The sequence below is a fragment of the Onychostoma macrolepis genome, chromosome 19 (genome assembly GCF_012432095.1).
Source record: "Onychostoma macrolepis isolate SWU-2019 chromosome 19, ASM1243209v1, whole genome shotgun sequence".
Taxonomy (NCBI): domain Eukaryota; kingdom Metazoa; phylum Chordata; class Actinopteri; order Cypriniformes; family Cyprinidae; genus Onychostoma; species Onychostoma macrolepis.
Window position 1 is genome coordinate 2,668,927 of NC_081173.1, and position 60,597 is coordinate 2,729,523.

Below are 60,597 nucleotides of genomic sequence, written 5' to 3' on the forward strand. Positions count from 1 at the left end.
ATAGGGACGAGGACAGCTGTGGAACAGCATCAGGGGTGTTAACGAGCCTTATCTCACACACACACACACACATGCATAGTAAATGATGCACTTTTACATTAGTGCATAGACATTATGTTCCAAAACCTAGTGAACTGCCTACATAATAAATGTGCTTCCAATATGATGGCTGTCCAAAAAGGTAGGTAGCATAATTATTTCACTTTAGCCAAATTCTAAGGCAGCATTGCATGAATGCAATGCTAGGATGAATTACGCAATTCTGTGATGGCAGAGTTGTGAAACAATGTAAATTCTAAATAAATGTATATTATATTCAGGATTGAATGCATAATATTCTCCGCAATATTTGTTTTGCTAATTATAGAATAGTGTTGTTAGCTTAGCAACATGATAATGTCAAACTTTGCGATTTGTGTGAGGAGTTGCTGTCTATGTAAAGCATTTCAAATCAAGGCAGCAGTAAACAGCAGCTCACTAGGTCTTGGAATGCTGATTCTTAAGCTCATTGCACACTCAGTCCGAAATGTTTTTTTTCTTGTATTCCTCATCCTTTCCTATCAAAATGCATGCTGCGGATGCAAAAACACAGAAAATCGAACCTGATCCGAATGTTTTTATGACAGACGAAAGTTTCTGAGGCAGTGTGTAAACGTGATTGACACAACATGAGGTCGTAGTTATTTTTTAACGTGCGAAAATTTCGGACTCAGTGTGCAATGACCTTTAATATGAACTGCCTTTCCTGTTGAAACCATATGAAATTCTCATGACACACATGGTCACACGCATAATGAGTATTATTCTCTTTGACCTCCGTGGCATCCCAAAGGAAACATTTATTGCTCAGGGGTCATGCTTTCATAGCTCCGGAGACTAAATTGAATTCTCATTTATGGGGTTTATTTAATATTTAGTTTGTCTCAGATGTTTCTCCTGAAATTCTCTAAAATTATTTTCTAAAGTATATGTGTGTGTGTGTGTGTACATTCTTAACTACTCCCTTTCAACCGCCATACTACTGTGAGCTCGAGAAAGCAAGGATGTACGCTAAAATCCAACCATTCCCTCTCTTTTTCCTCGGTCAGTATTCCGTTTCATTCAGAAATAATTCAAAATACTGAAATAAGTGTTTTCAAATGCATTTGTTTTCTGAACCAAATCGATTGAATTTGCATCAAATATATTCCTTACACACATTGGCAGAAAAAGGCTATCAAGTGTTTCAAGTTCTCTTTTGTTTTATTTTACAGGCCACAAGATGAGCAGATACATCATTTAAAAAAAGAAATAAAACTGATATTTGCTTGTCAAAAAATATTATACAATTTTCTCAATACAGATTTTTGTACAGCATGTAACAGAAATGAGTTGTAATAGAATCATGATCTTGTAATATAGATGAATGGGATACAGGAGCTCCATACTGTCATCCACAAGCCCATCTTTATACCCAATAAATATAAACTGTGTATATTATATTATTGATAGCCAGGCATAGTAAATACCAGGGCACAATTTCAATTCATTTTCATGTCATTTCAGGTACGTCACTGTGCTACACACACACACACACGCACACATACACGCTCACACACACATGAAGCTGAGCACTGAAGCAGGCGTAGGCCAGCAATCAAAATCACAGTTGGATAACAACAGATTCCTGGCCACCTCGAAAAGAACATAAAGACGGGAATGAAAGCGGATGAAGACAGGGCTCATTGTCCTTGGCAGGAAAGAGAGACAGTGAGAAAGAGGGATGGCTATCTGATCGGGCCGTGTGAGAAACACTGTAGAGAGCCACTTGACATTTGGCCTGATTCAAACAGCTCTGCTGAGGGAAGCTACTCTGACAGACTCTCTCTCTCTCTCTCTCTCTCTCATGCACACAAACACACACCATCTCTATCTGTGAGCGCTTTTTTTCTTTCAAGCAACCTAGTGCCGTCCTTTTCAACTCACTCTCTGTCAGCTTCCTTTATCTTTTTTAACCGCACTCTCCATTTCTCTCTCAATGTACGTTTTTCCTCATCAAAATTTAAGCAGAACAAAAAGCTGCATCCAAGTCATGTATCTCTGGACAGTTTCAGCCTCTGAGAAAGCACCTGACAACATATATTTAAAAAAAATAAATAAATAAAATAAAAGAGTGTGGGGGATGGGGATGCACTTTATGGAACATCCATAATGGTAGACTAAAGCAAGTAATGATACAAAGAGTGGACAAAATAACATGAAACACCAAACAGCATATAAATATCAAGGAATTAATAAGAGTTCATTCACAACATGTTCTTGTTGGAATGCTAAAGGAACAAACCTTTCCAATTCTTTAGTAATAAAGGGGGTGGAATCTACTCTTTGTGTTCCAGAAATTTACATAAAAATTCAAAGATGTTCTGATTTAGTGATTGGCCATGGAAGGTGACTTTATCCTGGCAGCCATGAAATTACTCTTGCATTTGTTTAGTAGTGTGCATGGAGACATTATAATCCTGTAATTATGGGGCATCACAAGTGAATGGTGTTTTTGCTGTCTGATGCTTAAAAATGCCTTTTGTGAATACTTGGTAAGAGAAATACTGATTCATATAGCCTACGCTTTTTGATGCTGTACTTTATATGTTTTTGATTGTCAGAGTGCACTGAGTTGCAACTTCTGTTTGTCTTTGCCAATGCATTTTTACTGTTTGGCATGTACTATCATTATTTTTGATCCCGTCTCCCTTGACAAATAAATAATTTAGCAATTTTTGACATGGATGCACCAGCAATTTTTATACAAACTATTCGGCTTTAAAAGCCTGTTAGTCGCCTCACTTTGCTTTGAAACCTCTCATATCAAAGTGCTAACTGTCAGACCTTTTTTACACCTGACATGTTTTGTAATTGGCAATCAACCTTATAAACTCTGCTTTGTAGTTACAGTCATGTAATGGCGATTTAATTGCTTCAAAGTGAAGCTCCTTTTCCATGTGGTGTTTCCATTACTTCGTCCACCCCTATCTAGTGACCATAATAGGTTAAGACAACTGGTTTCTATGATGTGTACATAAACGTGCCTCATATGTTTCCAAACCATGTCATAATTAGAGGAGTCTTTCTATTTGAATCCTTGATGTTATGTTGCATCCAGAATGAGAAAATATACACTTGCACTTAATTACTTGAGTCTGGGAGATCACTGGATAAGGGCAACATGATAGGGGAAGTCTGCACAGAAAAGATAGCACCCATTTTTTGCTTGCTGACTGAATTAATCAGCATGCAGTTCACTAGTGTAGGACACAAACGCTCTGGAAGATGGTGGAATTCTGTAAAACCAGATATGAGACGACACCTTTCATTTTGCAACCTTGAGGTAGCACTACCATCAAATAGTTAGTCAGGTTAGTCAAGCTTTAACTCGCTCATTTTCCAAATTCCAGATCTGTATTACATTAGCACACAGTTAATAAGGGTTGACAAAACTTCAAATTTGATCAATCATCATTGATTACCTTGGGTAATGCTGCATAGACAAAAGGATAAAGAATGCTAATGTAGCCTAAATAAAGCCAGTGCACTGGTTGAAGTCAGAGGAAGGCTGCCACAGAGTAGCTAGGCCGAGGTGAACCAGGAAAGAGCCCTGCACAGGATGTGCGGTAGTGTTGGATCGTTCCTTATTTCATTACAGGGAAAGCTTTATAAATTCACAGAATGGAGAGGAAGGGGGCATAGTGATAATATTTGCATTTCTCCTTTTCCCCCTCTATCTCTCTATCTCTGCCCTCCCTACCTCCTTCTAATACCCCCTCCCCCTGCACCCCCCACTTACTGCAGAGTGACTTTAATCATCACTTTCGCCAAAACACATTAAGCCGTTGTGTGTCCGGGGGAAAAACAGCCCTGCGCTCTCCAAGCATCACATTCTATTTGCAACAGTGATGCATAGCTGGTGCATTACTTTGGAGATTAAAAAGGATATGCTGAATATCAATAGAGTGTGTCTGATGGATGACTGTCCTGGCCCACAATAAAGGGACATCCAATAGACCTACTTGGGAGGAGGTGCGTACATTTACCAAAAAGAAAAGCAGCTCCACACTCAAACACTCACACACCCGCACACACTGACGAATACACAAATGACAGCACAGACACTCAGACAGCTATAGCAACTGCTCAATCCTGTACTCATGTTTAGTAAAACAACACCAACGCTTAATTATTTATTTACTTTTTTTTGTTCAGGAAGGATAACAAAGTCGTTTGCATACATTAAACCCAGGCCAGCAGACAATGTGATTCCTCCTAGGTCGCGGGGTGGTCGTTACAGCATTGGAATGGATGGCGATGTAAAGTGCTTCAGAGCTTTTGCCCAGAAAGACATGGAGGTGATGAATTGAGCACAAACTGAAGGACATGAACCACAGAAAGGACTGTTAGGGCGCTATGACATTATTCCACAGCAGAGAAAATGGAATGGGGGGGGGGGGGGTTAAGGGGATGGGGCAAGGGATAATCATGAGTCCAGAATCTGACATCAGCAAAAGGGAATCTTGGTCAATTCGTTCATGTGAGTTCCCAACTTGACCTGCTGCCCTTCAGAAGGCTGTATGGTTGAACGCTTGCCTATATGTAGGTCCTCAATGCCCCCACGGTTCACCCAGGCACCCAACTCTGGCTGTTGTGTGATTGCTGAGGTCCTGCAAAAACCCCCATTCCCATTCCCATTCCCAAACCCATTCCCATGCCAACACCCTGTGATAGCGACCCGTCAAAGTTAAAGTCCATTCCCTCTGTTGAGTCCATGAAGTCGTTCAGGAGGATGGATTCCACATCGCAATCCAGACTGCTCTGGTGCACATCCATTTCCAGCTCGGACTGCAACCGGTTGTGAGGATCCTGGTGATGGTTAGCTTGGTGGTTGCCATGATAATTAGGATTCTGTGATGTGTGGTGGTAATACCCTTGCCAGGGTTCTGTCATGCCCTGGTGGAGGTGGGAACCTGGGTAGGACTGATGGCGAGGGTGGGGGGCTGAAGCCAGGCGACAAGGGTCTTGGGGTACATCCAAGACACTGGCAGGGTTAGGAGGCAGGGCAGTAGAAGGGAGGTGAGCACGTGAGCCATAAAGGCTGGGTGATTTGTGGTTGTAGGGTTGCAACATGTCATTGTTCACCCTGGGAGAAAGGTCTGGTTGTCTGGAGCTGTTGTGTTGCAGGTGATTGTGCATGTGGTTAGGATTGGGACTAGCATTGAGTTTGTGGTCATGAGATTGAACGTAGTCATGGCCACGGTGGTGTTTGTGATGATTGTAGTCAAGACTTGGGTGATGCTTATTATGAGCTTGATTGGGATTGTGATGATGGCTTGGGTTTTGCTCATGGGTTACTCCATGGCCGTTGTGAAGACTCTGACTGGAACTGCGATTGTGGCCATGCTCTTGGTTATGATTGTGATTCTGGCTTTGATTGTGGCCGTGAGAGTGCACGGCGCTGTTAGATTGTGACATAAGGGAATGGGATGCTGCTCCTTGCCCCACAACCATGTCCTTACCGCAGTATTGTGGCCCTCCTGCAAGCAGACTTTCAAGGGCATTGTTCTCCGAGTATGCCCTAAGAGCACGCTGGAAGCTGGTAGGCTTGTTTTCCTGAATTGTCTGCATAGGCGTATGATGCCTAAGCATGCCCATGGATGGTTGGCCATAGACTGTTCCACAGTAGGATGTCTCTCCTTTGGGTCCAGGGCCATAGTGATAGCCATTGCGCTTAAGTGGTAGAGGCTGGGAGAAGCCCTCTTCCAAGCTGATGGCTCCAGTTAGATCAGCTAGGTGTGGGAGCTCGACAGATGGACAGTGTCCCCCTGTTCCCAGGGCTGGAGATCTTGTGCTGGTGGGGCTAGGGTAGAGTCTTGGGGAGGCTGAGCAGGAAAGTCCTCCTTCCTCTGGTTCATCAGGTTCTGTCTCAGCCAGAATTGGAGACAAGCATCCACTTAACGTTGACGCAGAAGAGCTTGTTCTGGAGTGGAGGTCTGTCCAAGCATCAAACTCTTCACCCCCAACTCCCATTACTCCCTTACCAGCTGGGCTTCCATGTTCTGGTGATCCCTGTATTCCAGGTCCTCCAAGCTCTCGGCCCATTCCCACAGCTCCTGCTCTCTTCCGGCTGACTCGGCCTCGGCTCTTCAGGTATTTAGTGCCATTGTCCATGGATACAGCTCGTCTTCGAGGCCCTTTGCCCATCTTTCCACCCTCTGGGTTAAGCATCCACCAGGAACTTTTTCCTGTTCCCTCATTTTGAACACGGATGAAGCGGGTATGTAGGGAGAGGTTGTGTCTGATGGAGTTCTGTGGGAAGGAGAAAACAGGAAGAAACAAGATAGAGGCATTAGTGATTTTCAATGGAGGTTTACTAACATTGTGTGTCTTAATCTTTGGTAGAAAAATAAGATATTTAAACACCCTTTTTCACGCCAAGGCCCCCTGGTAAATGAGAGAGACTGGGCAAGGACCCCTATTAAATATTCATAAAACTGAGTGTTACATTAAGCCTGACCTATAATAATATACTTTAAAAACCATATCAATATATTTAAGTACTTTATTATGACAAATACAGTACAGTGTCCAAATTATCATTGATGATATACACATTGTACACTATCATTGTTTTACTTTTTTTTTTCAGACAGTAATTGATGGACGCCCCCTGCTGAAGACCCCTGAACTATGGTATATTACAAGGATTAATTTTCAGTGGTATACAAATATACAAAAATGTGTTTTTAGAAGTATTGTGTATCAAGTAAGTATGATTCAAATCAACAGATTTTCAAAATAAAACCACTGAGGGTGCTAATCTCACAAGAATTATGCAAGTTTCTATAAAAACTCTAAAGCAGCTCGGGTCACTCATTGTAGGAAGAGGTGAAACCCCTCTTGGCTGCTCAGGCAAATCAATACTGTAAGCAGACCAGCTCCTGCACGGCACACGCTTTCTCTGACTCACGCTGCAGCTAGCCAAGCCAAGTCCACACGCACATCAAACCGTAGTCAAGGTTACCCAAATGAATCACACGTGGCAACCTGATCACAGACGCCTCTATCGATTGCAGTCTTGGGGAAATATGAGGGAAAGCCAGAGAGTGAGACGAGAAAGCAAAAACGAGGCGTGATTTTGGCACACTAGCTATCCTGGAGGAGCACCAGACAAAGGAAACCAGAGAGAGAGAGAGAGAGAGAGAGGGAGAAAAGGATTCAGTGGTACAGATGCAGAAGAGAAATCTCTTTGGTGTACAACAACAATGGAGTCAAGAATGTTAATGATAGTTATAGTCTCGGATGTGAAGTGGTCAATACATTGTTCCAGCTGTGCACTATAGCAAGTATGACATGAAACACCTGTTCACATACAGTAGCTATTGTGTATACTACCACACAGAACTCACAGAACCTTAGTTATTTCATATTAGTATATCTTCCAGATTCAATAAATATGATTTGAATTAAATTACATTTATTTAATTTGTATTATAAAGGCTCAAGGCTGTACTATATAGAAAATAAAGTCACAGCAAAAGCTTTTTGCTAAACATTCCTCTTGCATCTTGCCTAACAATTAACTTTATATTTCACACTATAGCAAGGTCTTGCATATCTTATAACGTCATTACTTCAGTGTAAAGTTTCTCAATAGCATGTTTAAAGTATTTATTCATTACCTCCATAGAAATAATTCAAACCAACAAGATATTTATTGACTAATTTTATATATGGGACCCTGGACCACAAAACCTGTCATAAGGGTCATTTTTTTTGAAATTGAGATTTAAACATCATCTGAAAGCTAATAAAAAGCTGACAGTGAATAAATAAGCTTTCTGTTGATGTATGGTTTGTTCAGATAGGACAATATTTGGCCAAGATACAACTATTTGAAAATCTGGAATCTGAGGGTGCAAAACAATCAAAATATGAGAAAATCGCCTTTAAATTGTTCAAATGAATTTCTTAGCAATGCATATTACTAATCAACAATTAAGTTTTGATATATTTAAGGTAGGAAATTGTTTTTTTGATTGGCTAGAGCAGTGGTTTTCAAACCTTTTCCTGGGGACCCACAGAACTGCACATTTTGCATGCATCCCTGATTTACACGCCTGATTCAGATCATCAGCTCATTAGGAAAGAGCTCCATGAACTCAAATGAGTGTGTCAGATAAAGGAGACATGCAAAACTTGCAGAGCAGTGGGTCCCGAGGAACAGGATTGAAAATCACCGAGCTAGAGAATGACTACAAGTCATCGTAAGAAAGAAATACAAACAAAAAGAATGAGGCCGACTACTCTGAGACAGAACAGCATCGAAATACAAAACAGACTAGAACAGTTTGTTCCTAACCATCCCTGAACAAAGCAAAAGGGCCAAATCCCTCAATCTTCTTCTCCCTGTTGCATGCTCTTGTCACAGTATTCTGGTGCGCACACCATGGGCGTGCCTAAAATCCAGGGGACCCGGGACAAAATAGTTATGTTTGGTCCCCTCTCCCACAGACGAGAAGGGCCTGGGACAATATTCTTAGTTCTCCCTTCTTGGGCAGGTAGATGATCAGAGTTTCAACTGATCATCTTAATTGATTTATGTTTCCCTCTCTGTTTCTTTTCATCATCTGTCCGTCAAATTTTCAACATTACCAACAATGCATATAATGTGTTGACGTGTACACAGCAACAATGTAGTGAAAGCTCCACTCCCTACAAACACACACCGTCTCTCTCAAAGCTGCATAGCCTCTTCACACCCTCCTTCACTCAGATTCCCTCGTTCTCACACTCATTCATCTCTTTCCCTGTGTCCCGCATCTGTTTATCACTCCCTTTTCGCTCGCCCTCCATCCCGCCACAAATCACACTACTAATTTCATTCACCTGCTCTGACTGAAGAAAAAAATGCAAATAAGACAAAACAAATCTACTTCCTGTCCCTCAATCATCCACAATACAATTACGCTTCAAGTGCATCTATCAGCCCATCTATACTCCATAATCCCCCATCGCACCCCCTTACGGAAAGCAGTCTCTTGTTTTCTGTAGTGATTCTGAGAACCATTACCGCTCACACGAGTGGTCAGATATCAGTCACTGAAAAGAGCCAATTACCTTGGCAAAATTTACACTACAGCTGGATATCGACTGTAAAGCAGGCTAATCTTGGAGAGCGTGCTGTTTCAGTGTCACCTCACACCTGAGGGGCTAATTCTTCCCCCAACACCGGTGGCGGATTTGCTGCATTTTGCGCCGCTCCCATTCAGAGCGGTGAGAAATTGGATAAGCAAGATGTATTTACGTCCCCTCACCCCCCAGGTAGGGGGTTTTATTCTCCTTCGGTTATTCTGCCAAATTACACGAGCCCCCGTGCTGGTGAAAGAGCCAGATGCTTCCTGGGCTGACTTAATCAAAGCCAAATTGAAGCGCGGTGTCACGAGTGGGAACTGCGTGCCGAAACGACCTGCACGAGGTGATCTGAGCGCGACGCCCTGACAGCTCCGGCAAGCGCGCTCTGTTGCGGGGGTAACCATGACTACTGTGGAAACGGGAAGAGAGGAGCTACGTGCGAGAAGCGGGGGGAAGAGAGAGGCAGATGCCGTTTGATGCTGCAGGTAAACTGCAAACATCCTTTCATCTCTGACAGTCAGACGACTCGCCCAACTCGCTAGAGAGCTTCAATCATCGGCAGTCACACCGTCGCTTGAGCTGTCTCAGAGGAACAGTGATTAGCAAGTCAACTATAGGCTGCATGACTTCACAGTAGCTACCAGCACCCCGCCACTCCGCGGCTCAGCTCACCAAACAGCCGTCTGCACATGAGCTTGTTGTAGAAAGCTTGCATTTTTAAAACATGACAACTCTCAGACTTGAAAGGCCACGAGTCGTCGTTTAGTCGCTGAAAAGATCCGCTCTTTGCCCTTAGTGTCTCCATTAAGACGGGGGAAGAGGTAGAGCGCTGGGTGTTTGATGAAAGCAGATTATTCATGAAGTCACAATTGCTGTGGTGGTGTGGCCTGTTGTGAGCGTTATAAATAGCAGGTCTGTGGTTCGGAATTTGACCCAGACACCTTCAAGCTCTTCTGCCTCTGAGTCATTCGCTGGCCAGCAATGTAGCCGTCTGCTTGTGACCTGCTTTGGCTATCACAGATACTCTTCTGGTTAGATCTGCAACTACTAACTGACACTCTCTTATCAAAGCATACATAAAGTCCCAGTGTAATGCTGCGGTAATGATGACCTCTCTATGAAATATGTGGTATAAGAGTATTAAATGATTAGTGTCGACAATAACAACACAGTTATTTGGTCAGCATTATTGGTGTATTCTGACAAAGACGTTTTGGATGTTTCACCAGTAAAGGATTTTTGCCTTCTGCAAGGATGAGATGTAGAGTGATCAGGCACATGGCATTTAGACATTATAACTTCTTGATTTACGGTCTGACAATGACAATAAAGCTTGGATTCATGGTCAAAGATAGTTGGCAATATAAAGTAAGCAACATGTTGGCGATGCAAAAAAAAGTGCAACGACTACCAATGGGAAAAATGTCTGTGACTCTCACTGCCACCTGATACTGGATACAGGATACAGTTGAGTAACGTCTACTAGTGGCCAAAATTGACATCAGGTAGCATTTTAATCACAGGCATTTTAAACACCCTGCTAGTCAAACACACACATTAAGGCTGAGATTCCTAAAAGAAACAGTGTGCTCAATGGAGAAAACGTTTAAACACATACACACAATCGCTCTAACCTGATATACAGACACTTTCAAATATGCCCGGCAAACCGGAAAAATCTGGCAATCAGGTTTAATCCCACTCCAGCCTGCATAATCCAGAGAAATCTAGGGCTAATCCTGGTTAAATCTGGCGGCCCCTTAGCTGACTATAACCCCTGGAACACAACAGAGTAAGAGGGATTGAAGGGATCATATGTTGGCCAGGCAGGAGGTGTGTAGAGGAAGAGTGATGACGGCCGTAATAATCGGCATTGATGGAAAATTAGGAGAGTTTCATTGCATAACTAAATAGACTGCAGATTAGATTCAGGGTACCCATGCTTCCTTAAAGAAATGGCACATTCCACCATTGATTCATTAATAACTACATACCAACTACTACCAGGCTAAATTAGACCCTTGTTACTTGCAATGCTGTAGTCATTCTGGCATTTTCTATAACAGAAAATAATAAAACAACTGTCTACATTTTTATACTTCCAAGTCTTGTACCCTTTTTGTGGAATGGAGCAACTAAATGACACTGCTCACAATTTTACCATCTTTTGTAATTTATGCTAGTGCGTAGCTTGGTACATTTCGTCAAATTGAGGTTTATGAACCAAGATCATTACCTATGTATTTGACCGCCTGGCGCCATTGGTCGCCTCCGCCCTGTTGTTTTCGTGTTAGGAACATCTGCCCACGACAAGCCATAAAAAGGGCTGCTTTTACATGGAAAGCTCAGCCTTAACAATTGCCCTGACACACCAAAAACAAAATATCATACAGCGAGAAAGCAAGGGTTTCGACACTTACATTACCACAGTGGTTTGTTTTGAAATCAGGGACAATTTGCGATTGTATCCAGAGAGTCAAATATATTGAAGGGGTGTACAAAGATGTCACAGTATCAAACAAATATGAAAAAGACAGATGTGACCTGTGACCTGATTAGCTCCCTAGTCAGATAATCTTTTCCCAAAAGCACCTATTGATGAATACCCAGAATATGATCCATTCAGAGTGGATCCAGAAAGGAGCTTTAATCAAATGATGCTATGATACAGTGTTTCAGTCCACTATTCATTGGTGTAGGCCTTGGATTAGAGCCCTTGCATCAACTTCACTATGGGCAATGAATGGGATTTGGAAGGATCACGGCTCATTTTTCACGCAAGGTCACGTAAAGTGCCTTAGATTTCATTCAGTTTCTGAGCAGCACAAAAGGTCATAGCTATGGTCGCACTTCAGTAGAAATAAAAGACAGCATTTCAGACGCTATCTACCTGGAAGTTTTAGCGAACTATTCCAGGTAGCATTTGCCAAGCGATCTGTTTCTCATTTTAAAGAGCGTTCTAATTTACTGAGCAGACTCCTCCGAGTATTCCAGGCAGCGTTCTGTTTTACATTCTGCCCAGTGTTCCATTCGACGCGGTCCGGGACGCACGGCTCGTGTGTTGGGGGATTGTTCTGTCGAGCATTCTCGCGCGCTCGCAGGACTGGAAAAGCTGTTTTCAGCCGCGTTCACCCATTATTTATTAATCCATTTCACACAGCCAGCAGTCATTATGCATGCTACTGTCAATGGGTATCTCTCTGCCTCGCATTTATTTGATAATAAGCACAAGTGGGGTAGGAGATAAAAGCGCTGACTGCGTTCATTGTGCGAGAGGGAGAGAGCGAGAGAGGACTCCTGCAGGCGAGGAGACTTAAAATGAGAGTTCTGTGTGGGAACAGGGCGCGTCTGCTAAGCCTGTCTGGAGGCAATCGATGGAAATTAGCCAACGCTAAAGATGCACTTCCTGTGAGTGATGTCACGGGCGGTGCTCGGCTGTTTGGGGAAAAAGAAAGAACTCACAGGCGATTAATGCGAACGGTGGAGAGCAGAGAGTGGTGTGGGCAATGTGACGGATAGAGCGATATGAAATTATAGGATCGAACAGTCCTAATACATGATAATGATGCTAACGGACGTTTGCTAACAGCGTTATTTCTTGTTAATACAGAATGTGTTTTTATGTATTCATTCGTTCAGTAAAACATGTTGACTCCAAGTTTAGTCTTTATTAGGCACCCATGTTGTTCCAGCCACGTCTGTTACAAAACACCATACGACTAAAGGCTGGAATAAACTACACATTTACCTAGATTTTGTCCCTATTTACAGTCTGGAGAAGTTTTCTGCAAATTTGATTTGATAGGTTTCACAGAAAATCACAAGGTGTACGATGGACACAGAGTCCATTTTTTAGCTAGTCAGAGGATATGAAACATGTTTGCTACTTTGAGCCGATTTTATAACGCATGCTGTTTTTACTTGTCATGTGTCTCCTTACAACAAGGCATGTATATCTGCATGAGTTTGTTGTGATTGGAACGACCTGAAAGTGTGGTAGTGTGTGATCCTCAGTCGTTTAGTGTATGCCCGGTTTTTCTTCTGTAACTATTTACAAAGCCGGCGAGTGCATGATACCTAGTGTAAGCTAGTGTGTTCCAAAACATTGACAAAATTCAAATTTAGAAGATATAAGCATTCAAAACGCAGTCTATACGCCAATACGAATCAACGATTTTCATGAAATCAGTCTGCACTCAGCTTCAGATTTTCTAACCAATCAAATGCTCTCTAGAATCTAAAGCGTCCTTCCCCTTATACTATAAAATGCACTAAAGCTGCACCTGAAAATTTGTTTACACATTTAATTATATTATTCATGGTGACGGGCACATATTGCACTACATAGGGGATAGGGAGTGATTTAGAGAGTTTAAACATGCTTTCCATTGGGGTGAATAAAGTCTGGTTTCAAGTCAGTGTCACCTGAACTGCCACAGTGCACACAGTGTGCTCCGGTCCAGAGACACAATATCGCAGAGCGGATCAAGTGCATGAGTCGGGACGGACTCATGCACTCATGCAAATGGTTAGACATCCTTAGTGTTATAATCAGCAATGATAAGGACAAGCGATAACACCGGTGCCATGCATCAGCATATATTACGATTTTCAAACTGTATTACTGAAAGTATGACTGTTTCTTTCTAGTAGTAAAAGTTATATACCAAATCTCAAGGGAAGTCTAAGTGGCTGTCACACGCTGTCAAATGCTGCAATGCAAACAAAACTCTATTGGCTAACTTCCTGTTTCAGTGGAAATTACGTCAACACACTGAAAGATGTTGCGAGTTTCAAGGCACTTTTTCAAGGCAGTGTTCCTACATCACACAATAGATTTGTGTGAGGAACAGACCGAAATTTAAGTCGTTATTCATCATTGTTCATAATCTTCAGCTTAAATTGGCCTGCCACACAAAGTCTGACATAATTACTCCAAAAACCCCATCGGTTGTTGCATGTTATAACTGAATGTGATGCAGCGGTTTGAATATGGAAAATGCCATTTGAAAGCTGCAGTGTTGATTTTCCATCACTGTTTTCCATACAACATCGAGACGCCTTGACAATTCTCCTTTGGTGGTCCAGCAAAAATAAATAAAAAGAGCATTTGAGTTTAGGATGACACAAGAGTGAGTAAACAGCAGAATTTTAATTTTTGGCTGAACCTTTAATGTTTTGTCTTCAAATCGACAAATTAACTAAATTAGACATTGTTAACAATGGAAGCCCAGCATTTGTATCCTGAAAACAGAGCATCATTACAGCCAACGCTTTGACGACAGAAGGCCTCTCTCTCTGCTCGCTTCCCTGTGGAATGCCCACCCACCAGAGGGACCGGGACGGAAGGGAGGGGCCGCGTCTGGAGCTCTAGCCTAACCTGAGAGAGGTAGACTGGGCACGGAAAAGAAGCCGGGGCCCCTGGGGGCCTGTAGGTGGGAGCAGCCAGCTAGTGCGCTTCATCCCCTTGGACCGAGCTCTAATTGGAGCTGCTGGGCAAGCCGGGCCAAGTTCCCTGGGAACGGGGAGAGCCTGAGGGAGGGAGGGAGAGTGGGAGGAAGTGAAGGATGGACGGATAGAGCAAAAAGAGGGGAGGGAGGTTTAAAAATAGAGCAGGCAGATTAAGGAGCATCTGAGAGCGGTGCAGGGGATCGGAAAATCCGCCCTGCATGCCAGAGCTGACCAGACCTTCGGGGCATGAAAGCCAGCTCTTTGCCATTGCGGAGCAGGGCACGGCGTAGCACAGCCGCCCCCTGGCATACGTTTGCCCGGTCGTCGCGTGGCACGCGGCCCAGACTGGGGCAGCGCTAAGAGCAGCGTCAGCCTGAAACCATGACGATCCCTAGCTAAGCTTTCACACAACAGGTGGAGAGAACAGACACCTGTGGGAGATCGCACAGACTCAGAGGAACTGTCTTACACCTGGGTCCTATGCGCAGATGCACACCTCTTGTTGTGACACAAACTTTGCTGTGATAAAACAACATAAAATAATACTGAATAATTGTACACGGTTTTAAAAAAAATGATATATTGATTTCTTGTTTTCCATAAAAAGGATCTGAACAGCCTTAAAGCAAGATAAATTCACATGAGAAGCAAAATTGCATAAGATATGAAGACTTATTTTGCTTACCCCACTGGCAATGTTTTTCTTCTTGTGTTAAGCACAAATATAACCAAATGTATTTGATACTTAAAATATAATAAAAAATGAAAAATACATAATCTGGATTATAAATAAATTTATCTGGTCACATTTTATTTTAAGGCCCAATTCTCACTATTAAGTATAATGTTTGCCTCAGTAAACTCCTGATTTGCTTCTTATTAATAGTTAGTAAGGTAGTTGTTAAATTTAGGTAGGGTTAAGGGATTTAAAATATGGTCATGTAGAATAAGGTATTAGTATCTGTTTTATAAGTACATAATAAACAGCCAATACGCTAGTAATATGCATGCTGGTTAATAGTGATAAATAAAGTGTTATCATTTATCTTATTTTAAGATAGTTTGAATGTGTTTACTGAAACAATAAGACTAAAATACAGATTAATAGGTAACACTTTAATATAGGGACCAGTTCTCACTATTAACTAGTAGCTTATTAGCATGCATATTATTAACATATTGGCTATTTATTAGTACTTATAGAGCACATATTCTGCATTTAGTAAGGTAGTTGCATAACAACTACCTTACTAAATATTAATAAACAGCAAATCAGGAGTTTATTGAGGCAAAAGTTGTAATTAATGGTTTGTTAATAGTGAGAATTGGACCTTAAAAGAAAGTGTGACTGATTAAGAAAATTATTTTTGCAGTGTGGGTCTTGATGCACAATTAATATAACTACCTTTGAATAACTAATTAATTTGGCTTGTGACTAACTGCGAAGGTAAATAATAGTGAATAAATGTATAGACAAAATGCAAGCTACTGATTCACAACAACCAAGCAGCATTTCTTCAGTCTTTTGTGCCGCCGCTCTCTCCACGAGCAAAAACACGAGCGTGCGCAACTATGACTGACTTTATCATCGAGCACAAAGTCATCCTCTGTTCTAGGCAGAGCATGCACAATTAATTAGTAAATCATTAATTAAGTCACGCATCGATTATTCCGGTTGCAGGGCGTGGAATGAGCTGATCGCTTTAATCAAACCCCAAACAGATTGGGAAGCACCTGGTCACATGATTGTTAATTAAAACCCGCTACATTAATACGTTTAAGACGCATCCTTTAATATTCAAGTTGATGAAAAAGGACAAAAGACTCTTATATGAATTGCATACACAAAGCCTCCCTTTTAGCACTCGGTTACATACATGCACACACACACACACACACACACACACACACTCGTGCTCTGTTAGCCTGGCACATAGGGTCCGCTCATTACAACAATGCCAAGCTACCGGTTGCTAAGGAGACCTGTGGGAGAGGGAGTGATCCTGTTGCTATGGCAGCAAGCCTGCTTCCTGCCAACTGTCTTTCCCCATGAGACCTGACCATAGTAGGCAGAGAAAGACAGAAAGAAAGAAAGGAAGACAGGGAATTGAATGTAGGAGAGCCGGAGTGCGCGCGAGGGTGCGTTGGGGGTGTAAGAGGGGTTATGGGTATGATGTTGAAAGAGAAAGACTTTATAAAGAACACAGCAAGCGGGGTAGCGATGGAGGAGGGGTGGCAGACAAACCACAAAACCAGGGGAGAGAATGTGCTGGGAAAATTGATAGAGTTCGAAAGAGGGAAAATAAAAGAGGCGCTTGTAAAGAGACTGAGCGAGGGCGCCTTCCGGAGCGCCATTTTCAGCCGTTCTTTCCCATGAAACGACTCGCCGGCTTACCGCGCCGCGTCCCATTGTGCTCGTCCGCCGGCGACGGCACAAGATGGCCGCAAACTACCTCTAATTGTTCAAAGCGAACACTCGAACGCCACCTCCCAGCATGCACTTTGTTGTGAAGCGACCCGGCCCTGCTCATTAAACTACCCTCAAACTGGCCTGGCTTTTGGGAAGTTTGTGGAACCGTATCCCGTCTTTCCTCATTAAGCGCTACTGCACGTCGCGGCTCCCATTTATCAAATCTACACCTGATATAAGCAACGTGTCATCACAGGTGTGTCTGATAAAAGACTTGACAGAATACAAATTAATTATGCTGCACTGCGCAAAGGATTCATTAAACACAAATTCAGAGGAGACGCAAGAAACAACATCGCAACAAATCAACACTGCGGTGGATACAACATCCTGGAGCAAGACGAGACCATGGCCGTAACCAGGCTTTGAAAATTAGCGAGGGTTAGGATTTGTGCTATAATAATAATAATAACCCCTACAAATACAACTCATTAAATACACTAAACACTTTAAAAGAGACAGACATGTAGATGCTTGTGAAAGATGTTTTCTCTGCTTTGGAATAATGAGCATTGTTAAATTATATCATATTGCACCATTACTATCAGTTAGGGGTGGATAATTTCATCAATTGTTTATTATTCATGCAACAATACATATTACTCAGGGGCGAACTTAACATTTAAGCGAGGTAAGCAGCCGCTTAGGGCCCCGGGGAATCAGGAGGCCCCATCTGATATTGGCGAAACATATTTGCAGCATTGAGCAATGTAGCCAATCACAGACATCTGTTGATTTCTTGAATGCAATGACCAGAAGTGTTTGAGTTTTTGTCAAGTGCTGAGTTCTGCAAGCTCGCGAATCTTCTCATTATAACAAAGTGTAGATACGATGTAAATAAGAGATCCATTGTGCAGTGGAAAGTCCTGAGATCACAATGAACTGAAGTGAATGACAGCTTTTAGTGATTATAGAGGGAGCACTCTTGCGTTCTAGGCTGTGTAATATGTCACAGAGATATTCACCTCAGTAAAGAAAAGTATTGTGTTTCAAGTTATAATTTTATTTATCTTGATGTTTCAAAATTACTGTCTTGCGTGCTTTTCCTAAGTGCATATGCACCGGTTTTATTTATTTATTTTATTAATTAATTTATTTATTTTTGATAATGTCTTCTTTTGTGATCTGAAAAAAAATAAATAAATAAGGTAGCCTAATATGACTTTAGAACAGCATCAGGCTGACTAATTATTTACTGGTTGTGAAGGGGAAAATAAACTATAAACTATAAGAGTGAGCGTGCAAAAAAAAAGGGTTAGGCGGAAAAGAGCACATAGTTATTATGTTGGGGCCCCATACCTGGAATTTGCTAAGGGCCCCCAAATCACTAAGTCTGCTCCTGTTATAGTTTAATTAATAACCATCGCTATATAAATGATAACGTCTTGTGCTCTTATGAATGTTTTGGCATTACTTGAAAATTTAACTACTATACTGGATGAAACAGCATAGACTTCTTTGCGGCTTGTGTTTGCATATTTCATTTCATTCTGTAGCCTACAGATCTGTGTAATCGTGTCAAACGGTACTGTTTTTGATAGTTTTTATAAAGTTTCTGACAGATTATATTGTGATGTTTTTTGCGTTTTCCGTACCAAATGTGGTATTCTGTCAGCAATAACCTGTCCGTGGGCTTTTTTTAATTACTGTCAATTTAAGTGCTCATGATGCAGTGTTGCCAGATACTGCTAAGAAAACAAATAAAAAGCAAACAGAAATTAGTTAAAGTATTTTGTAAATAAGATACTGATATCGCTAACCCAAAACTGCAACTTCCCACTTTATTGACTTTCTAAAGTGTCAAATTAGGTGGGTTTGGACAAGTCCAAAACTGCTTATAATAGCTGGATCTGGCAACACTCGCTCACGACTCTCTCAAGCCTCGATCACTCCGTCAGCATCTCGCAGCGATCATTTTCATGACACGGACGCTAAACTTTCTTGCAAACTGTCTAAACTGAATTATACATGCAGACACTCATATGAGGAGTTTTAAACTGCAAATTAGTCATTAAGAGAACAAATTTAATTTTTGAACATGAAAAATGTACAGAGGTCTGGACCTCTGTGACCTCATAGCTGGCTACAGCCAAGGAGACGACGTCCAAAAACGTGGGAAGACAAAGAGAAAAGGAGATGATATTGATCGAGCTCAGGAGAAGAGGGTCAAATGAGGAGAGAAAGCTGGCGAATCTACTGTCTCAGATGTAAATGGGTTTTTTGGCTGCCGTTAGATCACAATTGGTTCCATACTGCCATCCTCTTCTGCCTTTGTGAGGTTTTTCGGTTTGATTACGGCTCTCATGACAGCGCTGTTTAAATGAGAGACAGAGGAGCACTGGCACATATTCTCCCACAGATAAAGTGGGAATAAAGTTGGTTTGGGAAGGAGGGGGCGCTCTGAATTCTTTCCTCGGCTGAGCACAGACGCGAATCAGGCTGTTAAAGACATCTATCTGTCTCTCTGTCCGGGTCTGTTTCTCATTCGCAGGGAATGTGGCGTCTGTCGAGAACGGGAGTCTGGCCCTCCACACGGACACACACGCACATATTCCTTCATTTGTTTATGCACACATTTGGAGCCACGGCCATTATTGACTTATTCATGCGTGTGTTTATTTCCAGAGCAAGCCGTGTCTGCCGAGCCCCTCTGTTCCCCAACCTCTTTACAGGGGTTATAGGGTTCACTTGGGATTCTCCCACATTAGCCCAATCTCTCTAATTCAGCATGAACGCCACTCTGCTCTATGTCTGCCAATGACTTCTTCCCATTGGAGTTCCGTCATTCCACCTTCATTCATTCTTCCCAATGCAATTGGAGCTTGCAAAAATAATGATTGGTTTCAAACACGTTCCCGTCTGTCACTGGATGGTCAGCAGATAGACCAGCCCCAAACTCACACCATTTTTTGAGCTGGTGTGAGGTGTCAGACTGGGCTTTATCTCCCAAAACATTTTAAGTTGATTGTTGAGACCACTGCATCTCAAACCAACGGTTTCAACAATCTACTTTGCGATGTTTTCGGGAACGCAGCCCTGGTCAGGATTCTCAAACAACAAAAACAATGTTTTGAATGCACCGCTGAGATTTTTGGGGAGAATCAACTTTGCTTGAATGTCTCTGCATATTAGGCTACATTTACACGACAACGATGTAGTCAAAAACTGAAAAGTTTTTCTCTTGTGTTTTTAAAAACTATCACGTATATAAGACAACGTTTTCAAAACGATTCGCGTTTACACATATACGCGAAAACGGCCAAAAACATTTTATTATTTAAAAATGCAACGCTTAATATGGACGCTCAATCGCAGGAAGCCCCGCCTTCTGAATGAAAGAGCCAATTGGTAATCGGTAAAGTCAGCACGTCACCGCAGCTGCCGTTAGAAGTCCTGGTTGCTATAGAAACAGTCAGCGTTCTGAGACGTGCACCTAGGACTGTGCATGCGCACTGGCTGATCTAGCCTGAAAAATAAGCTTTTTATAACGCTATTTGAGCAAAAGAAACAACATTTATGACACAGTCGTTGTCTGTTTTCACTGATGATTTCAAATATGAAATTTAATTGTAAGCTTAGTGAACAGTTTGGGAGAATTTGATGTTTCCCCATTCAAAGAGATAGGAGCTGCACTTGCATGCCCAAGAGGCGTTTCAAAGATGGCTGCCGAGTGACATGACTTGTCTTAAGGAGACTTTGCACTTCGAAACCCGTTTTCAAAAATATGCGTTTTCAATCCCCAAAACGTTGTTGTCGTGTAAACGAACAGGCAAAACACATAAAAAGTTTCCCATTTTTGGCTGAAAACGTTGTCAAGTAAATGGCCCCTTAGACTGGGATACAAGACAGATTTTACCATCAGTTCTCAGATATGCTTAATTTACAAGTTGTCTCAGACATCTGTTGACAGGCTAACGCTGTGTCCTAACTGCACACGACATATCTTTTCCATGTTAATCAGAGTTTTTGTCCTAACCAGTGAAACGCAAGATTTATTTTAGAAACGGTTTCTATTTCTGCGACGATCACATTTCTGACAGTGATAATCTCAAGTACTGATGCTGTGCTTTATTCAATGTTAAAAGTGTCTAATGTGAGTTTGAATATCATATTGCGTGACATTTATAGCCATACTGAAAGCAACGAGAGATAATTTACCTTAGATCTTGAAAATAAATTAAAGCAAATGTGTTTGTGAAATCTGCGAACTCAATGCAAACCAAACAAGCGTTTTCCATGAATGATATCAGTGACTGAGTATGTATATTTAATATTTTTAAATATTTATGCATTAGATTATAAACATGTCCATTTCGTTCCGAGTGCAGTGCGCTTCCAGAGAGAGCCCGCCCACGCACACTTTTGATTGGCTGTGATATTTGATTGATTCTGTCGCATCGCGTTATCGTGCCAAATTGTTTGTTGCTGGAAATTAGTCTCATCGCATATAGTCAGGACACGGTGTAAGATTACTTGTGAAGGGTCCAAGCCTTCGTTATCTTAATAGTCATTTAAAAGCATTTTTCATTTAAACTAGCCTTTCAAAAGTGTATAGTATACACTATAGTCTCCACTAATGGTGTACCAGACACCAATATTTTAATGATTCAGAAAAGATGAATCACTGTCTGGTCACCTGAGATTTCAGTATGTAGATAAAGGTTAGAATCGAGATTTTTCGGTAGTGTGTGTATATTAGCACAATTTTTTGATTGCTTCTGGGATCTGATAGCGCAGTCTGAGCCGTGTGACATCAGATTTAACAACTGAGCATAATGAATGGCGAGAAATGTTCATTTTAGATCTCTGATGACTTTTGATTGCAGACTTTGGTATCCTGCCAAACATTTTGAGACATTTTAGAGATCTTTTTCTGAAATGCTGGAGGAGACACATCTGAGATGACTTTCTTAGAGATATTAAAGGCATCTCATTTGTGATAATTCTTTCCTATGGGTTTTGTCTCAATCTTTGGTCTGAATCTATGGGAAAACGTAAGGTAGGTCCACATTTCTTCGAACAAAGACAGCCCAATTAAGTCAGTTTGAGTTAGGGTCTGTGCGCCGGAGAGAGGGGCGGAGAGATGGAGCGCCGAAGAAAGAGGCAGTCCATAAAAGCAGTCTAACGAAGGGGAAAAAGGAGGGAAAATAGAGGAAGAGGGGTAAAAGAGGAGAGCTCGAGCGACTTTGTAGCCGAAGCGAAGCAACTTCTCTTTTTTTTTTTAGCTCCTCAATGGGAAGACATATGAAATATTAATAACAGCTCTAGCCATCGACTTCAGAGGCCCGCGCTAAAACTTAGTGTCTAATGAGACTCAGCTCATGAATTGCTAATGAGGATGCTTGGAATGTGTGTTTTAAGTGTTTGTGAGCGTGAGCGTGTGTGTTGCGATGGGGGGAGGGGTCATTTGGTTGTGTGTGTGTGCGCTCGGGGGTGTGTATGGGGGGGGGGGGGGGTATAAGGGATGCAAAGTCTTTGGGAGACTTAACGGAGAACTTCATTAAAAAGCTGAAGTCTATACACACACACACACACAAACACACTGCGAATATTCAGCAGCCTCACATGCATACACACTTGCATATCACTTAACATACATCTATGACCGAACAGACTCCTAAAGACCTATAGACAAAATATTTCTTGTTACAAAACAGTGAATGACACTCTGGTTTTATAATCTTAGAGTTGGCATATATATGAAGGCATTTCAAATCTTTCATTCAAATACTGTGACGTTACGCATACCACCTACACTTTAGAAAACTCTTTAATGAAACATTTTTGAAATATTTTCTTCAATATTACATGTGTTCTGAATGACTGGCATATTTCTTTTGAACATGTTCCGTTAGAAAAAAAAAGTTTCATCAAATATATATATATATATATATATATATATATATATTCAACACACTACTGTGGTATCATTATTCAATGAAAACATTCAAACCTTACACAGCGTGCAAAATGTGAATATGCACAAGTGCAAAAGAGATTTGTGGGAAGATCTTTAGTGGACATTAACTTAGATGTCTGAAGTCCATGTCAGAAGACATGGAATAGCAGCTTTGTGGTACTTTTATGGTAACTTTTAGTCTTTTTTGAGGCTCAACAGTCTCAATACTCATTCACATTCATTGTGAATAATATCTGCTTTTGTTTTCCAGAGAAGAAAGCAATCATATGGGTTTGGGACGATGAAGATGGTGAGTGCATGACATTATGTTTTTGGAGGCATGAACTGTTCATTTCTAAATCTAAAACCTTATGATAATAATATGACGAACCGCTGATCTTCTCAAGCAGCCCAGTGAGAAGACATCAAGCCATGTGGACCATATTAAATCAATTCTTTGTCAATGAGCAGTAAAGCCTCAAGATACAGTGGCATCGTGTTGAGTCATAAGATACACGGTCTTTCCTCATTTTTGACCTTTTTTGACCTGAATGTACAGTACTATAATGTACACAATATGTGGCTTTTTGTGTGCATATTTTCTGGCCCAATTATGCGAGTGTGTTTGCATGGCTTGGAGAGTCTGAAGTCTACATGCACTGAAGTGCCTAGGACTGCTTTGCACATGTGATGGAGAGATTATGTGTCAGTGTGGGTTTATTCATATATTCGGGATAAACGCTGGCCTGCGATATTCCTCTCTTCTATATGTCTGTGTGTGAGTGTGTGTGTCTTTCCGCCTGAGTGGCGCTGTCGGTGGGCATCGCTCAGATTCAGCTCAGCAGGCCGAGCAGATCATTAACAGAGACGGGAAAGAGAGAGAGAGAAATCGGCTTTGTTCAGAATGGAATATGAATGCTTACTATGCAGTATACAATGAATATTATTTTTAAATAGTATCTGAAACTGTGCACAGCATGCAGTGATTTTAGAATTCTTTGTAAAAATGATTAACTTTTGTATTATGTAAAAAAGTGAAGTTAAAAATCACAGATGTTGTGTTATTTCTGGTTCATTGGAACACATCGGATGCATTGTGGGATACAGTGTACCTTGTATATTTATATACTGCACATTTCGGTAAATGAAGTAGGTCATCTGAGTATTCTGTGCATACATCATTTTGCATAATGTGCTTAGTATATATAATACAGAAAGAGTAGGAGTAGAAGTAGTATGTCATTCTGGACGCAGCCACTGGCTTTGGGCTTCTCATTAGCTGTCTTGAGAGGAGAAGAACGCAGGCCGGCCAGCTCACTGTTCACAGTCACGCAATTACAGCCGCAAACACACAGCCGTCTCTCCACATATCCGTCCAATTCGCAAACTCATTCCAATTTATGTCTTTGAGTGTCTCCCAATCACAGTTTTTAAAAGTTTAATGTTTTTTTCCTCTTTCACTGTCTATATTCAGAATGGCATACTAGCATACTACTCTTACTATTTCTGCAATATGCATATTTCATCACATCCATCAAAGAATTATGAAAAAAAATAATGTATTATGGTATCAAAAAATAGGCAGGAAAATAAATAGAAATGTTTCATGTGACACTGAAGACTGGAGTAATGATCCTGAAATTCATTTTACAATATATTACAACAGAAAATAGAATTCAGCAGTTACAATACAACAGTTCAAACTGAATTTTAAACTGTGATAATATTTCATAATATCACTGTTTCACTGTATTTTTGATCAAATAAATACAGCCTTGGTGAGCAGAAGAGACCTCTGGGCAAAATACTGTATGCACTTGACTTGACCTTCCACTTTAAAAACACAGCTTTAATTTAAATCTGTAATTTGACTCATTATTTAACCAAACTGCCTTAAGTAGACATTTTTACACAAATTTGCAAAATAACTGTTTAATTTTCATTAGAATATCTGAACACTACACACAAGCACAATTGCTTAGTATTGTATGACAACAGCAGTTAAATGTTTATTCAATATAATAAAAAAATATACATATTTATTTAAAATAGTAGGCACACATCAGAATGCTGGTATTACATATTATATTACATTTATATTATATTATATTATATTATATTATATTATATTATATTATATTATATTATATTATATTATATTATATTATATTATATTATATTATATTATATTATATTATATTATATTATATTATATTATATTAAACCACTCTGACATTTATTATAAATAATAAAAATTAAAAATAAAAAGTGTTCATAAGAGTTCATTAATTGTGAATTGGACTACACTGGTCAAATAACAAACAGAAGGAGAGGGTAAAATATTATTTATGTTGCTGTGGAGCTGTAGATTCAGAATATCTGAATATGGCACAATAATACCTATAGCTAAAGCAGTTGTTGTTTATGTTTTATGGTAATATTTGATAAGTATACTTTTATGGAGAAAAAAAAAGTCATAATGTAAGGTTATCAAACCTAGGAAATAATATGTTATGCAGAGCTGAAATGGCGTCACTCAAAAAATGAAGCTCCTAAATCTGTCTGCTTTTGACATCGATATAAATCATTTCAAACAGTAAAAAGGACTGTTTCAAGTACATGTCTGTCTCATTTCAATTCTATCACCCCTCTTCCAACAGCCTTTTCCCTCTTTTTTTTAATTCCCTCATGGTTTTCTTTTCCACCCCTCTTTCCTTGGCACTAGTTAATACGCAGATTAATGTTACTATTAACACACTGATGGAGTCCAATGGCAAGCCATCAAAGACAATAAAGATGCTTAATGGAATCCAGGATTTGATGCAGTCAAAATTTGGGGTGAGGCTATAAATCAAGAGAGACGGTAACGCAAAAAAAAAAAAAAAAAAAAGTAAATAAAAAATTGTATTGTGGGATTGTGTATGTTAGAGCAATAGAAAGAAAACTAGATTCCAAAGTCTAAAAGTCCTAAAAGAAATGGTTCACCCAAAACAGACAATTCTGTCATTATTCACCCTTGTGTTTTCCAAAACGATATTTCGTCTGTGAAACATAAAATATTTTGTCTTTTTTTTTTTTTTTTTTTTTCTGTTCACAAAATCTGCAGTTATCAACATTCTTCAAAATATCTTCTTTTGTGTTGAACAAAAGAAAAAAGAAAAATAATGATAGAACTTTCATTTTTGGGTGAACTGTCCCTTTAAGGAATATGTTCAAGATTCCTAATGGATTTTCTGTAATAATTTAAAAGGATCCTCTAGAGTCGGGTGCACACTGTCCATTTTGTATAATCATTTACAACTGTTGCTTGTCAGTATGATATGACCCCAGATGTTGGGCAAACGCCAAGGCAAACTGTGTGACTATCGTTTATGCCAGACTGTACGGATTACAAAATACTTCTGTCACAACTGACCACCAACATCCTCACTTTTGGTAGTCTGACAAAGTCAAGAAAAAACACAGTGGTTGCATTGGTCACACTGGAGATAGAAGGTCAGCTGAAGCGCACTGCATTGTGGGATACACCGCTGCACACACTGAGCTCTGTTGTGTATTACACAGTTTGGAAAAATTTAGTAGGTCATCTGGGTATTCCACGCATACAGAAATATGACGTCAGACATCAAAATCGAGCTAGTTCGAGAAAAAATAAAAAAATTAAAATTAAAATAACAAGAAATTAAAACAACAAATTGGAATTTTCAGTTTATAACACACAATGCTTATAGAATTCTGCTTTGGTCCCATTAGAATCCTTTAGGACTGGTTCCAAATATTAATATAAATTCCAAAAGAAATAATGTATACATTCCTTTAAGAGTTTTCAGAAAAAGAATGAAAAAAAATATATATCTTGCATAGATCATTACAAGTGTGTAAAAGATAAATCATAAAAAAGAGAAACCATAAAATCCAGAGAGCGGGAGACTGCGAGAACGAGAGAGGCGAGTGAGACACAGGGTTCATTCCAGGCTATGTGTCGTGTCTGAGAGTTAGCAGTAACATGGGCAGCATATTAAACGCTCGGGCCTGCATCCTGACCCATTTTCATCAAACTGACAAACAAAATCCACACACTGTCTTCTTCATAAAAATATTCCACCACACATAGACACATCAGCACACGGACACACGCTTATCTACCATTTAGCTATGCAAATAAAATATACTAGACATAAAGTGTATATTCAAATCTTTTCAGCGTGAAATATGTGGAGAGAGAAACCGTTTACATTTTGCAAGAAATACCTTGGAGAAATTGCCTCACGTAAAGAGAAAGATGACCTTGATCTCAAAACATATTGCTCTGAACACACTTTTCAATTCTGAATGAGAAATTCTGTAGGATGAAGTCAGACTGAGCATCGAGAAAGATGCAGCTAAGATTATTCAATAAACTCTGCTCATTTTTTCAATCACTTTGTCTCTTCAGCTGCCTCTGTCTTACCTCAGAAGAGTTAGTTGATGACTTGTTTGGATATCAGACACAATGTGTGGTGTGGGATATCAGATAGAACTCTGTTAACTGTTGTTTTGTTTGTATGTATAATAAAAAAAAGTTGAGCCAATTTAAAATTTTAAGGCAACCAGCTTCAGCAGATTTTTGAGTTTGCTCAACTTATTTTTGTGGGAGATTCTCAATTTTTTGTTGTATAAACTTAAAACGACAAGTTGAGAAAACTCACAAATCTGCTGAAGCTGGTTGCCTTAAAATTTTAAGTTGGCTTATTTTTTTTTTTTTTTTTTTTTTTACAGTGTGTATATATATATATATATATATATATATATATATATATAATCTTTGACAGGATCTAGTAAAGACATTGTATTTATTTATTTATTTATTTTTCTGGCAGGATCTAACATTTGCTAAAAACCATTGTTAATTGTTTTTATTTTTTTTTACAAACTCATAACCCTAGTTTATTAGATTGATTGATTGATTGATTGATTGACACGCGTGTTAAAAACATGAATAATACTACATATTGTGAAGCATATATTATGTAGAATCCCAGACTTATCATTCAAACATTTGGGTTCACCAAGGCTGCATTTTATCAGTCAAAAATACAGGAAAAACTGCGAAATTGTGGAATAGTATTACAATTTAAAATAATTATTTTATATTTGAATATATGCTAGTAGTGTAATTTATTCATGTGGTGTAAAGCTGAATTTTCAGCATCATTACTCCAGTCTTCAGTTTCACACGATCCTTCAGAAATCATTCTGATATGCTGATTTGCTGCTCAAGAAACATTTCAGGTTATTATTCAATTTTTTTTTTTTTTTTCTTGAATAGAAAGACTTTTTCTACATCTACACCTACATCTTTTGTAACATTATACATGTTTTTAGTCACATTAATTTAAAGCATCCTCACTCAATAAATCCTTACTAACCCCAAATATGTGAACCATAGAAGACCTAAGCCACATCGAATAATGTCTACATTTCTGCACATTTTGTCACTGTTTTGTAGATACCTCATAACCTTATTTTCATTTGCGTCAAATAAAACATCTGCCTGAACTTAAGTTCATTGTGATATAATCGATTCAAATGAATCCAGCACATAAAAACCAAAGCTCACTTTACATGCCACGCTCTCTTTTCCTGTCTGAGCTGGTGGTTTTAGGCCTGAGTAATCTCGATGTCAACAGTCGGAGTCTGCTCCGTGAGACGAGGGTCAGTCCTACAGCGGATGTGGAGCCGCACTGGCAGGCTTTCCTCTGCGCATGCATTAATCATGGCTGCTCTCCTCTCGCCCATTACAGCTCATCAATCTCAGTTTGCCCAGCGCTCCGGTGGGGGGGAATCTTATGAAGATCTGATTAAATATGTAAGCACCTGATAATAGCAGCACATGCCAGGCTTCAGAGTCAATTGTCTTTAATGCATACAGGCTCTAGCGAGTATCTAAGAGACTGTGGTCGGGGTCAGAGGTCACGGAGACGTCTGTCCTTTCATCCAACTTACTTGATTCTGATGCTGAACTGCTTTGGGCGACAGGTCCAGGTGAAAAATCACACCAAAGAATCTGAATATAACACATAGTCTGCTGCAACATCACTGAAAGCGATATTTCTGAAAGCACGGGAACGGAAAAGGCGCAAGCGGCCGCGTGACACTCGAGGGTGTGTGTGAGCGTGTGGAGGCTGGGAATGTGTGTTTGTGTGTGTGTGTGTGTGTGTGTGTGTGAGCAAAGCTTCATGGCTTTAATTAAGGTGGAATCAGAGCAGGATCTGTGCTGCCGTGATAACGAGCCTCATCTGAATTATTAACGAGAGCTGCACCCCCCTGGACGTGAAATCCCGTCAGACTGTCTCTCACACACGCAAGCAAACAATTCCAGCACATTCATATAATAACGCACAAATACTATCCAACCATATAAAAGCACTGAGGTGCAACACACCAATGTATATAATATCTATGGAACATCAAACTGTTACAGGTTTATCTTCTTGCCATACAATTATAAACTATAATATTTTTTTTTTTTTAATTCTTAGTTATGGTCTTAGGGGCAAAGTTAATTGGTCAGTATTGTTACACTCAGTACATCACAGCGGTCTACAGACCAAATGAAATAGCTTAACAAGTGCAACTTTTTTATTTTTTTTATTTTTTTATAAATTGGTGGATATTTCGTATGAGCAAAAAAAAAAAAATAAATAAATAAGCATGAAGTTCCATCCTTAACTCTACCTTTAAACCTAACTGTCAGTCAGATGTAAGGAGAAAATGTACAAAGGAGATTATACAAATTTATATGGATTCACCACCAGTTCACCAAAATGTAAAACAGTTAGAAACTGTATTGTGTGTATAGCATATTTCCTCATGAAACAGGAAATTTGGGCAGGAGAAAAGGTCCCATCCCTATAGCAATTCAGTGAGAAGCAGTATTAAAGTCACAATGACATGGAAGTAGCGATAGATCTTGTGACGTACTGTACATTTGAGTGTAATTGGATTATTTAATCATTGGTTGTTGATTGGATTTTGAAATGTGGCCGTTGTACTCAAAAATGAATGTGAATTTGCAGTCGATTGTGGAGGGGCGGAGTTTAAACTGACTATATTACTGGAGAGACCAGTCTGTTGTTTTACCAGAAGATCCAGGTCTAACATTTTGATTAAACATTAGGAGCTACATTTTTATGATACATATATATGCATCGTTCACAATAAGATCATAACCTGCATCTACAAAATTGATGGGTTGAATTTTAATTTCATGCAGACATTCTGATCCTATAGAGCACGTTATTGGACAGAGATCTGTATACACTCCAGAGTGCAAGATGTTTGGTCCATTTTCCTGGAAGCGAAATGTAACTTTTAAATATGTATGACCTGCTAAGAAATAGTCATTTTTAAGAGTAAACTAGCAAATAGATGATGCATCAGGTTGCCAGTTGCAGTCAAATCCTTCTAGAAGATCTTTTTATTGACTAAAAATGTTTATTTTTATTTTATTTTATTTTATTTACTTACTATTGGCATAGAGTCTGGTTTACTTCAAACTTATTCTGACAAAGAACCGCCCATCTAAGAAACCACCTGACTGACATGCAAAACATAGTTTTGACATATAACTGTGTGAATTTGATAGAATTTATGCTACCATAATAACCTAAACTACATATATGTATTGTCATTTATATGTATTGTCATTTATATCTGTAGAACTTAAATAAATATATAATGCTATCAGTAAAATTCATTAGTCTTACTTAGCTTTCATCTGTCATCTACTCCAAAATAGTTTCAAGAGGCAATATTAGTACAGTAGTGTCTATAGTTGTATCATCTTTTTTTATTTTTTTTATTTTTACATTTAATGTTGGGAAACAACCAGCAATTTGCTGCAATACTGCCACCTACTGTGTTGGAGAGTCAACCAGACACGGTACAGGCACTCAATTATTTCTGTAGCATTAACATGATATTGATATTTCATTTTTTACATATTACAGTTGTTGTAAATACTGGTATATATCAACATCCCTACAACCAATCAAAATGGATTTTGCAATTTTTGTATTCAATATGCATCAGATAGGTTTACTGAGAATAAGAATTTCTATTAATTTCTATATGTCATGTTTCAACTGTACAATATGCTTTTTTGTCATTATCAATCTAATTCTACAGAAAATGCCGAGTTTTCAGTATGGCCGACTGCGCTGTAGTCACTTCTTCTACACAGTCTTTGTGGAGTAACAATGACAGTGTTTCTCCAGTGCTGAGGGCATCCAACTAAACCACGGCTCTGGCCAAATAGCCTGGCACTGAGATCTGCCCTGCATCAATGCCAGGCTGGCCAGCGCTGCCACAGCTGGGGTGAATGAGGATCCCGGTCAACAATTACAAAATTACTGCCACTGTTGCTCATGTATCTCGGTCTGTTTCTCACTCTTTTGTTACTATGTGTGCTCATTATCTCCTCTTCAGTTTCTGTGCCTATTCCTCTCACATTAACACTCAGTTATGAAGTTATAAACAGTGGTGCACATAAGTGGTCCCCAGGTCCGCATGCGCGACCAAAATAAAAAAAATAAAAAATGTGCTGTATAAATAAGTTCTAACAGCGCATTTGCGTACTGACATGGTTGACAGCTGTTAATGCACAATTACCATTTTAGATCGGCAAACTGTACTGTATAAGATTTCTATTCAAAAGCATAAATCTAGGCTAGCCGCTGCCGTTTTCAAAGAACAATGCAAAACTGTGACATTTCATTCGCTGACGCTCTTCAATTGGCAGCGTTAAACCCGGAAGTGCATATACTTGATTGCTGGCAACCCGCAAAAATAAAAGCCTGCTGATTTTAAGGTTGAAAATGATATTAAGTAAATATTACTATAAAAGTTTACTATAAACTAATTGTATTTGTATTTAATACTCCCTTTATATTTTAAAATAGCATTATCACACTTTATTATTTTGTTTATTATTTTATAAAAATAAACTAAATAAAGTGCAATAATATTATCAATATTATTAATTTATTTTTTATAGTTATATTTAATGAGTCACACCATGTGCAGTGTGAGGGCCGAACCAAATCTCCAGGTTCTCTTATGAGAACCAGGCTGAAAAACGTATGTGCACCCTTGGTTATAAAGTTACAGCAATGAAGATAAAAGGAAAGTGTTTTAACTTTGAATTTAGCATCTGTCCCCTTTTTTCTACATTTATATCCTAGATAATTCACAGCAATCGCAAATGAGACCTTCTTAATATTTCAACTGATTAGATCAAATTCTGACTTTTGCTCAAGTCTCCTGCTTCTCAGATATTTCTCCTAACAAAAAAAGTCTCAAACAACGTCTCATCTGATAATCAAGATTCTCATCAACACCTTACCAGACTGAATGTTTTGAGCTTTGCTAGCCACATTCATTGTACAGCTCTAAATTCTTACCATATGCCAGCAATTGTATCATTTCAGTCTATTTTTTATTTCTCCTCAAGGAAAAACATCTGAGAGAAAAAAAGTGATGTTTAAACGAAACGTGACTGAGATCTCCAATAAGTTCTTTGAAAAAGCAACCTCGGAGCTATATAATTCGACTTTGGCTATAGATAAAGCTATAGACAATGTATATTCTCAGTGTCTGGAAAAACCTATAAACCGCTGCAGACACACATGCATTAACTGTGAGCCCCATCCCATTACTTATTTTTAAATCACAGATAAACGCAATAAATACTTGGAAGGCTTGAGGAAATCTGATTAGTGATTTCATACGTCTCAACAGCCAGTTACAGGATGTGACACACTCTTTGTGTACTATTATACTAGATGCCTCACATCAACGGGCACTTCTGAAAACTCACGTTATACCACAGATTCGTAGAGACACTTTAAAAGAATGTGAACATGAAAGTAAAACACTCCAACATGGCATCCCTCCATGAACCACATGCATTGGTCATTTGAATGAGTGTTCTTCATTGCTCTCCTGCCGCCGTAAAACAGCCATAATCCGAGCCGTCACACAAACCAGAACTATTAATAGCAGCTAATTGATGCCAAAGACAGAGAGGCTCAATGTCCAAGCTAGGCCAGCCGAGAGACAAGAAACCGGCTGCCACAGTTTAGACAAGCCGCTCTCGGACAGGATTACACAACAGCTATTAAAGACTGCTTTCAATGGCACTGGCTGCATGTGATCTCTGTCTGCTCCAAACCACCTTCAGATCCATCATCTATCTATCCATCCATCTATCTATCTATCTATCTATCTATCTATCTATCTATCTATCTATCTATCTATCTATCCATCTATTCATCTATCTATCTATCTATCCATCTATCTATCCATGTACCTATCTATCTATCTATCTATCTATCTATCTATCTATCTATCTATCTATCTATCTATCTATCCATCTATCTATCCATCTATCCATCTATTCATCTATCTATCTATCCATCTATCTATCCATCTATTCATCTATCTATCTATCTATCCATCTATCTATCCATGTACCTATCGTTCTATCTATCTATCTATCTATCTATCTATCTATCTATCTATCTATCTATCTATCTATCTATCTATCTATCCATCCATCTATCTATCTATCGTTCTATCGTTCTCTCTATCCATGTTGTATATGAGTGCTAAGGAGGTTCTGTATATTCCTGAGTAAATATGTTTGTGTGTTTTTTGTGTGTATTGTTTGTGTGAGCGCATGTGTCAGAATTAAATGCGCATTAAAATCCGCCGCCAAATGTTATGAGGCCAACATGTGTGAGCATGGTCTGTTTTCCACAACCTTATTTTGATTGAATCAAGTTGTTTTTCTCCATTTTTTCCTCCTGCCAGCCAATCAAATCTCTGGCCTTATGGGAACATATGAGCGACATACAGCTGCGCATGCCTGGGCAGCACAAACAAGTCGTGTAAGGAATTAAACCAGATTTAATTTCAGTTTAAAACTACAGGCTTAAGATTAGGTTAGCCCATCTCTTTGTCCTCTGTATCCAATGAGAAAACAAGGCTTTAGCGTGAGGTAAATATCCCATTTAGAAATATTAAAAACTCCTGTTGTTTTGATGATGTAATAAAAGGCCTGTGTGTATCAACTATTGCACACATGTGAAAAACAAAAAAACATTTTGTAAGATGAAATGAATCCAAACAATAGCACGCCATCCTTTTAGACCAAGAGCAAATGGAGCAATAGATTTTTTTTTTTTTAAATGAATATTGATATTATTAATACTGATGTAATAACAATATAGTTATACATTTTAAAGCTTTTATTTCTGTATTAATTATAGGATATTAATTATGTTCTCTAATACACAAACGTAATGTTCTTCTGGCTGCTTTTGTATTTTATCTATAAAAGGCTACAATAAATATCTCCAGTCGGTTGACTTTATAATTTTCTGTCATTCTGGATGTTTTGTGATGTGATCTCGGTGCTCTGAAATGCTTGCCAGAAAGCCACAAACCACAGGGAGAAACAGAATTCAAATTCAGCTGTCTGGCTATCATTTTCTAACTTAGATGTTAGTGTTGAGGGAACCGAGAGAGAGAGAGACAGACAGACAGAGGTCCCTTGGGTTCTCCATGAAGCTTGTGCAGTGAGAGCATGTGCATACAGTTCAAACTATCAAATCTGATCTAATTAAAACCTTTGAACCATGTGACACAAAAAAATGAACAGCTGAAACATTAAGCGTGTTTTTTTTCTTTTGCCAACCAATGTGGTGCAATTATGCGGTTGCATTTGCTTCACTAAATAACCCTTTTCGATTATGTAATGTTTTAATTACAATTTTACACCGCCTATTTTATTTCCCATAGTCTTTTGGATGGATGTCAGGACTGAAGAGGAGACGGCAGAGGGAGGGAGGGAGGGAGGAAGGGGTTAGGAGGAGGAGGAGTGTTGGAGATCTCAGAGCAGACAGACAGGCGTGCGTGCGTGCGTGCGCGCGAGGAAGCGGACCGGACCGTGCGTGTCCCCCAGGTGACCTGCCTACTCCAGCTCATCTCACTGCCCGCGTCATAATCAAGCTCGATGCGTCATAAACGCGATCGTTGCGTCACACGCGACCAATATTACGCTTTAAAATAGTGTAAGAGCAATGAACTCATTGAACTCTACCTCTACCCCCGACTCTCTGAAAGCGTTTCACATGCACGGTTTAGTGGCCAACCCTGAACGTGTCAAATGCATGTAGGTATCTGGCACGAGCGAAGAACTGCCTTTTGTATAATGCGAGATGCCTACAGAGCATGCAATTCTAACACACACACACACACACACACACGCGCGCGCGCGCGATCAGGTGCATGGCAACCGTACCTTCCAGCCGGCGGAGCTATTGCTGTCTCCTTTATCCTTGAAATAGGGCACAAAGCGCACCATCCAGTCGTAGATTTGCGACAGGGTGAGCCTTTTCTCGGGGGTGCTCTCAATGGCACGCGTGATCAGATCCGCGTATGACTGGTTGCCCCACGCGTTCCGGCGTGACGACTTGGATTTGCGCAGCTGGCCGGCCACATCCAGCGCGGCGCCGGACATGCACGCAGGGGCGGCCGCGATAGGAGCAGGGGCGCCGGCTGGATGCTTGAACTCCGTCGGCGCCCCTCCGCTCCGGCACGCCGGCACGTTGCGCGGCTCCACTTTGACCGGCAGCGCGCGGCTCTCCTCCTCCGGACACGGCAGCGGCCAGGTGCACGACCTCGGGCGGCAGTGCGGCTCATAGTCGGTGTCCAGTTCAACCTGATGCGCGTCTATCCCGCTGCTCTCCATCATTAACATGCTGCTTTTGAGCGTCACAAGGCAAGGTCAAGGGGAAAAGCAACAATGCGCCCTTAAATCCAGTGAGGGTGGACTGTGTGGGGTTCTCTCTGTCTGTAGTCTTTTTACAGCAAATGCAAAACGTGAATAAACGCAGAAGCACCGGGATCCGTGAATAGACTGCTCATTCTCGTGTCTCTGGTCTGCTGTGGTGTACTAAACGCGCAAAAGCATCCAATGCATCACGATGTGCAACAGTCTGTCTTCCATATTACTGAACAATTCAGTCACACGCAAGCGGGTGTCCATAGGGCTGAGGTGCTGAAATCACACACCCATCACTGAAGCGTCTCGCGCATGCAAAGTCCCTTTAATCGCGCGCTCGCACCAACTGTTGATTGCTTTGACAGACGGTCTGACAGACACGCTTGTAAATCTATCTCATCAAGAAGGGCGAAATCAATTGACTTCCTCTGGAGTCTGGCCACAGTTTCCGTTTGTCTGGAGCTCTCCCGTCCCTTTTTTTCTCTCTCTCTCCGCAGATTTGTGAGCGGTCTCTCTTCGCACGAGCGCAGTCACTGTTCCTGATAGTAGACACGGCGTGAATGGAGCCGCGCGATTCAGCCGCGTCTTTTCCCGATTGTGAATTTCCCCACGCGTTTTCCCCCCCTTTTCTTTGCGTTAGATAAAATATTCAGACGAACATTCCTTCCACATCGGTTCACGCCTGTTTGCGGATGACTAGACTGGGCTGTAGCGGCGGATAAATGCTGCTATCAGATAATTGGACGGCGCTTGAATCAAGTCACTCCCTCCAGAACAGGTTTATCCGGGGGACGCGCATCTTCTACCACACAACATGCATGCCTCTTTAGACAGATTTGCATGCGCAGAATTCCCTTGCAAGTCCATCTCTTATGGCAAGTCGTTTTAACATTTATTCCAATTAGTACACTGTAAACATGTTTTTTTTCCCCGAAGTAAATAAAACTAATTATTGGAGCATGTTTTAAAAGAAAATACTACAATACGTACACATTTTCTTTGTAATCAACTGTTAATTTACTAGCAGCTTCTGAATGGAAAAAAAAGTGTATTTATTACTTTTTCAATTCCTAAGTAATCCTACTTTAACTAGCATCTTTCAGTTTCACTATCGTTATACATTACTTGTATTGAATCCAATATAGGCCTAATATAAGTCAAGTGAGATGAACAATATGTTGCTATTTCCAAATGGAATAAACATTGGAGTCTAATAAACAGATCGTCTATATATATATATATATATATATATATACAAATAACTGTCAGAATAGTTATGAATAGGTAAGACTGTATAGGTACAAACAACTGGAATAGTTCATATTAAAACTAATAGGTACATTCGACTGATATGCATACTAGCTGTAAGTGAATACGGGGTTCTGTGGAAAATATATTAATGGAAAAAATTGTCATTTGTTGGCTGTAAAAATAGTTGATGACGTGTGGCAAAAGAATAAGTGCTAGGCCTATTTCTAAGCAATTATTAAGTACTTGTAACATATGAAATAGATGCTAGTGATAGTATTCTTAATAATTAGGTCACACTTTATTTTGAGGATCAATTCTAGCCACTAACAAACCCTTAACTGCGACTTTTGCCTTTAAAAAAAATCGAAACAAGCAAAAACAAACAAAAAACCAATGTGCTGCTTATTAATAGTTAGTAAGGTAGTTGTTAAGTTTAGGTATTGGGTAGGATTAGGGATGTAGAATATGGTCATGCAGAATATGTGCTTTATATGTACTAATAAACAGCAGATATGTAAATAATGCTAATAAGCAACTGAATTGGTCCCTATACTAAAGTGTTGCCAATAATTACTATTGAAATGTCAAAAGCTTATTTTGATTGCTATATAAGTTATATATAGCGATAACAATAACTATATATATATATATATATATATATATATATATATATATATATATATAGGCTATATGTGTATGTATGTATGCATACACTAGTGAATAATGGAAATGTCCAAGCAACTTGCCATATATTTCCAGGTTTTGCTCTGAATTTATTTCTAATATAATATGTCAGCGTTCATATTCGGAAATGCAATGCAACCTGTTGCGTTGACAGGCGGAGGGATGTGAGCGGAGTGGCCATGCATGCATTTAACACAGCTTTACTGCCCACATGATGATAGTTCCCAATGAAAAACGGTCGAGAGCGGCTATTCATGGATGCATGTCAGTAGATAATCTCCACCCCAACATCATATTATCCATGAGAGACGCCGCAGCGCCAAAAACACTCTGCCAAGCGTGCTTCGGATGAGGAGGGGTGCATTTCTTTTGGAAACGGAGGCTCTTGGCAAGCGTTTCTCTTGTCTGTGAACAAGTGTGACATTCAGTGCGCGGCTCGTGTGTGACTCGCTGATAAATTGACCGAGGGGATTCCGCCCACGCCGCGAGCCACAGCGCGCCTATCAGATTCTATCGAATCTGACAGGGGGAGGGGCCAGCGGACGCGCTCCGCCAATCACCGCCCGCCGCCAGACGCCGCTCCGCGCTCATTGGCTGTGCCGCGGCACAGGTGGGCGGTGCCAATCTGCATGTATAAAAGCCGTAACCCCCTTTATGGGTGGAAAATCCCCCAACGGTGACGTAAAGGTGGACCATTGACAGCTGGTCGTCAATGGCAACCTAATCCTCCAATGCTCTGTAGTGGAATGCTTTCATCGTGATTAAATGCTGCTTTTACAACACAAAATGTGGAAAAGAGAGGGAGAGCGAGAGGTACATGCAGAGGAAGGTAGGGATAAGAGAGAGAAATGCTGTAAATGAGAACAAACAGAGGTTTAATTCACAACACATGGGCCTGTGGTTTTGGAAAGGAGATTTTTATGCACCACAATGAAGTTGTAACAGGAATGTGGTGTGACTCCTACAGTATGGAATGAAAACACTGAGCCTGAGCCAGCTGAACAGATTTAATGGCGTATTCGTCTTCGCTGCAAGAGAGCCCAGGGCAAATACACAAGGCCGGGGCTAGTTGTCACAAGAGCTATGGAAGATTTATTGTCGACCGTCCAATTACGCGAATGTGAGTTTTCTCTAGCTGTGGTTTTGTATGTAGGTTTCAAACACTTAGTTCAAAAACACCTTAAATTATAATAATTTTGTATGAATTCTGTCCACCAAACTAAACTTTCAGTATCATATTTTTATTGCGGTTGTAACCATAAAGCAAGTAAATGCAATAAAAGTATGCCAACATATATTCAGAATGTCATATAATCAAGCTATTGTGTGAAAAAGGAGCTGATAATGGCTAATTTCATATGGTTGTGATTTTGCAGTTTCTTTAAGCCAAAACCGTGGTTTTAAATATATATAACATTTAATAATATAATAATATAACATATAAAACATTTTTTTTTTTTTTTTAATTGATTTGTTAAATCATGGAAATAAATACCACATGACATTTTTAACATTTTTTTTAATTGTTTTGTTAAATCATGGTCGCACCACATGACATGTGTCACCCTGGACCACAAAACCAGTCTTAAGTGTAAATTTATCAATATTGAGATACATCAACTGAGAGCTGAATAAATAAGCTTTCCATTGATATATGGTTTGTTAGGATCGGACAATATTTGGCCGAGATACAACTATTTGAAAATCTGGAATCTGAGGGTGCATAAAAATCTAAATATTGAGAAAATTGCCTTTAAAGTTGTCCAAATGAAGTTCTTAGCAATGCATATTACTAATCAAAAATTAAGTTTTGATACATTTACGGTAAGAAATTTACAAAATATCTTCATGGAACATGATATTTACTTAATATCCTAATGATTTTGGCATAAAAGAAAAATGGATGATTTTGACCCATACAATGTATTTTTGGCTATTGCTACAAATATACCCCAGCGACTTAAGACTGCTTTTGTGGTCCAGGGTCACATTTTTAACATTTTTTTAAATTATTGTTTTGTTAAAGGTGCCATAGGTGATTGTCTTCAGAAACATTTTTGTTATTCTGGTTGAAAGTCTATTCACATCCTGATAGCAATCATTAAGTTAAGTGGTCTAAATGTATTTATCTGTATTTATATATTCTGTGGAAGGTGTAGGACCAAGAAATGTTCGTCCAATCAAAACGTTCGGTCCGAGCGTTTTAATTGTCTCTCCTACCTGTCAGTCAACGTATGTATTTGCATACCTCTGCGCACCCTGTTTGCGCAGACAGGATACGTCATCAACATTCACTCACGGATTTGCGCTGCACATCGTCTTAACACACAGACAAAACTTACTAGAGAAGTGTGAAATGTGACATAATATACCTCTGTAAATAAATACAATTTAAATTCACGTCTCGCACACTTTAATGCCCTTTGTATGGAATATATACACTCACTTTGAACTGGAATTATGGCGGAATATCTGGTGATGTCCACTTCGCAGGGCACTCATGATTACGGTCGAACAGAACACCTGTCGGACGTGATAAAATATACATCTGAAATGTGCAGAGCGGGGAGGGCGCGAGGACTGTAATTGGGAACCGTTGATTTAGTCTATTGTAGTAATTCAATGTTGTCTCTGGTATTCTGCTCTTTGAGTGTATGTGCGTTCAGGGGGCGTGGCTTTGGACGGTGATTGCAGGGAGGGTGGGACGTTCGCTTTCAGTGCTATCAGGCTAAAATTAGCATTTTCCGAGATCTCCAACTGCACCTTTAAATTATGGTCGCACCACATGACATTTTTAACATTAAAAAAAAAATGTTTTGTTAAACCATGGTCGCAACACATGACATTTTTTAAGGCCACGGCCAATTCATCTAGATGGAAAAAACACTAAAATCACTTAATTAAAAATATGAATATGAATTTATGTGCCCATAACATTCGTAATGTCCAAACAACTACAATAGATATTATTATTTATTTATTTATTTGTTTTTTATTTATTTATTTTTTATTTTTTTTGGGGGGGGTGGTATTTAACTTTTTTTTAATCATTTTGTTACAAAAATGTTTTTACTGTTGTTTCACTAAGCGGTTCCATTGAGTTACAATGAATGCAATAGAGTTTGACAACATGCCCTGCTCTTTTGTCCCAGAATGGTAAAATAAATAAATAAATAAATGGATACTAATGAAATGTTCAATAGTTTCATGTTTTATACAGAAATACATTTTCAAAAATAAAAAAGTGAAACATTCACTGGATAAAGCTCAAATCTCCCCTAAAAAAATTCTAAATTCTATTAGAACTGTGGTCTAGTGGTTAAGTATATATAAGCCCATAAAAATGGCAAATACCCAAAAGATTTCAAGGTCCATTAATGTGTAGAGGAGTCTCCAGAAGTCCTTCTTGAAATGTGAAATTATAGACAGGTGGAATCAATCCTTAGACAAAATTGTGTAGCCTTTGACTGATGCAATCTGGCCTCTCTGAAACATTTCTGAAGCACATCAACATACCTGACTGTCAGACATTTTCCTAGCTGACGTATACTGCTAATTGGCTAATGTGGGTAATCTAATGTGACCCACCTTCGCAGCTTCATTTGTAATTGTGATTTAGTTACTTAAACGTTAAACTCCTTTTTTTGAGTGGTAAAGAAGCTTAGACTTGATCCTGCCTCACTACAATTGATCTAAGCTTATTAGCAGGCCCACACAGAATCACCACCTGCAGATTCCACAGAGAAGGAACATCATTCACAAAGTTACAAACCCCTCCTGCTTACATAATCCTTTAGCTAATTTCACAATGCTGCCAGGAAGAGTGTGTCTAGTACTCTCAGCTCGGTTAACACATTCTACTAGAGATAAAATAATGTTTATGATGTTTGGTAGAATATTTTAACATGGAAAGACAACTATTAAAAGTACACTCTTAAAAATAAAGGTTCTTTATTATTACACTCTAAAAAATACTGGGTTAAAAACAATTAGCAATATGGTTTTGACCCAGCTTTTGGGTTAATTGTTTAACCCAACCTTCTGGGTAATTTTATTTAACTCAACTACTGCTTAAAATGAACCCAAAATAGGTCAGGAATGAACATTTATTAGTATGTTCAATAAATGGCCATTTATTAATAAGTTGAATAAATAATAATTAAATAATAAACTTTTTTTTTAATTACTTTTTAATACATTTTAGTTTTGTTTTACCTTTTGATTATCACGGATGCCTCTATTAATTATGTGTCTGATTTTTTTAATTTACAACCTATTTTGGGTTGATTTTAAAGCAGCCGTATAGTAATTTTTAACAATAGTTGAGTTTAGTAAAACTACTCAGAAGGTTGGGTTAAGCTTTTCAACCAATTGCTGGGTTTGTCAATATTTCACCCTGCGCGGGGTTGAATTTAACCCAGCATTTTTTAGAGTGTGTCATCAATGGTTCCATGAAGAACCTTTAACAACATTCTATTACACAAAAAGTTCTTTATAGTGAAAAAGATTCTTCATATTTTTAAAATGTTCTACATATTAAGAAAAAAATGGTTATTTTAAGAACCTTTAAGAAGGTTTTATTTAGGAACCAAAAATGGTTCTTCTATGGCATTTTTGTCAAAAAACCCTTTTTGGAACCATTATTTTTACCAATGTAAACTATATTCAAAGCACTGTGACTCTATGGCAGTTGTTAATTTATCAGATTCATTTTGGCATGATTAGTATAGTATACACGAATTCTATTCTGCCAAAAATAATAAAAATAAAATAACTGTGTTCAACAATTTAGTGTTTGTATGTTGTTATATATATATATATATATATATATATATATGTGTATGTATATATATATATATATATATATATATACTGTATGTATGTATGTATATATATATACAGGTATATATATATATATATATATATACACACACACACACACACACACATATACTGTATAACACTTTTAAAAGTACGATAAGTTATTCCTAAGTTGTTCTTCTTGATGTGACCCTGTCAAGATTAAAGATATATGGCTGGTGAAGTATTTGAATAAATATCCAAGGGACCAAGTCAAAGCTTCTTTATTTCATCATTGTTGAAAGATATATGGCATTGGGACGGTTTGCCCTGAAGCAGAGTTCTTCAGAGCACAAACCTTTCAGGCAACGAACAGCCCCGGACTGAAAACCACTGCTGATCGTGGTGCCATGATGAATTTAGATACAGTAATACACACACACACACACACAAAAAAAAGATTCTTGAAAATGTTTTTTTTCCTTCTCATGTTAAAATCCGTCTGTCATTGTTTAAAGACTGAAACCTGTAGGTCACACATCCAGCACACAACCCTTCTGTAACCCCAGCTGAGCTTTCAAGAGCTATCACACTATCTCTGCAAAGCAGATCTTCCATCTTTAATTGCTCTTCTCTCACTAACGCTGACACTTACGCACATACTCACCGAGGTGATAGAGAATTTCTTTGACAGCAAATTAAAGGAAGTAAACATGCAATCGCTGTTGGGTTTGAAGCGGGCCTCAAGCGTTCACATCAGAGCTCTGTCAGTGAGATTACACTGCGCTCAAACCAGGGGTCCGTCACAGGCAGGCAAAACTAGGCCATCAAATAAATATGCTTAAAATGATTTACAGCGAGATGCATGATTACATTGTCCCCAACCCCACTTCCTGTTCTCTTCCTCTATTTGTGTCTCTATCACACTCCTTTTTGTACTTTTAATTAGTGGTGTTTGCTGAGGCTGTTGCTCATCTTTGGTACTTATTTTGTGCTATGGACGCCGGCTTATTGAGAGAATGTCGTCAATATCTGGTACGTTATATCTAAATCTGTGTTAGTGATGTTAAACTTGTTAACTTATGTCCATCACAGCATCTCAACGTCGTGTTGAACTCATGCGGTGTATGAGACAGTATGAGCCGCAGAGGCATTAATGTATTTTAAACATTCATGCGTATCCTGTGTCCAAATCCTCTCACTCATTCACTATTTACTAGAGTTCACTTAACAGAATAAGTCATCCACCAAACGGATATGAGTCAGATTTGCTAAAATATCAGATACCTGTTTAAACTAAGGTATAAAAAACATGTGGTCTCTTTTGATCTTAAGTCCATCTCAGGAACCGCGCTCCAGTGGTTTGAGTCTTACCTCTCAGATAGGTCCTTCAAGGTATCTTGGAGAGGTGAGGTGTCTAAGTCGCAACATCTAACTACTGGGGTGCCTCAGGGCACAGTTGTTAGACCACTTCTCTTCTCTGTCTACATGGCATCACTAGGTTCTGTCATTCAGAAACATGGCTTTTCATATCACCGCTATGCTGATGACACTCAACTCTACCTCTCATTCCATCCTGATGATCCGATGATAGCTGCTTGCATCTCAGCTTGTCTTACAGACATTTCTTGCTGGATGAAGGACCATCACCTTCAACTCAACCTTGCCAAGACAGAACTGCTTGTGGTTCCAGCAAACCCATCGTTTCATCACAATTTCACCCTCCCAGTTAGGTACATCAACCATCACTCCTTCAAAAACAGCCAAAAATTTTTTGTGTCACAAAGAGTTTTGTGATTGATGATCAGCTGACTTTCTCAGACCACATTGCTAAAACTGTCCGGTCCTGCATATTTGCTTTATTCAACATCAAGAAGATCAGGCCCTTTCTTTAGGAACATGCTTCACAACTCCTTGTTCAAGCTCTTGTTCTGTCCAGGCTGGACTATTGCAATGCTCTCTTGGCAGGTTTTCCAGCCAGTTCTATCAAACCTTTACAATTAATCCAGAACGCGGCAGCAAGATTAATTTTTAATGAGCCGAAAAGAATGAACATCACACCTCTGTTTATCAGTTTTCACTGGCAACCAATAGCTGCTTACATAAAATTCAAGACATTAATGTTTGCCTACAAAACCACCACTGGCTCTGCACCCCTTTACCTAAATTCACTACTTCAGACTTATGTGCCTCTAGAAGCTTGCGTTCTGCAACTGAATGTCGCTTTATTGTTCATCCCAAAGAGGCACAAAATCACTTTTACAGACTTTTACATTAACTGTTCCTCCCGGTGGAATAACCTGCCCAACTCAATCCGAGCAGCTGAGTCCTTAGCCATCTTCAAGAATCGGCTAAAAACACATCTCTTCCAACTTTATTTGAGCCTCTAACTCTAGCCCTCTCTTTTTTAATTCCATTCTTAAAAAATAAACAACAACAAAAAAACTAACACTAGATTTCTATTTTTTTGTATTTTATCTATTTGTTTTCTTTTTATTTATTATACAATTAACAAAAGCAAAAAAGGCCTCTAACACTAGTTTGCTCTATTCTTTTTCTATTCTGTCTGTTTTTCTTTTTATTTATTATATAATAAAAATAAAAAAAAACTTTATACGTATACTGCGTTAGGTACTATACTGCGTAGGTATAAAGCTAATTGACACTTGTTATAGCACTTGCATATCATTGCTCTTTTGTTGATTTCGATTGCTTCCATTGTCCTCATTTCTAAGTCACTTTGGATAAAAGCATCTGCTAAATGACTAAATGTAAATGTAAGTCAGTGCACCTATAGTAACATCCTAGTGATCATAATGGTACCATGCTTAAAACATGACAAAACCACATGGAAACAACCACCTGCGACACTCTAGCATCATGGCTGCAAAATACTCACATTTTCTTAAGAAATGTCTAGTTTTTCTTCTTGCATCTCTTGTCCTAATTAGCTTAATAACCTCCTCTTCACTTTTCTTTGATTTGCTGGCTGCTCTTACTCTTTAATCACCTTTCTATACCCCCTTTCCTTGAACTTCAACATGTTCTTAATTAATACATTTTGGCGCCTGTATGATTTACTGCTCCTAAATATATATGTCATTAAATTATCATTACCAGCCTATTTGAGATATTGCAAACTTTTGGTATCATCACACCATCAGGATGCCTTGGAGGGTGTTACATGATAATATTGACATAAAACACACAGTTATGTACATAACCAACCTGATCCCGTTGGGGATTTCGTATGAGTTTGTGGTCACAATTTTGTTTGGGGACCAATTCTCACTATTAACTAACTACTAACTATGACTTTTGCCTCAATAAACTCCTAATGTGATGCTTATTGATAGCTAGAAAGGTAATTGTTAAGTTTAGGTGTGGGGTGGATTAAGATATCTAAAATGTGGTCATACAGAATAAGGCATTAATATGTGCTTTATAAGTGCTAATGAACAGCCAATATGCTGGAAATATGCACAGTGATAAGCAACTAGTTTATAGTGAGAACTGGTCCCTAAACTAAAGTACAAATTTAAAACTGAAATCACACAAATCACAAAAGTGTTAACCAAGTGAAATCACACAAAATGAAAAAAAAATATATATATATATATATATATATATATATATATATATATGTAAATAATAATAATAATAATTAAGCACCCACGGTGGAGCATAGGTAGATTGTATGAAAATGTTTGTTTTAGTCAGATTGAATACGAAATCACCATCTATTTGCCAAAACATAGAGACCTTGCACTCCTCCACCTTCCGTTTGAGGATGCCCCACAGATGTTCAATAGGGTTTAGGTCTGGAGACATGCTCGGCCAGTCCATCACCTTTACCCTCAGCTTCTTTAGCAAGGTTGCGGGGTAGTTATCATGTTGGAATACTGCCCTGCAGCCAATCTCCGCAGGGAGGGGATCATGCTCTGCTTCAGTATGTCACAGTACATGTTAGCATTCATGGTTCCCTCAATGAACTGTAGCTCCCCAGTGCCAGCAGCACTCATGCAGCCCCAGACCATGACACTCCCACCACCATGCTTGACTGTAGGCAAGACACACTTGTCTTTGTACTCCTCACCTAGTTGCCACCACACACGCTTGACGCCATCTGAACCAAATAAGTTTATCTTGGTCTCATCAGACCACAGGACATGGTTCCAGTAATCCATGTCCTTAGTCTGCTTATCTTCAGCAAACTGTTTGCGGGCTTTCTTGTGCATCATCTTTAGAAGAGGCTTCCTTCTGGGACAACAGCCATGCAGACCAATTTGATGCAGTGTGCGGCATATGGTCTGAGCACTGACAGGCTGACCCCCCACCCCTTCTATCTCTGCAGCAATGCTGGCAGCACTCATAAGTCTATTTCCCAAACACAACCTCTGGATATGATGCTGAGCACGTGCACTTAACTTCTTTGGTCAACCATGGCGAGGCCTGTTCTGAGTGGAACCTGTCCTGTTAAACCGCTGTATGGTCTTGGCCACCGTGCTGCAGCTCAGTTTCAGGGTCTTGGCAATCTTCTTATAGCCTACACCATCTTTATGTAGAGCAACAATTCTTTTTTTCAGATCCTCAGAGAGTTCTTTGCCATGAGGTGCCATGTTGAACTTCCAGTGACCAGTATGAGAGAGTGAGAGCGAAAACACCAAATTTAACACACATGCTCCCCATTCACACCTGAGACCTTGTAACACTAATGAGTCACATGACACCAGGGAGAGAAAATGGCTAATTGGGCCCAATTTGGACGTACTCAATTTTGTGGCCAGCGGTTTAGACATTAATGGCTGTGTGTTGAGTTATTTTGAGGGGACAGCAAATTTATACAGTTATACAAGCTGTACACTCACTACTTTATATTGTAGCAAAGTGTCATTTCTTCAGTGTTGTCACATGAAAAGATATAATAAAATATTTACAAAAATGTGAGGGGTGTACTCCCTTCTGTGAGATACTGTAGTTATGAATTGCAAAGCAAGTGTGTTGATGACTAAAATTAGAAGAAACATAACTATTTAAAGCTTGAAGTGCCTTATTTCTGCACCTCAAGTATCACTAGTTGGGACTGCAAAAATACTAGGTGTGTACCAATTTGCGTTCTCATGTACTATTCTATGCTGTGTTTTAGAATCAGTAGTCTGATTAGTGTGTGTTCACATTGAAAATTCTAAGAAAAAAAAAGCATTTCAAATGTCTATGCACTTAATTAATTGAAAAAAATGAAGCATGGAATGTTGATCATTGCATGCATTCAACTGTTGCTAACTCCAGTTTTGATTGACAAGGTAGCCTTACATAATTAATACACTAGACGGGTAAGTACATAATGCATAGTCAGTGAAGGTTACTTTGGAAATGTAATAGGTTACAGATTACACGTTACCCTATTTAAAATGTAACAAGTAGTGTAACTATTTCAGTTACTTTATTACAGTAAACTGATTACATTTGATTACTTTTTTGTACATTTCTAACAAAGGTTTTCAACTGTTAATCATTTTGAAACATTTAAAGCAGGCAGGGTAACATTACAGTCATACTCAACACTGATTACTGTCAGACTTTCAAAATCCTTCATCACTTGAATTAAGATTATACAAATTAAATTTTTAAGCACAACCATCACAAAATCAGACTTTAACACCTCTTTTTACTTCGCTCGGAGGTAAATACAGATTTAAAATCATAAGATACTGTTTTTGAAATCAAATCGTTGCATAGCTATGAAAGGAAACAATGGAATCTAACAATGCTTTGGAAAAAAACTGTTAATTTAAAAAAAAACAAAGCATATGCATGAATCCAAATAGGAAATAAAGCAGTTATGGAATAAGCATGTTTCCTAAACTCCTGAAACATTTGTGTCTCGTATTCTAGAGCAGTCAATGCAATTTGGGAAAGAAATCAATCAAATCTGTATGTGTGTGAAAATATTCAGATGTAAAAATGCCTTTTAATTTTCATAAGTAACTGTAATTTAGTAACTCAGTAACTGTATCAGATTAGTTACATGTATTTTGTAATTAAATCACGTAATTCCATGTAACTTGTTACTCCCCAACATTGCGCATAGAATTAGTGTATAACGTGCAGTATAGTGCATAATTTGGGACACAACTGACTTTTTCTAAAGAGGTTCCAAAATATTCTCTCATTGGTCAGACAAACAAATAACGGGCCCCAAACCCGTGCCATTGGTCTGATCCACTGCTGCTATTTCTGGCTGGTCAGGATTCCCCAACAAAATCCAGTAATGTTTTAAAAAACACCACAAAGCTGCTGTGTTTAGGGAAATTTGGGCAAGTTAGCAAGTGTTAACAGTTAAAACTCATTTTTTCGTCTTTCCTGATGTGTCCTCAAGTTCCCTTCACCACTGCCTCGTTCTCTGGCATTCTTCCCCCCCTTCCTCTCTCTCTCTCTCTCTCTCTCTCTCGCTCAGCTCGTTGGTTTTGCGTTACATAAGTCATAGTTTTAGATTGTTTGTCTGAGTGGGGCGGGGAAGTGCGGGAGAGGGGGCGGTTGGGCGTTCCTGCCCCGGCAGAGCCGATGGCCATCCCAGGAATGCGTCTCCTCCTCACACCTGGGACACCGCCAACAATGTGGCCTCCCAATGTCACCGCATGTGAGGAAGAGAGGAGGGAGGCAGGGGAAAGCATTTGGCTCGAGGCTACGGGAGCCTGTCCAAAGAGAGAGCGCTGGGGCTCACTCCCTCTGGGTTGGCAACACATGATACTTTGACTAATACTTCCTGCTTGGATGCGTGAGTCGAGTCCCAGTTTCTTTTTTTCCTTCTTAAGATCTGGAAACCACACTGGAGTATGGCCTCCCGCTTTATAAGGCTCACTTGCAGGATTTAGATCTGGAAGTGCACTTGGACTAGAGGAATGATAGGATAAGACAGGGAATTGTGGGGATCTGACTGTCTAAGAGAGTGATTTAATGCGTAAAATCCAACGTGAGCAATTAATCTCACCCCTCGGCTGAGGAGGGGACTTCAAGGAGGAAGCGGGATGTAGGTGCATGTCCCCTACCATTCCTCCTCAGTGGGTGTCACCACGATAATCTTCCCTAGTTTACAGGCTTCACAAGCTCAGATGGGAATCTGAAAGAGATGTACTGAAAGTCGCAGACATCTGGGAGAAAGAGTGCTCTACGCAGATACACGCACATGGGCTACAAGCAACGCTGGTTAGATTTTCAACATTGCATTCTGAAATCTTTCACATTAGCAAAATTTCTCCACAGTTTTGCAGGGATTGTCTTTTTGTGAATACTGTTACAATGAAGCACATCTCACACAGAAGTCACTTTCAATACAAGCAGCTTTCAACAAGTTCTGCATGACGATTTTGAACCTGTTGCAAAATTTGCATGGGGAAATCTTTTGCCCTCAAACAGAATTCCCAATGGCATGAATTCCTATTGAAATGATTGGATTTCACCCGTAAGTTTGCAGAACAATGGTAGATGTGACTGCATCTTTGTTATAATGAGTTATAACATATCACAAATTCATCACAATCTCAGCACTGCTGTGTTAACAGACATAATTACATTGCACTCTAGAATACTCAATTCTGATTGGTCAGTTGTACAATTCAGCTGTATAATTCCTAATATGTGACCCTGGAGCACAGAACCAGTCTTAAGTAGCACAGGTACATTTGTAGCAATAGCCAAAAATACATTGTTTGGGTCAAAATTATAGATTTTTCTTTTATGCTAAAAATCATTAGGATATTAAGTAAAGATCATGTTCCATGAAGATATTTTGTAAATTTCCTACCGTAACTATATTAAAACTTAATTTTTAATTAGTAATATGTATTGCTAAGAACTTCATTTGGACAACTTTAAAGGAACTTTTCTCAATATTCAGATTTTTTTGCACCCTCAGATTCCAGATTTTCAAATAGTTGTATCTCAGCCAAATATTGTCCAAACATACATCACTATAAAGCTTATTTATTAAGAAAAACAAACAAACAAACAAAAAAAAAACACTTATGACTGGTTTTGTTGTCCAGGGTCACATATTTGTCTTCACCAGTGGCAACATTGTATATCAGAACATAAAAGATGCCATGTGTAATTAAATTACAGTTACTTATGAAAATGTTAACGATTACAAAGGGGGTTACATTTATATATTTACACACATCCACATACAGATTTAATTGATTTCTTTCCCAAATTGTCTACTCTAAAATATGAGACATAGGCCTATGGCCCTATGATTTCCGCGATGCGGAAAACATGGACTGGTTCTTAGAATCCAGTCATAAAAACGGAATTTCTATAACGCAGAATGTCACGGAATATGCCACATTTTGGATTAATAAATCAAAAGTAGGTCAGTACACTTGAATCAAAACGCGATATGGAATGTGAATATTAAGCCGCAAAAAGACAATATATGAATCCTGCACATTCTGTGTAAATGAATGGCGCAGACGCGTGGTTTCATTTACCACAACTACTGAAGCCGTGTGTATCGCTCATGGTGTTTTCAGCCTCTGCCGCCTCAATATATGAGTACATGAACACATAAACGTAATCTCTAGAAATTCTCTGAGTCACTTCATGAGCATTTTACTGTTTCTTTTGAGAAAAACTATCGTCATATCATATACAAACAGACACCAATGATTCAAAAAGACACCAATGTTTCAGGAGTTTAGTACACAGAAAAGGACACATGATAATTAGATAACCGTGATTGGGTTTTTCCAAAGCATTGTTAGATGCCAGTGTTTCCTGTAGTCATGCAAAGATTTGGTTTTAAAAACAGTAACAGTAAACTAATTCTTATTATTTTAAATCTGCATTGAACTTCAGATCAATCTCAAAGTAAAAGGCGGTTAAAGTATTATCATCCTAATTCAAGTGATGAATGAAGGATTTTGAAAGTCTGACAGTAATCAGTGTTGAATATTACTGTTAACCTTGCATGTTGTAAATGTTTGAAAATGATTAACAGTTGAAAACATTCATTAGAAATTTAGAAAAGTAATCAAAAATAATCAAAAGTAATTAGTTACATTACTTTAGTAAAGTAATTGAAAAAGTTACACTACTATTACATTTTAAATAGGGTAACTTGCAATCTGTAACCTATTACCTTCCCAACACTGCCAACTGGAACTCGTTGCACAGGAAAATCAAAAGTAGGTCAGTTCACTTAAATTAAAACGAAATAGACTAGCGTCTGTGGATATTAAACCACAAAAAGACTATTTAAATACTAATCCGGCATGTTCTGCATGTCTCTGTGTGAATGAATGATGTAGACGCACGGTTTCATTTTCAGCCTCTACCGCCTCAATATATGAGTGCATGAACACATAAACATAATCTCTACAACTGCTCTGAGAGTCACTTCATGAGCATCTTACTGTTTCTTTTGAGAAAAACTACTGCCATATATAAAAACAGAAACTTAAAGCTCTTCACAGCAACCCGCCAAAATAAAAGTTTGGTTTAACTTGAAGAAAATATGACAGAAATGTACTTAATATGACACTACCGCTACTGATAAAAATTATTATTAAAACATTAATTTTAAGGAATATTTACCAGTGCTGTGTTTCCCAAAAGCATCGTAAGTACATCATAGACCCACTGAAACCAATGGAGCTATGATCAACTTGGGATCAACTTACGATGCTTTTAAAAAACCTTTTAAAAAATAAAATCAGTTATTTAGAGGTGCATTTGATTATTACAATTTTATTAAACCATTAAAATGGAATCCGTAAAATTATTACAAAACAGAATTTGATAAAAACAAAACTGAATTTGAGAAAAAAATAAAAATAAAACATATTTCATGGGGCTTTAAAAATTTAATTTTTGTTAAACTTTAAATAAATTGCTGCTAAATTGTGTACGTTTCATGATTTCAAGTAATCAGACATGTTTTTATTTATTTTTTTATTAATACAATTGATTTAACTATAGTCTAGAAAAATGGGGGATGGAATCCAGAAAAAAAACTGAAAAAAAAGGTTCAGATCTGATCTATGTGTCCCATGCATGGTGCTCTTTAATTTTACAGAATATCTGCATTGGTTTATAAGAACAAAGAAGCATCTGGTTTGCACTGCAGATGTCTTACAACATGTTGGCCTTGCAACATTATTATGTTTTGCAGTGGCAGAAACATATTAAACTGAAATGCGTGACTTTATTCCGTGTTGCCGTTACATACAAAGTTGTGTAGATCAGAAATATATTGTCATTTTCTGCTTGACTTGCACTTTACAACAACACAATCTAGTTTCTACAAACAATGTCTGATATGTCTACATTTGGCATGGTGCAACATCTAATCAGAGCGGTCAGACAGAAACGGATTTCCAGCAGATTTGAATAGTATTTCAAGCCTGAAATGTAGCCTGAAATGTAGCCTGAAATGTTTTTTTGTTTTGTTTTTTTGCTGTTTACACTTGCTAAATATGAACACAAAATCGGATTTGGACTGACAGACTGAACAAGGCTAAAGTGACTGACTAACTAAAGAGCACCTTATGTTGCTCACATTAGCAACATTTCTGTGAAATTAAATGGGGAAAAGGTGGATAGTGTAGCGTTGTATGAAGCACAGCTCACAAAGTCAATTTCAAATCAAGCAGCTTTCTGTTGGTCAGTGTGGCGAATCCACGTGACTTGAACTCGTGAAATCGTGGAGAAATATTTTGCCTCACATAAAATTCTTTTGAAATGTACAGCGCTCCACACTTGACATGTGGGGCAAAATATACTATATCTTGTCCACAAATGAATAATTCACGATTGACTAATTTCTTCCCTTGTTTTCATTCAAAAGGAGGGAACAAATTAGTACAGCATGGCCACTATTTACTACAAACGAAGGAATAAATTAGTAAATTATGGTCAAGAATTAAGTTGTGGAAATAAGATCTTTTTTTTTTCTTCCTGCGAAAATCTGCTGAACAACAATAAAAGTCTTCTGCTCAATATTAGTTCTGTCAAACGATCAATTGTGATTAATCGCACACAAAACAAAAGTTTTTGTTTGCATAATATATGTGTGTGTTCTGTGTATATTTATCATGTATACATAAATGCACACACATACAGTATATATTTTGAAAATATTTACGTTTTTACATGTCTATATTTATATTCATATGATTTATATTATAAATAAATATATTTATTATATTAACATAACCTATTTTTCTGAAATATATACATGCATGTGTGTGTATTTATATATACATAATAAATGTACACAGTACACATACATATAGTATGTAAACAAAAACTTGTATTTTGGATGCGATTAATCGCGATTAATCACTTGACAGCACTACTCAATACTGATTTTTTTTTTTATTATTATTTATTGATTGATTGTTTTGCTTGAGTTGTCACAGAGACAGGTGCTCTATTTGAATACACTGATTCCAGTGATATCATTCTTTTTTTTCCTTCTTCTTCTTGGTAAAAATACGTTAAAGTTCGGTTTAATGGCTCAGACTTTGTATCATGACCCCCCCAGGCATTCAGAAAGGCTGTAGAAAGCGAAGACAGGCAAATGCATGCAAACGTATATCACAGACTGTTGGAGGCTTGATAATTGTGTTTTGAGAAGATCCTCTGAGCGGGACACGACAGAACATACAGATGGAGCGTGGCGTGCCAGCAGTGGTGTGTGTGTGTGTGTGTGTGTAACCTCGCGAGTGCATCCTGACGGCGGTGTGTATGACATGAAGGCGCGGGGCCAGCGGAGTGTCAGCAGGTGTTGTGCAGAGTTCTGCCTGGCTGCGTCAGACACTGAGTGAGTGAACAGGAGATGACAGGCCCTCACCGGCCCCTTCACTCAACCTGTCACGCGAGGTCACCTGCAGCCCCGGGCGCTCATCACTCATACACACACAGAGTTACACAGAGTCACAGAGATTCCAGATATCAGCCATCAATGGAGGAATCAAAAGAATATTAAAGAGCTGTTTCAAGATAATGTCTGTACTGTATGTGTGGATTACTGTTGATTACCACGGACAGTAATTTAGACAGCAGTTGTGCATCTCTGAGAATGAACATTTAAAAGGTTCTGCTGTTTCAGAAGTGTAACGAGTTGATTAAAGTCACATGGAAACAATATGGTATCTGATTTTACTCACCTGAGACTGTTGACTGTTGTTGGCACTGTAAAGAGGGGCCGATCCGCTACGATGGGAGTTTTCAAACTTTCTGATGCCACAGACCCCAGATTTTATGATCGCTTTAAGAGGAAGCTGAAAATGTACAGGCTGCTAGATATTTTCACATGCAATGTCTCATTAATACACTGTAAAAATTTCTACCTACTTCAGCTTGAAAAATTTAAGTTCAAATTAAATTTTGGAGTGTATATTTAAATTATTTTAACTCAAATTATATTAAAATGATAATAGGTTATGGTAACACATTATTTTTCTAATCCTAACCGTAACCATATTATGGAAGCCTGTTTCCACCACTGAATAAAAAAAATTAAAAAGGTAATTGCGACTTTTTATTTCACAATTCTGAGAAAAAAAATTCTCAGAATTGTGATACAAACTCACAATTCTGACTTTTTTTCTTCGCAATTCTGACTTTATAACATGCAATTGCGAGTTATTAAGTCCGAATTGTGAGATATAAACTCGCAATTCTGAGAACATATCAGTCTTTTTTCCCCTTCAAAATTGGACTTTATATCTCACAGTTCTGAGATATAGTTTTTCAGAATTGTGAGATATAAAAATATAAAAAGTCGCAATAACCTTTTTTATTTTTTATTCAGTGGCAGAAACGGGCTTCCATACCATATAGATAGTATAAGTAGTTAATTAATATTACTCAGTACTTAAATGTATAATTGCACTGTAACAAGGACACCTTAAAATAAAGTGTAATCTTATATTTATATTTAGTTGAATCTTCTAAAACAAACAAACAAAAAAAAGACCGCAACTTGTTAAATTAATTTGATTAGTTAAAGTAATGGTGGAGGCAATTTTCACACAGCACATTCGCTTGCAATATTTGTTTGTTTGGTTAATTCATATAAAACTGAATTTAGTTTTAGACTTTCATAAGAAATCACCAGCTTGTAAAATGAAATCAGGTTGTTTTAATTTCAGCTATTCCAGTTATTTTACTTTAGCTTTACAAAACCAGAGCTTATACTGCTATTGCAAACTGGTACTTGTTGCAATAGTATTTTAACGTATTGTCATAATCACTAATAATAAACACACTGGTTTGTAGCGCAAATTATTTTTACCATTTACTGATCTTTGTTAATCATAGTTAAGTCGTGCCATAAAGAAAACAGTTTCCAGGTCCAAGCCTCTACTTGCTTCAACTGGGAATATTTGGGAATATTATCTCAACAGATATTTATGAGTGCTGTTTATTCATACCACACATCTAAACTAAACAGGTAGGCCTACACTTCAGTACTCCTGGACACCAATATTTTAACAATTTATAAAAGATGAATGACTGTCTGGCCATCAGAGATTTTGGTATGGAGATCATGATTTTTCTGTAGCATTTATAGCACATTGTGAGGGTAAAATGTTTGCTTTTGGCATTTGATAGAGCATTTGGACCCGGAAATGGTGAATTGTGACGTCAGACCTAACCAATAGCATCTAATGAATATGCAGTCTTGCACATTCACAGAAAATAGCTTCTGCATCGAAAATAAATATATAAGGTGGAAAGTATTGTTAGAGATATCATGGAGACATTTTCATGTTCTATTTTTTTTTATTTAATTAGGGGTCTCTCCTCAACCACCACCAGTGTGCAGCATATTGTATTAAACATATTTATAAAATATTGTAACTTTTTGCAGACCCACAAATACATCCCTTCTCCCTTTTTTCCCTTCCTTCTTTGGCAGGGTTTCTCAGGGGGTTTATGATTTGATGAAAAGCTAATAATTAATTTTAAAGTGCAAAATGTTAAATTAAAAACTTAATAACTTTAAAAATAAAATAATATGGAATACTTAAATAGGTAGGCCTATTCCAATTTGTTTACCTGCATGTCATGTGACCATTAGCCTAATGATATCAGAGGTCGAGTGTTTTGCTAAATTACTGAATTTTAACTAAAAATCTCAACTTAAAGTAAATATTTTAGGTCTATATGTAGGCTGTAGGCAATTGGCTGAGAAAATATGTTAAGCAAATATGGATCCCACCTCAAAATGATGATTTAGACAAGTATGACAAGCCTAGTGATGCTTTTATATTAGCGCTGTCAAACGATTAATCGCGTTTAATCACAACCAAATTAAAAGTTTGTGTTTACATAATATATGTGTGTGTTGTATACATTTATTATAAATACACATGCATGTATATATTTAAGAAAAATATGTTGTTTATATATTAAATATAAATATTAGTGCTGTCAAACGATTAATTGCATCCAAAATAAAAGTGTTTGTTTACATAATATATGTATGTGTGCTGTGTTTATTTATTATATATATATATATATATATATAGGCCTATACACACACATACAGTATATAGTTTGTAAATATTTACATGTATATACATTTATATAGCCTATTTATATTATTATATTTTATATTATATATAAATATATTTAATATATAAACATAACATATTTTTCTTAAATATATACATGCATGTATACACGCTAATATATTATGTAAACAAAAACTTTTATTTTGGATGTTTTGGACGCACTATTTTAAATACATTTTTCATTCTTCCATAGTGATGAGTTTAAACGATTGTTGTTGTTGCTTTATGGACATCGACAGATGTATATCTGTCACAAGATTCACTAGACTTCTTCATAACACAATATGTAATTTCACAGTACAGCTGTATAGCCCACATTTGATCTTTTTAGCTGTATTTTCTCCACCTGTTGTGGCAGGTACTGCAGAAAGTCAGAGCTGGAAGTGGACTCAACTTTAACATCAATCTGTTCCTGTTTTATTCCCATAAAATGGTGGTCACGGGTTAACAGCACGAATGGAAAGAAGAAGAAAAAAAAATGGAAGAGAAAAAAAAAATCCCAGCCTGAATTATAGAGAGGGAAGAAACAGAGGGGAGTTCATAGGGTCGTATATCATTAAGCAATTGAGAAAGTTAATTAGGCAGCTCTGATAATTATTGCCATGGCAACCTGAGCGCACTCATGCACATTTGATTAATGAGGTGCCATTTATCCGCGCCAGTGAGACAGTACAGTCATAGAGGAGAGCAAGAGACCCCTAGTGGGACACAAAGACACTCAGTGAAACAATGACAGGCCAGACGAAACCGAGAGACACATTGTGAGTGAATGCAGCAATAAAATAATCACAATATCCTTGTGTACAATGCAGAGCCTAAACTCTAATTAGACTGCATAGATGTGTTTTTGCATAGATGCATGTTTCCGTTTTTTGTTCAAATTGTATTTAGATTTTAATTGATGGATTAATCTGGTCAAAATCTATAAAAGATCTTTCCATATGCAGTTATTTCCCACATCTTGGCATATGCCCATATCATGCATTAGGGTTTTATGTGAAGCCTACATAATAGACAGCTTTGTCACACACTACCCTCTAGTGGACAAACCTCATTACTCTCTCTCTCTCTCTCTGTTGAAGGCTTTTATGGGTTTTAACTGTTCATCACTCATAAATGTCATCGTGAAGAGCGTCAAGTCATTCAAAAAAACAAAATGACTCAATAATTGAAGTAAAGTTACAAGTGCGATACACTAAATTATGCTTGTTAAAGTGCTGTCACAGTTTCTAAGTGATCAGCTTTATGATTTTCAACCAGGTCAAAAATAATAAAATAAAATAAATAGAAGTACCTGCCCCTGCTGTAAAAAAAAAAAGAAATTAATAAATAAAAAGCCTAAGGCTGGTTGTTTGGTCTCGTAGCCCCCTAAAACCAGCCTGCAAACCAGATTAGGCTGGTTCCAGCAGGTATTTATTTATTTATTAGAGACCATATCTATCAACCAGAACATCACAGACATTTCTGACTTTTCAATCACCCACAAATTCATATGCATTCATGACGGTAAGTTTCACACAGACGCACTAACAATTTCTTAACAAAAACAAAACTATTAGTCATGTTAAGGGCAAGGAATAGTGTTTATTAGACAAATAATCCAACAATAATTCCTTTCACTGTGCTTTTCACTCACAAGTCCATTGCATTCAGATATAAAAAAATATATATAAAAACATTAACAAAACAGTTCACATTACAAGACAGCTTCCTGCATTCACATGACACAAACCACTGTCCTCTCTCCGTCAGTGTTTGCATTTCCCTCTACAAACCCACACAGTATTCTCAAACAATTCATAATGTCCTATACATAATACAGCCTGCCTCATGAAAACAGAGAAACAGATTAAACACGCTGCTCCAACTTACAGATTCATCTCCAATAGCATGACGCTCAGAAATGTAACATTTGGTTTGGTTTGTACTTGAAATGCGTAATACGAAAACGTCTTTTTAAAAACAAATTTGCATTAAAAGTACAGTTGAAAATCGTGTGGCCGTTTTGACTAGCAAACAAGCTCTCAGGCTTTCAAAAAAAAGCAAAATCTATGTATTAAAATACACGTTTCTGTTCAAATGCAGTTCACTGCTGAAAACAACAAGCTTGTGTGTTTGACGCGAGTGAGAACGCATTTACCCAAACCACCTACTCACATCGACTCGATACAGGCCAAGCTTTCCGTCTGGATTTGGCCGACGCTCATCTCAGAAAATCAACCTGTAACATCAGGTGCAACATTTTCAGGGGGAACATATCCAGGTTATTATATTTAGCATGAAGAAAATGAAAGATTTGGGTAACACTTCACAATAAGATCGTCTAGACAAATTGTACAAAATCATACGATTGAGGTCGCACGAATTAGCCACCTCGTAAAATACGGTCGTGAGATAGCGCTGGTCAACTAGTCGATTTGAAATAAGAATCTTAGTTAAGTTCAAAATTTGCTAAAACATTATTAAAATAAAAGTCGTATCTGTTAATATTATTTATAACGGACCTGAGCTGATAAACTAACAATGAACACTATTTTTATTCAGTAACAAAGATTAATAAATATTGTAGCAAATGTATTGCTCATTGTTAGTTAGTATTAGCTAATGCATTAACTATCAGGACCCTTTTGTTAAGTGTTACCAAGGCTTCTTTGCATTATGATGATTTCCACTACATGAGTGTGCAATCTAGTCATGAAAATAATTTTGTAATGCAAAAAAAAAAAACATTCAGAATCTGTTTTTTTTTTTCCTCCTTACGATTTTGGGGTGAAATATAAACCAAATATTCACTCGCCCCCGCAGACATAACCACAGTTCACAGTGTCAACTTCAGACGCAGCAGCTTCTCCAAATAAAAATAACCCTTAAAGCCTCAAACTGAAACAGGCAGCGTTATGAATTTAAAGTAGTGCTGTCAAACGATTAATCACATTTTGTTTACATATGATATATGTGTGTACAGTGTATATTTATGATGTGCATATAAACACACAGTATATATTTTGAAAGTATTTACATGTATATATTTATATTCATATAATTTATTTTACATATTAATATTATTATAATATATAAACATAACATTTTTCTGAAATATATGCATGTGTGTGTATCTGCCACTCAAAAGTTTGGGATCAGTAAGATTTTCAATGTTTTTTTAAGGGAGTCTCTTCTGCTCATCGAGGCTTTATGTATTTGATCAAAAATACAGAAAAAACTGTAATATTGTGAAATCGTATTGCAATTTCTAATATTGGTTTTCTATTTTAACATACTTTAAAATATAATTTATTTCTGTGATGCAGCGCTGAATTTTCAGCATCGTTACTCCAGACTTCAGTGTCACGTGATCCTTCAGAAATCATTCTAATATGCTGATTTATTATCAATGTTGAAACTGTTGAGCTGCTTCATATTGTTTTTTGGAACCTGTGATACTTTTTTCTTTGATTCTTTGATGAATAGT

The 60,597-nt window shown here is 38.3% G+C and overlaps 1 protein-coding gene across 1 annotated transcript; it reads right to left on the minus strand.

The window, feature by feature from the left end:
• Positions 1-3,868: 3,868 nt before the first annotated feature.
• On the minus strand, positions 3,869-36,499 carry foxo6b (forkhead box O6 b). Its single transcript, XM_058753869.1, has 2 exons — positions 35,326-36,499; positions 3,869-6,333 (listed from the first exon to the last, which is right to left on the minus strand). The coding sequence occupies exons 1-2, from the start codon at positions 35,782-35,784 to the stop codon at positions 4,648-4,650; spliced, it is 2,145 nt and encodes a 714-aa protein (XP_058609852.1). The 5' UTR covers positions 35,785-36,499; the 3' UTR covers positions 3,869-4,647.
• Positions 36,500-60,597: the final 24,098 nt, after the last annotated feature.

Excerpts from the sequence above, each read along its gene's own strand:
- foxo6b (XM_058753869.1), bottom strand. The coding sequence starts at position 35,784 with ATGTTAATGATGGAGAGCAGCGGGATAGACGCGCATCAGGTTGAACTG. Across the intron at positions 6,334-35,325 it reads ATAGCTCCGCCGGCTGGAAG|AACTCCATCAGACACAACCT; the intron begins GTACGGTTGCCA and ends TCCTTCCCACAG.